At 40.2% G+C, this 72,089-nt stretch overlaps 1 protein-coding gene and 1 long non-coding RNA gene across 3 annotated transcripts; one reads left to right on the top strand and one right to left on the bottom strand.

Moving 5' to 3' along the window:
* Nucleotides 1-22,802: 22,802 nt before the first annotated feature.
* On the bottom strand, nucleotides 22,803-55,310 carry STMN4 (stathmin 4). Of its 2 annotated transcripts, XM_001370604.4 has the most exons (7): nucleotides 55,186-55,310; nucleotides 38,082-38,164; nucleotides 36,580-36,675; nucleotides 34,154-34,362; nucleotides 31,756-31,947; nucleotides 30,865-30,918; nucleotides 24,286-24,502 (listed from the first exon to the last, which is right to left on the bottom strand). In XM_001370604.4, the coding sequence occupies exons 2-6, from the start codon at nucleotides 38,092-38,094 to the stop codon at nucleotides 30,898-30,900; spliced, it is 531 nt and encodes a 176-aa protein (XP_001370641.2). In that variant the 5' UTR covers nucleotides 38,095-38,164; nucleotides 55,186-55,310; the 3' UTR covers nucleotides 24,286-24,502; nucleotides 30,865-30,897. The 2 variants fall into 2 exon arrangements, with proteins under 2 accessions (XP_007475981.1, XP_001370641.2); XM_007475919.3 differs by lacking the exon at nucleotides 30,865-30,918 and having other exon boundaries at nucleotides 22,803-24,502.
* Nucleotides 36,672-55,226, top strand: LOC130456495 (uncharacterized). The gene is made up of 4 exons (XR_008915456.1): nucleotides 36,672-39,049; nucleotides 39,988-40,212; nucleotides 41,572-41,734; nucleotides 51,712-55,226. It is a non-coding gene; the product is annotated as an uncharacterized LOC130456495 (long non-coding RNA).
* Nucleotides 55,311-72,089: the final 16,779 nt, after the last annotated feature.

Here is a 72,089-nt window from a genome sequence, read left to right as displayed (position 1 = left end):
CTATCACTTGTTTAGTCAAAAAATTTTCCCTTATCTATAGATTGCTCCTTTTCTCTCCAATTTGCTAATGATGTATAACCTTTTATATCTAGGTCATGCATCCATTTGCAGCTTCTTTAGGTATATGATATGAAATGTTTGTCTTCCTCAAATTAATTTCAGACTACTGTCTGTTTTCCCCAGCAGTTTTTATAAAAGAATGAATCCTTCCTCCAATAACTGGAGTTGGGGGAATTATCAATTGTATTTGCTTCTATTTATTTTGCTACTGGGTTTGCTTCTGTATATTGTGTATCTGGTTCCATTGATTCTCTCCTGCCCAAATACCAAATTTCTTTAATGTTTACTGTTTTGTAATATGTTAGAAATCTGGCACTAATATATTCTCTTTCTTTTTCATCATTACATTTGCAATTTCTGCCCTTTTATTCCTTATTTATAGTATTATAAAATACACATTTCATTATTTTTTCAGGATCTAGAAATGTTCTTTGGACATTTTGATTGGCACTAAATAAGTAAGTTAATTTATATGGTATTACCTTTTTATGTTCATTTGACCTATCCATAAGCAATTAGTATTGCTCTATTAAATCTGTCTATGTCTGCAAAGAGTGTTTTATCATTATATTCTAGTAATAGACATAGTTGAAAATGTTTTATTGCTTTTGTAATCTTAAAAAACAACAACCCTATCTTCCATCCTAGAGTCAATACAATATTGGTTCCAAGGCAGGAGAGTGGTAAGGGCTCAGCAATTGGGCTTAAGGTATTTGCCCAGCATCACACACATCTAGGAAGTATCTGAGATCAAATTTGAACCCAGGACCTCTCATCTCTAGGCTTGGTTCTCAATCCACTGAGCCACCTAGTTGTCTGTTCTATTGTCATTTTGAATCCAATGTCTCTTCCTAGGGCTTCCTTCTGGTAATATTCAAAGAAGTTCTGATGATTTATGTGAGTATACAAGGTGTTCCAGGAAAACTAACAACTCTGGCGTGAGGGCTTGCAGAGCCCTTTTCAAGGTTGATTTCCACTTTTGGTATCCACCTGTCACTCAGCTTTCACTTATGGCTCCAAGAAGTTGTATCAGGCACAACAACTACACCTTGGTAAAACCGTCTCAGCATGTGGGCTAAACGAAGTTGAATGAGGATGATCTCTACCCAAGGCATGTGAAGACTTGCCTCAGCTGATGGGGCAGATGAGAACAATTTGTACCATGAAGTTTGGACCATGGAGCACTTAGAGTTTGGTTAGACCTTAAAGAAGCCAAGGTCATCTACTGTATCCTGAGCCATCACCATCAATATGACTTTTGTCTTGCTGCTGGACTTGAATGACTCTGGATGAGAGAGTGAGATTGATGGCTTTGTGCAACTCTGCCTCACTTAACTCCAGTTTATGCTGAAGTCACAAGACATCAACAGTGACTTCACACTCCTTTGGGTGTGAAGGACATCTACCACCATCACTTACCAATGAAAAAGAGATCTATTTATTCCTTATGATCCTTAAAATGTTTTAGTGTACCAAGTATGTATTTCAACTTTCTGGATGCAATCTAACAACAAATTTAGTCATAGTTTACCAGATGTACATAAATGTAAAAGAAGATTCAGCTTCAAAAGAATATATTTATATCTTGAGAAAAAAGTTAAAATGCATTAAGAATGAAAAGTCAGGTCCAATTTCTATGTAATGATTCCTACAATTTCTAATGGAAACAGATGTTTGATTTTGTCGAAAGTCATTTATTCATACAGCCAAAAAGTTTTTATTATTTATATTATTAATATAAATTATATTTTAAATCTTCCTTATATTGTGCCAACCATGCATTTCTGGTATAATTTCAATTTTGTCATAATACATGGAAGTTCTAATATTTTATAGCCTATTTGCTAATTAAAATTTTTTATCTTATTGTTATTAGGAATATTGGGCTGCAGTTTATATCTCTCAATTTATCTCTTATGACACTGTTAATGATTTTTTTGTCTTCAAAGTTTTCTATTTCTACTAATGGACTGCATAGCAGAGCTTGTAAAAATCCCTCCCGACTTGATTGTTCAATAATTCTGAGTCCCAAGTTTTTTCATGGGCATTATATATCCAGATTATATATCATAGGTTTAGAAATGAAAGGGGTCATAGTGACCATTCAGTCCAAAATCCTCATTTTAAAGGTGGGCCTATTGATGTCTAGAAATGGTAAGCGATTTGCCAAATCGAAATCATCAATTGTATACTGGAGCTAGTTTGTACATTGGCTCTTAAGAGTCAGTCATTAAATTTTCAGGGTGAACATTTACATCTTGGAAATCAGCAAACACTACAAATCATGAATTGATTTATTATCTTGCTGATTTTCTAGACAGGAAAGTGATGGAGATAGTATTAATGCTGATTAAATATAAAAGTATGTTGGGAATCTTTTTTTTTCTTTCCTCAAGAGAACCAGTTGTTAAACATTTACCATCATACCCTTACACACAGGAAATAAAGAATGGAATTAAACATCCTAGCCAATAAGTGGTACCTAGACTACGTTGTACTTATCTTGTGCTGTTAAAATATAGAAATTTAGGAAGGATTTACATTATACCTAGTATACAATATTTTTTGTTACAATATAATGGCTTACAAATATAATGGTTACAAACTAATGTTTGTCATGAAAGATGAATTAGATTTGGTTTGCTTGGCCTGGAAATCACAACTTACTGTATCAGGTGGTAAGGTATGCAAAGAGACAAAGTTAGAACTGATTTTAGGAAAACTTAAAAAAAAATCTTTTTTACCAATTACATGTAATAACAAATTTCCACATAAGTTTTCTGAAGTTATGTGATCCATATATATGTCTCAGTTATGTCTCCCTCCCTCCTTCCCATCCCCCTCCCAGATCTGACAAGCAATTCAATATGGGTTATACATGTATTATCACACAAAACATGTTTTCATATTGTTTATTTTTGTGGGTAATTAATCTTCTCCAAAACCCCCAAATATACACCAAAAATAAACAAGTGATAAATCATTTGTTTTCATCTGCATTCTTACTCTAGTAGGTTTTTCTCTGGAAGTGAATAGCATTCTTCTCTTAGGTCCCTCAGAATTGTCCTAGATCATTGTATTGATGGAGAGTAGCTAAGTCTGTCACAGTTGATCATCCCACAATATTGCTGTTACTGTGTACCATGTTCTTCTGGTTCTGCTTATTTCTCTCTGCATCAGTTCATGTAGGTCTTTCCAGCTCTTTCTGAAATCATCTTGTTTTTCATTTCTTACAGCACAATAGTATCATATACCACAATTTGTTCAGCCATTCCCCCAATCGATGGGCATCCCTTTAGTTTTCAATTCTTTGCCACCACAAAATGAGCAGCTATAAATATTTTTGTACAAGTGGGTCCTTTTCCATTTTTAAAAATCTCTTTGGGATACAGACCTTTTAGGAAAATTTCTTAACAATTAGAGCTCTCTTAAGTGGAATGGTATGTTTTGGAGAGTAGTAAGGTTCTTCAGCACTGAAAGTCTAAGCTAAGGTTTGTAGGTTGTGTTTTAGAGGAGATTCTTGTTCAGTTATGTATTAGAAGGCTAGATTGACTCAATATATCCTTTTAAATCTGTGGTTCTGGGATTCAAGGTGACATAATAGTCTTAAGCAATATTTAATAACTTGCATTTAGCAACAAGAGTAGTTCAGGTTTTATTTAGGAGTTATTATACATTGCTCCCACTGCTATATCAGCTTGCCTGGCAATTAGAGTTAGATCAATATGTCTATAATTATTTAAGGAAATATGTTGGTTTGAAAGAGGAGGCAGGGATGGATAGACTATATATCTATTGGATAACAATTTCCTTTTATGTTACACAAAGTCTATAGGACCAGTAATAAGAACAATGTTATGGTTGTTTCTTTTGGGGGAGCTTTTCCCACATTTGTTTCTTTTACTATGCACAATAATCTTCCAAGTCAAAGAATATGCTTCAGCAGTATAGACATCTTTGTGGGAAAGGCTTTTTTTGGGCAAAGTTTCATTAGTGAAATTCACTTGTGTATTTTGGGGCTACTTCTTGGGAAATGTTTGTTTCTGCTGAGTGAAAAGAACAGTAAGTTCAGTGACTGAAATAATGTAAATTAAACCAACACACAGTATCAAATTTTGATTGACTACAGTGATCAGTTTTGGTTCCAGTGACCTGATGATGTAGTATATACTTTTTTCTTTTTAATAGCGAGAGTGGTTAGCTACAAGGTCAGAATGTTGTATATGCTGTCAAATACAGTTTCTGTGACTGTTTGGATTAATTATGTTCTTTTGTTGCAAGGAATATCCTGAGAAGGATGGGACTTATTGGGAAGTGACGGTTATTTGTGTGTGTGTGTGTGTGTGTGTGTCAATAAAAAATTATTTTAAGAAATAAGCTAGGTGGATTGAGAGCTAGTCCTAGAGATGGGAAGTCCTGGTTTCATATCTAGCCTCAGACACTTCCTAGCTATGTGACTCTGGGCAAATCATTTAACTCCCAGTCCTTATCACTCTTTTGTCTTGGAACTTATACACAGTATTGATTTTAAGATGAAAGGTAAAGATTTTAAAAGAAAAACAACAACAACAACAACAACGGAGGTGGAGCCAAGATGGTGGAGTAGCAGCATAGCTGGAACCACTTTGAGAATCCTCTCAAACCAACTTTTAAAATAGCACCTCAAAATGAATACTGGAGTGACAGAACCAACAAGAGGATGGAGTGAAGTAACTCACCTGCAGAAAACAACTTGAAAGGTAGGCAGAGAGGGTCTATTTCACTGAGGTGTGAAAGCATCCCAAAGTGAAGCATACCCAGAAGTGCAACCTGCCCACCCCTAACTTATTGCTCTAGGTTCCAAATCTAGGCACAAGCCACTTCAAGACACCAAGACCCTGCCTAACCCAACAACAGCCCATCCCACACCCACCCCTTGAAGTTACAAACCCTAGTAAAAGCCTATAGTGAGGCCCCCAGACCCTAGTGCATAGCAGTCTACAACACCTGATTGGTTCAAGAGAAAATGGAGGCCCAGAACCCCTGCCCAAGCCTGAGGTAAAGCCCCAAGTTCCATCTTATGGCAATCCATAATACATTGGGCTTTTAAAAGCCCAGAGTGAGGCTCTGAGACTCTGCCAAAGCTGGCAATGAAGACCCAAACCCAACAGCAACCCTAGTTCAAGGCAGACCATGACTGGCTGTTACTAGCCTAAGGGGAAGCCAGAACTCTGCCCAACCCTGCCCTGAGGCCCCAAGACTTAGGGCAGGGCAGTCTGTATCATGCTTGGCTGATATAGTCCTAGGGTGAGACTCAGAGCCCCTGCCCAAGCCTGCAATGAGAATCCAAGATTAGCATAAAGGGGCTCTGAACTCTATAAGCCATCAGCAATACCTAGAGAAGACTGAATTAGCAATGGGAGGTGGCTTTCAGAGCTCTCAGTCCACAGGCTGTCATATCATCTTGGAACAATTGAAACTTATGGAAAACCAAAGCTGAGGATAGCAGGAAAGAAAAACTGAAGTTTAAGTGAGTGCTTCCTCTATGCTGAGAATAGAGCCCACCTTTAAGATAAAGATAAAAGTAAAAAAATAAAAAGCCTAGGAAAATGAGCAAACAGCAAAAAACAAACAAACAAAAAAATACCTAATCACAGAAAATCTTTATGGAGACAAAGAAGAACAAGCTACAGTCTCAGGAAGGGAAAGTGAAATCAAAGAAACCATGTGCAAAACTACAAAGGATAATAAGAATTGATCTCAGGCTTTGGAAGAGCTCAAAAAAGAATTCAAAAGCAAATAAGAGAGGCAGAAGAAAAATAAGGAAGAGAAATTAAAAGTAATGTAAAAAGAAAACAGCAGCTTAAAAAGCAGAGTTGGCCAAATGGAAAAAGAAGCACAAAAATCTAATGAAGTAAAGAGTTTCTTTAAAAGTAGAACTAGTCAAATGGAAAATGAGGTTCAAAAACTCATGGAAGAAAATCATTCTTTAAAATTTAGAAATTACTTCATGAGCCATTAAAAATTTCATAACTGAATACAGAAAAGCAAAATTAACAAATGCATCCTTTTCAGATAATAATGCAATAAAAATTATTATTACAATCAATAAAGGTGCATGGAAAGACAAACTAAAAATTAATTGGAAACTAAAAATAATTCTAAAAAAGGGATGGGTCAAAAAATAAATTATAGGGTCAATAAATAATTTCATTAAAGAGAATGACAATGAGTAGACAGCATATCAGAATTTAAGGGATATAGCCAAAACAGATATTAGGGGAAAATTTATATCTCTGAGTGCTTATATCAATAAAATAGAGAAAAAGCAGAACAATGAATTAGGCATACAACTGAAAAAACTAGAAAAAGAATAAATGAAAAATCTCCAATTAAAATCTAAATTGGCAATCCTAAAAATCAAAGGAGAAATAAATGAAATTGAAAATAAAAGAACTATTGAACTAGTAAATAAGACTAGGAATTGGTTTTATGAAAAATAAATAAAATAGATAGAACATTGGTTAATTTGATTAAAAAAGGAATGAAAATCAAATTACCAGTATCAAAAATGAAAAGGGTGAACTCACCATCAATGAAAATGAAATTAAAGCAATAATTAGGAGTTGTTTTGCCCAATTACATGACAATAAGTCTGACAATCTGGGTGAAATTTACAAAAATATAAATTGCCCAGATTAATAAAAGAAGAAAGAGAATACTTAAATAATCCCATCTCAGAAGAAAAATTGAACAAGTCATCAATGAACTCCCTAAGAAAAAATCCCTGGTGCCAGTTGGATTCGCAAGTGAATTCTATCAAACATTTAAAGTCCAATACTATACAAATTATTTGGAAAAATAGACAAAGGAGTCCTAACAAATTCTTTTTATGACACAAAGATGGTGTTGCTCCCTAAGTTAGGAAGACCAAAAACAGAGAAAATTACAGATCAATTTCTTTAATGAATATATATGCAAAAATCTTAAATAAAAAACTAGCAAAGAGACTACAACCATATATCAGAAGAATAATTCACTATGACTGGGAGGAATTTATACCAGGAATGCAAGCTAATTTAGTATTAGGAAAACTATCAGAATAATCGATGAAATCAATAACCAAACTAGTAGAAATCACATGATTATCTAAATAGATGCAAAAAAAGTCTTCAACAAAATATAACACCCATTCCTACTAAAAACACTAGAAAGCATAAAAATATGTCCTTAAAATAGTAAGTAGTATCTATCTAAATCCATCTAACAATCATATGCAATGGGGATAAATAAGAAATCTTCCCAATAAGACTGGGGTGGTGCAAGAATGCCCAAATCACCAATTTTATTTAGTATTAAAGTATTACTAAAGAAATGTTAGCTTTAGAAATAAGAGAAGAAAAAGAAATTGAAAGAGTTAAAATAGACATCGAGAAAACTAAACTATCACTCTTTGCTGGTGATATTATGGTATACTTAGAGAATCCCAGAAAGTCAACTAAAAAATGAGTTAAAATAATTAATAGCTTCAGCAGAATTGCAGTACACAAAATAAACCCACAGAAATCACTAGCATTTCTATATATTTCTAACAAAGCCCAGCAGTAAGAGTTAGAAAGAAAAACTCCATTAAAAATAACTCTAGACAATACAAAATACTTGGGAATCTATTTGTCAGGACAAATACAGGAATTACATGAACACAGTTACAAAACCCTTTTCACACAAATAAAATTAGATCTAAATAATTGGAAAAATATTAACTGCTCATGAATAGGCTGAACTATCATAATAAAAATGACAATTCTACCTAGATTAATTTATTTATTCAGTGTCATGTCAAAGTACTAAAAACTATTTTATAGAACTTACAAATAACAATAAAATTAATCTAGAAGAACAAAAAATCAAGAATATCAAGGAAATTAATGGGGAAAAAAAAGTGATGGAAGGTGACTTAGCAGTACCAGATCTCAAACTATACTTTAAAGAGATAATCATCAAAACAGTCTGGTACTGGCTAAGAAATAGATTGGTAAATCAACAGAATACATTAGGGGTAAATGACCTTAGTGATCTAATGTTTGAAAAACCTGAAGATCCCAGCTCTTGGGATAAGAACTCATTATTTGACAAAAACTACTGGGAAAACCAGAAAAAGGTATGGAAGAAACTAGATATAGGCTAATATCTCAAACCCTCTACCAGGATAAGGTCAAAATGGGCACATAATTTAGATCCGAAAAGTGATGCTATAAATAATTTAGAGTTAGGGGAACATAGAATAGTTTACCTGTCAGCTCTGTTAAGAAGGGGAGAATTTATGATCAAAGAAGAGATAGAGAATATTATGAGATGTAAAATGAATAATTCTGATTATATTAAATTAAAAAGGATTGTACAAACAAAACTAATGTATCCAAGATCAGAAGGGAAGCAACAAACTGGGAAAAATTTTTATAACAAATTTCTCTGATAAAAGTTCTTATTTTTCAAATCTATAGAGAACTAAGTCAAATTTATAAGAACATCAAAGGATATAAATAAGCAGTTTTCAGATGAAGAAATCAAAGCTATCAATAATCATATGAAAAAAATGTTCTAAATCACTCTTGATTAGAGAAATGCAAATTTAAAAAACTCTGAGGTAGCACATCACATCTATCAGAATGGCCAATATGACAGTAAAGGAAATTGATAAATGTTGCAGGGGATGTTACAAGATTGGGACATTAATGCATTACTGGTAGAGCTATAAATCGATCCAACCATTCTGGAGGGCAATTTGGAACTATGCCTAAAGGGCTATAAAACATAGCATACCCTTTGATTCAGACCATTGCTAGGTCTGTGACCTAAAGAGATTAAAAAAAAAAAAGGAGAAAGGATGTACTTGTATAAAAATATTTATAACAGTTCTTTTTGTGGTGGTAAAGAATTAGAAGTTGAAGGGATGTCCATCATTTGGGGAATGACTGAACAAATTATGGTATATGTTGATGGTAGGTTACTATTGTGCTATAAGAAATGATGAACAGGATGATTTCAGAAAGAGCTGAAAAGATGTAGATGAACTGATGCTGAGTAAAATAAGCAGAACCAGGAGAACATTATCCACAGTAATAGCAATATTGTGGAATGATCCGTTATGGAAGATGTAATTCTTCTCAGCAATTCAGTGATCTGGAACAATTCTAAAGGTCTTATGAAAAAGAATGCTAGTCACCTTCAGAGAAAGAACTGTTGGAGTAGGACTACAGATGAAAGCAAATGATTTATAACCTGATCATTTGGGTATATGTTTTAAAGTTTTGGTTTGATAAGATTGTTCACTTACAAAAATGAATAACATGGAAATATGTTTTGCATGATGATGCATGTAGAAGCCAGATTGAATTGCTTGCCAGCTCCAGGAGTGGGGAGGGAAGGAGGGAATGAGACAATTAGGATCCTGTAGCTTTGGAAAACATGAGGAAATTTGTTATTGCATGTAATTGATAGGGCGAATTTCTTTGAAAAAGAAAAGAATTATAAAAAAGAAAAGAAAAAAACACATTCTTTTAAAATGTTCATTTCTCCTTCATGGAATAATCAAGATTCTTATGTTACTTTCACACAATTCAAGTATTCTCTAGTGGAGCATCACTGGTGTTATAAGGAAATGAATCATTGTTTCATCATCACTAACCTAACTGCTTAAGCTAAGAGGTACTATGACATTGTGATTAGAATGCTGGGCTCAGAGTCAGGAGGAATTGGGTTCAAATATCAAATCTGACATTAGCTTGGTGGCCACAAGTAAGTCATTTATTTAATCTCTGTGTGCCTTAGGTAACTTGCTAAGGCTTAGGAAGGATATCATACACAGATTGTTTGGTGGCAGGTAAAGACTGGCCTTGGTGGGGGAAAAGTATGAAATATTTGATGAAAGACAAAAGAATAGCAGTTTAGATTCATCCCTTTAGAGTCTCCTGCTTCATGGAGTGGAGTGGGGAGGATGAACTGGAACTGGGTCCCATCTCCTTGAGTCATTGTGGTGTGTTAAGTGTCTTTGTGGATGTCTTGTGTTGTCAATTATTCAAAAAGCATTTATTAAATGCTGACTATGTACCAGATACTGTGCTAACCTCTGAGACTACAAAGAAAGAAAAAAAATCCCCTCCAAAACAAAATACCCAATCCTTGCTCTCGAGGAACCCCAAATCTAATGGAGGCAAAAACATATAAACAACCATATACAAGCAAACTACATATACAGGAGAAATTGGAGATTATCAACTTAGGGAAGGATCTGATGATATGAAGGATCAGAAAAGGCTTCCTGTAGAAGATAGGATTTTATCTAGAACTTGAAGGAAGCCAGGGAAGATAGGAGATGGAGATGAGAAAGCAGACCATTTCGTGTATGGGAGACAGCCAATGAAAATGCTCCGAATTGGGAGATGGAAGTTCTTGTTCAAGGAATAGCAAGGAGGCCAGTGTACTGAACTACAGAGTACATGGGAGGAGGAATGAGGTGGGAAAGAGTGGAAAAGTAGGAGGAGGCTAGGTCGACTTTAAAAGCCAAATGCAGGATTTTATATTTGATCCTGGAAGTAATAGAATAAAAAAGTAATAAAAAGTAGTAATCGAATCACTAGACTTTATTGAATAGGAGGGAATATGGTCAAACCTATGCTTTAGGAAGCTCAGTTGATAGTCTGGAGAAGAATGGACTGGAGTGGGGAGAGCTGAGGCACAAAGACCAACAAGCTGGCTGTTGCAGTAGTCCAGGTGTGATCCACATTTGTGACCTGTGCTGTTTCAACAACCACGCACAATAAATGTGATTTGTTGATATTCAAGGGAGGTAGAATTATGGTGTGGAGGTCACCCTGGGCTTTCAAAAACTATATTTTCCACTAGAGCCCAAGCTCCAGCAGGTCCTACCAAACTAGAAAGAGCTTCAGTAATAGATTTGATGTCAGATTGTGAATCTGTATGTATGCACATACATACGTGTGTGTATATGTGTGTGTATGTTGTACAAGTATCAATCATGGAGCATCAATACAGTAAGCTCCCACAGACACACAAGAGGAGTGACCTTGGAACACTGAATCTAGAGCAAAAGGCTCAGTGAGGACAGAACGTAATGCCAAGAGAATTAATGCTATAGGATATTCTCTAATTTACCCCATAGTCCAGAGGCAATGAGGTGGAACAGTGCTGGACCTAGAGTCTGAAAGATCGGAGTTCAAATCCATCCTCAGATTCTTATTGGTTGTGTGACCTTAAACAAATCTCTTAACCACTTTTCAGCCTCAGTTTTCTAATTTTCAAAATAGAGTCAGTCATAGTACTTACATCTCAACTCAGTTTTGAGGAAAAAATGAGATAATATATATTAAGCTGTCTGTAAACTTTTAAGTGCTTTATAAAGCCTTAAAACTATATAAATGCTAATGATGATGATGGTGCTTCAGGCCCAGTCTTCTTTTTTACTGCCCCAGATTTGTGGTCCTAGGATCCTATAATAGAGAGACAAAAAGCATCCAGAAAGGGTAATGGATTACAAGCAGAAGTTCTTGGAGTCCCCAGCCAGTAATTAGATAATTAGTGGTGGGGGTAGCTAGGTGTCCCAGTGGATAGAATGTTGGGCCTGGAGTCAGGAAGACCTGAGTTCAGAATTGACCTCACACACTTACTAGTTGTGTGATCCTGGGCAAGTCACTTAACCTCTGTTTGCCTCATTTTCCTCATTTGTCAAATGAGTTCAAGAAGGAAATGGCAAACTACTCCAGTATCTTTGCCAAGAAAATCCTCAAAGGGATCACCAAGAGTCAGATATGACAGAAAAACATCTTACAAAAATTATTATTATTATACCTATCTTATTTTCTGATGCCTTGATAGGAAACTTTGCTTATTGCTGACTTGTGCTTTGAAATGTCAGATCAGAGAAACTAATAGGTCATGAAATGGAGGAAGACATTAAGAGAGAATTAATTGCTAGCTAAGGCACAGAACAACAAGAAAAGTTTCAAACAGGATTGTGAGGCTCTTTTTAAAAAACAACCTTTCTTTCTTAGTAACAACTCAATATAGAAGGGCAAAAGTTAAGCAAAAGGGGTTAAGTGACTTGTCCAGGTTTACACAGCTAGGAAGGAGAATCTTTTTCAATGTCTAGAATGCCAGTTAAGAGGCAGAAGGCAAAATATATTCTATGTCCCTGGAAAAACAAGATAGCTGTAAGATAGAAAGTCACAACATATCAAGTTCTGACAGTCTATAAAAACAGCACCAGAAACAGGTTGAGGGTCTACTAAAAATAAGCATTTCAATCATTTTTTGTCCATGAAGGAACTAGTGGGAATGCTGAGTGAATAGAGTGTTCAATTAATAGGGAATGGGAATTCAGAAGAACCCAAGGAGTAGGTCTTGTGAAGGTTTAATTCACAGTTGACAGTCAGATGGTTGTCATTGGTGGACAGTCAATTGGCCTGGATCCATTGAGTCTGATACTGAACTTATGTATAGTATAATATTAGGAAAGAAAGATTATGACCCAATCCCTCTTGACTTATATGTTATATAGCTTTTTTGTCAAAAGAAGGAAACGAAACTAGAAGCTGTGACATTTTGGCCTGCCACATTCTTGCTGGGGATCTTGGAGAGAAAGAAAGCTCATGGGGCAGTTTCCCCGTTGGGGGAAGATGGACAATTTTATTTTGAGGCAAAGGACTTGACAGGGGACCTCCCTGGTGAGGTTTGGTGTCCACTGGCCCCAAACTTAGGTTACTGGCCAATATGTCTGAAAAAAGCTTTTTTAAGTGAATAACTTCACATGGCTATTCTTTAGACTCCTTATCCATAAAATGAGGGAGCTAGACTAAGGATCCCCTAAGGTTTCTTTTGGCTCTAAGTTTGTTGTCTTTGGAGTTCTTGTTCACTTATTTTAGTCATATAGGATTCTTTGTGACCCCATTTGGGGTTTTCTTAGCAAAGATACTAGGGTGGTTTGCCATTTCCTTCTCCAGCTCATTTTACAGTTGAGAAAACTTAGGGAAACAGGGGTTAAATGACTTGCCCAGGATTAGACAGCTAGCAAGTGTCTGCAGCCAAATTTGAACTCAGGAAGAACTCAGCCCAGTGCTATATCTACTGTGCCACCTAACTGCTCCAAATTTGTGGACCTTAGATCCTATGATGAAGAGACAAAGCATCCAGAAGGGGCAGTGGATTACAAGCAGAAGTTCTTGGATTACCCAGCCAATGACTGGATACTTAGTGACTAGGTTAACATATGATACCCTAGGATGCAGTGAATGAATGAATAAAAAGACTTACAATATTCAAAACACTACAAAATACACTTATTTATTTACATATTTTACATATGTTTACATTACATGTATTTACATATATATATTTAGAAAATCATGACAATTATTTCCTATTTTGCCCTCAAATAGTTCATATTCTAATAAGAGGAGACAACAAAGACAGGAACATTCAGTTGCAAATCAGGTGGAAAGACTGGATTGTCCTGAGAGTACAGTAGCAGAGCAAATACCCTTGCTGGGTGTTGTAATAGAGGGTTAAGTCTGTCTGTAGAAAGAGAGAGGGAGAAAGAGTGGAGACCTCCCCTCTCAAAGCAGGGTTCAGGGGAGACAACTGTTGTTTAAATTGGTCAAGGGAGAGGAGAGGGGGAGTGAGTAGAGCTCCCCCTTCAGCCTCCCCTCAGCTAATGTTGTTCATCCCAAAATGGCTTTTGTCTTACCTCTACTACTAATGCAGAGAGGTTCCCTCCTCAAAGAGAGAGCTGAAACTGTTTCCCATTCACACTAGAGTCAGTTGGGGAAAATGACAAACTTTATTCTAACTGAATCAATTTAGGAATAACACAGAAATGGCTGAGGGAAGGCTTTTTGTGAGGGATTTGTTGAAGTTGGGGAACCCAGGCCTTAGCAGCCTTGGACCCCTGTGAGATTCTGACTTGGATGGCTCTGGTCTTGGCCCATGGGCACAATTCTGACCCAGGGCACCAGGAGCTGCGAGGTGATCTTGTCAGCTGCTTGGTATCTTCTCCAACTGCCACTTCAGTTGGGAATCAGTGGGGGGAAGGATGTTCAGTCACCAGGAGAAAGATGTAAGTTTTCCTCAAGAGCAAAGTCTTGACCAGACCTCTCCTTAGGCTGTCTCAGGATTGAGAGCTAACTGCCTCTCTCCCACAGAAACTCTTACTCTCCCAAGATTCCAGAACATCTCCTGGGCACCCTCCCCGGGTGTGATTGAGATTCCATCAATTTCCCAGACTGTAACTCCAGTTCTAGGGTTTGAAACCTTTATCACAGTATATATTCTTTAATGTAATTTCCATTGTTAAAAATCAATTACATTTGTTTCCATTTATGGTATTGAACCATTTCACAATGCCAAAGGCTTTAGTGGTGAGAAGTTTCTTTTCTTTTCCACTCTTTGATAGCTTTGGTTGCTGAGAAGATGGGTACTATAGCACCTGGAGAGGTAGTTGCTAGGTAGTGTTAAGAAGGTATAAATAGGTGACCAGGATTTTACAAGACCTGGTCAGACAAGGTAGTCTCTTCAAGGCCAGAGAGCAAAAATGATTACCCTCTCTGCCTCAGGCCAGTGAGTAACCAATCTGACTTCTCAGAGAAAACAAGGTTTAATGATGTTCATAACTGGGTATGGGATGAGGGAAATGGGTTGAGGATTATTCCCTATCTCTGATGGCAAGTCTCTTTAGTCCTCAACTGAAGTCCAGGTTATGCTGACTATACTCTTTGTCTGATAAATCCCTTCTATTCTTGACTAAACCTAGGCTAAATCCATTTAGGAATATGTCTCTAGATTGTAGCTTGAATAGAAATGGAGACAGGCTTCAGGGGCAATCCAATCTCCCTCTGGGGATGACCCCCAAAGGCAAACTGAGGTGTCTGACCAGCTCCCTCTCAGATCTTGTTTTTCACAGTCATAGGAGAATTATAAGTCTCAGCAGGTTTCAGGCTCTTCTTAGATTCTCATACAGGAATGGTTTCGACTTTTCAAAAGGGTTGGAGCAGGGGTGTGGGAAATGGTCATCCTTCCAGAGTCAAGGAACAACTCCCAGGCTGGCTGTTGAAAAATCCCAACATCCCCTCTCCTTCCAAGATTCTCACAGAGTTAACCCCTGTCAGCCTTGCTTCACAGCATTCTATCACACTCTCCTTGTAATCCTTTTGCCTTCCTAAAATCTCTTATTACAGTAGGGTCTCTAGAGGAGCTATTTCCCTGACTGATGGTTTGAGGGGCTGGACAGGAAGCATAGCTGATGGTCTTGAGGGGGTAGTGGTGCTGCAATCCATAGTCTTTGGGGCACAAAATCCTAGTCTTCCTTTCCAATGGGTACTGAGGGGAGCTGGTGATGGCAGAGTTCTAGAGAATGAGAGATCAAGAAGGTATGACCAGATCACTTTGATAGGCCTCCTTTGATAGCCAATCCTCAGTTAGCTGTTCTTTAGGTGGTCCATATGTCCTGTCAGCAAGGACCCCGTGGGCATGCCTATATTTCTATTGGCAGGCATCCTTCAATTGTCTCCAAACAATAGCCATCATCCTAATGATTGTCAGAGTTGATTGGGGAGGTCCTTAGATCAATTGGGGACTTCTAGGATTCATAAATCCATCCTTAAATATGCTCATTTTTTTCTGTGAGCTCATCTGCTCTCAGACTTCACCTGGCATATTTTTGTAGCAACTCTTAAACTGATATCTCCAGCAAGTCTCTCCTCCCTTCCATATGTCCAAATTCTTCCCATTCTTCTTCATTCTGTGGAAATAGCTGTCTGCAAAGTTACAAATCAGCTCCTAATTACAAAATTGTAAATCTTGAAATCTCTCAGACTTGTGAATGTTAAAAATTTCCCCATCAGGGAATTCTTAATTGGAACAAATTCCCTACTGAGAAACATTCCCCATTTTGATGTGAGAACTCGCCAGGATCAGAAATGGGAGGACCTCTACTCCACCTGTACTTAAGACTGCTTTAGGGGAGAAAACTTCTTGCTATGGGAGGACCCCTACTCTACCTGTACTTAAGACTGCTTTAGGAGAGAAAACTCCTTGCTAAACAAAGAAAGTACTTGGATCCATGCTTATGGTGGGGCAAGGAGTTCTTTGAGCCAGGCCTGTTTTTAGAATTGATACAATGGGATGCTAGGTACCTAAAAGGATTGGGCAAATTTTCTCTTGATGAGATTAGTTGACTCAGCTGTGTTTTCTCTTACTTACTTACAGACTTACTGAGGAGATTGGTCGACTTAGCAGGAATTTAGATGGGCAGTCCTTTGGAAAGCATCTACAGTGATTGGTAGATGTAGGGACTTAGGGGAGGTGACATGGGAGAAAAACCCCTATATAAGAAAAAGCAGAATCTCTTGATATATATATCCTTTTGGAGGAATTCCTTTTGGAGGATCTCTGATGAGGACCGCTTGGGAAGAAACTCTTGAGAGAGGCTCTGGAGAAGGGAAGCTCTTGGAGGACAATCTCTAAGGAGGTCTCACTGGAGCTCCTCTAAGGGAACTCTGTCCCTCTGGAGGCTCTGGAGAGAGGCCCTTTGGAACAGTCTCTGCCTAGAAGAAGTCTCTGGTGAAGGCAGCTGAGATGGAGCTGGCCTGGTGTCACTAGAATCCTTGTTTAGGCAGACCTTGTGGTGAGTGTTAAAAGACTGACTGACTGATTCTCCCTCTTAAGACTCAGGTCTAGGCCATATTGGCTTGAGGCCCTTCATAATTATTCCTTTCTTACTCTTTCTCTAATTCCTCATTATATTATTAATTAAAAATCTCTATAAAACCCAGTTGACTTGGGTATTTGAATAATTGGGAATATTTCCCTGGTGACCACCTTATATTTGATTTAAAAACCAAGATACTGTAGTGAAACATATTTTCTGCAGTCAAATTTACTTACCCTCTCTTATATCTATCACAATTTATATCTTCCACCATTTTAATCACTACAGTTTAAGACCTTCACCATTTGAAATCTCACAAAATCCAATGATTTTTTCCCTCAGTGTTGACCCTTCTTGACCTTCTTGATCTTCTTGAGCATTGATGACTTTCTCCTCCTGGATACTTTAGTCTTTGTGAGTTTTCATGTTGCTGCTCCCTCTTGGCTCTTCTCCTATCAATTTCCTTTGTTGGATTGTCATCTTGCTCACTCCTCTGCCTGTGAGTGTCCCCCAAGCTCTTGTCCTTGATATTTTTCTCTTTTCTTTCTATTTTATCCCCCTCGTGATCTCAGTTTCCATGGAGTTAAGTTTTTGTCTTTATAAAAATGATTCCCAGATCTATATATCTGGACCTATTATTCTGAGCTTTACTTTTTGACCTCCAGCTGCCTATTAGATATTTCACACTTAATTTCCTACAGACATCTCAAATTCAACATGTCCAAAATGGAGCTCTTTATCTTTTCCCCCAGATCGTCCTTTCTTCCCAACTTTTGTATTACTATTAAGGGTAGTGCCATCCGTGCAGTCTCCCAGATTTGCAACTTTGGAGTCCTCCTTGATTCCTCATTCTCAATCATCCACATTTCCAGGCAGTTGCCAAATCTTGTTTCTATCTTTACAATATCATTTAAATACTTCCTTTCCTCTCTACTCATACAGCTGCCACCCTAGAGTTCAAGCCCTAATCACTTCTTTTTTTTTTTTAACCCTCACCTTCCATCTTAGAATCAATACTGTGTATTGGTTCCAAGGCAGAAGAGCAATAAGGGCTAAGCAATGGGGGTTAAGTGACTTGTCCAAGAACACACAGCTAGGAAGTGTCTGTGACCAGATTTAAACCCAGGATCTCCTGTCTCTAGGCCTGGTTCTCAATCCTCTGAGCCACCTAACTGCTAATCACTTCTTACTTGTGTTAAAGCAATGATCTTCCAATTGGTTTCCCTGACTCAAATCTCTTGTTACTCTTATCCATCTTCCATACAGCAATCAAAGTGACTACCGTAAAGCAAGACAGACATGCCCTTAAACTCTCTTCTCAATAAATGCTGGGGGCTCCTATTTACCTCTGGGATTCAATATAAACTCATCTAGCATTTAAAACTCTCTCCACCTGCCCACCTTTGACCTTTCCATTCTTCTTACACTTGATTCCCCTCCACGCACTCTCTGGTCCAGTCATTCTAGTCTACTTGTTCATCATATGTGAAATGCCATTTCCAGTGTCTATGCCTTTGTACAGGCTTACCCCCTCCTTTGAACAAACCTGACGTCTTTTTAGACCTGGTATGCTTTCCCATTTTTCACGTTATCTCCTTCTTGAGTTTTTCCTTTATGTTTGATATATGTCTTCTTTCATGGAATGAGGAATATAGAAATATTCTATGTATTGCATGACAGCACTGGCATAACCTATATCAGACTTTTTGCTGTCTTAAGAAAGGAGGAGGGAAGAGAGGGAGGAAGAGAAACCCAGAATTGCAAAATGTGAGATAGCAATTGTTCAAGATTGTTTCTGCATGTAATTGAAAACTGAAAAATAAAAGACTTAGTATGCTTGCCTGCCTTACTCCTCTATGCCTTCTTTTAAGACTCAGCACAAAGAGCACCTTCTACTGGATAGCTTCCCAGGTCCCTATAACCCACTGAACATTTCTTCCTAAGGTTACCTTCATTTTACTCTGTATCTTGGATATAGATGTTTATTTAAATGTTGTTTCCCCCATTAGTATCTAAGCTTCTTGAGGGCATGACCTGTTTTTGCCATTCTTTATAATCTCAGTACTTAACTCAATAAGTGTTTATTAATGACTTATTGATTGATTGTTCCTAGGCCCAGTTCAAATCCTTCCCCTGTAGAAAACCCCCAACAACTTCAGCTTGCACTGACCTCTTCTTCTAGACTCTGATTCATTAAGGTTTTAGTTATTTTGGGTGTCTTAGTCTTACTTCTCCTATTAACTTATTTGTTAAAAATTTTTTTTTAATCTTTACTTTCCATCTTAGAATAGATACTGAATATTGGTTACAAGGCAGAAGAGCGGTAAGGGCTAGGCAATGGGGGCTAAGTGACTTGCCCAGGGTTACACAGCTGGTAAGTGTCTGAGTCCAGATTTGAACCCAGAATCTCCCATCTCTAGGCCTGGCTCTCAATCCACTGAGCCACCCAGCCACCCAGCCGCCCGCCCCCCCCTCCCCCAATTAACTTCTAAACTCTGCCAGGACAGGATAATCAATGAATTAAAAGGCATTTAGTAAACCTTTATTATGCCCTAAACAATGTGTTAAGCTCTGAGGATACAAAGCCAAAAAAGAACTCCTCTCTAGCTCATGTTCTTACTGGAGGAGATGAGACATATGGAGGGCTCATTCATAGGGATGATGGCAAAGCTCAGGAGTTCTTAGAGTGTGGGGGGTATCTTCCCTGAAGAGCAGGGATCCTGGAGGGTACTGACTCATCACCTTTGGGAAGGAGGAAGTAATGCTAAGGGGAAAAGTGGTGTTGGAATTATGGAATTGGAGAAAGGAGTCGTCATTGAGAAGGGCAATATGGAAAGATGGCATTGGTAGAAAGGTTGGCATTTGAGGTCTGACCAGTCTTGACTGGCGGTTCTCTAAATGCTAGTTCAGGCTGAGACTCTCCCAGCTTCAAGATCTGGGTAGTCTGGGATAGGGCAGGGGAAGGAAGCAAGCAAAAGTTGTTTCCCTTGGCTTCTTAGGTCATTTCTGGCTCTAAATCCCAAGTGTTAAAAATTGGAGGAGATGGGTTTAGTCTCCAGTTTTCCTTCCATTCCAGAACTTGTTGCTACTTTCTCTTTTCCCCATCTCCCTATTCCTTGCCCCGTGTCGTATACTTATCTGTGGCCTCCTTAGGACAAACCCAGGGATGACTAACCCAAAGAAGTTAATATATGCATACTTAGAGATATTAGGGCACTGTAGCATAGCAGAAAGGGGGATCAGGAGTCAACTGAAGACTAGAGTCCAGAGTCCTGCCTCTGACAAACTGTGTGACTATGGAGAAGTCCCTTCACTGAACTCTCATTTCATCATGTATAGAATAGGGATGATAATATTTATAGCATCTTCCTCATGAGGTTGTTGTGGGCTTAAATGTTAGCTGGGTGGCACAATGGCCAGAGTGCCATGGCTGCTAAAGTCAGGAGGACTCATTTTCCTGCCTGAGACACTTACTAGCTGGGTGACTTTATCTCTGCCAAGAAAACCCCAGTGGGCTCACAAAGAGCTGGACAAGACTGAAACAACTGAACAATCATGAGAAACATTTATGTAGTATTTTCAGGTCTACAAACTACTTTATATATGTAAACTTGTTTGATCCTCACTTAGAACCTTGGGAGGTCAATGTCATTATCATTCCCATTTTACAGATAAGAAAACTGAGGCTTAGAGAGGTTAAGTGACTTGCTCAGGTTTCACACAACTAGTAAGGATGTAAGGTAGTATTCAAACTCTAGGCTTGCTGACTCTAAGTCCTGTACTCTATCCACTGAGCCACATAGCTGCCTAGTGAATGAGATAATATTTTGTAATGCAGTATACACGGGCCAACTATTGTTATTCATTGTTTATTGACTAAGGAGTTTCCTCCCTGAATATTTTGAATGGAGAAATGGGGACATTAATAGAGAGAAACTTTTGCTTGTACATTGTATCTACATGCACATTTACTCCTGCAAAACATTCCATGAGTAGTAGAGTCATTATTCTTCCTGTCTTGGAAGTTTTCCTATCTCTAGGAAACTGATGCTAGACAACAGTTTGTAGAAAAAACAATCTGGTGGTTTTAGCTGACCACAAGAAGCTCAATGTAAGTCAACAGAATATTATGGCTGCCCAAAAAGTCTAGGGGATCCGGGTCAGCATGAATTGAGCCACAGCTTTCAGGAAGAAGGAGGTGGTAGCCCTAGTATAATCTGTTCTAGTTATCCCAGATCTAGAATATTGTGTTCATTTCTAGGTACTGCTATTTGGAAAGGTCATTTATAAGTTGGAGAACATTCAGAGACAGGAAAGTAGGATAGAGAAGACCTCATATTTCAAATGAGGATCAGTTGACACTGGAGCGGTGAGGTGGCAAAGGACTTAGATTCAGGAAGACTTGAATTCAAATTCTACCTTATGTTATTTTCCCCCCTCCAAACCCTTATCTACCATGTTAAAATCAATACCATGTACTGGTTCCAAGGCAGAAGAGTGGTAAGGGCTAGACTTGCTCAGAGTCACACAGTCAGGAAGTGTCTGAGGTCAAATTTGAACCCAGGACCTCCCATCTCTAGGTGTAGCTCTCAATCCACTGAGCTTCCCCCCCCCCCCTTATATTCTTACCAGCTGTTTTACCCTGGCCAGTGCAATTAACCTCTTAACTTCATTTTCCTGATTGGTAAAATGGAGTTAATCTTAGCACCTACCTCCCAGGATTGATAGGAGGATCCAATGAAATAACAAAGGTATAAAGCTTTGCAAACCTTAAAGCATTATTGAAATGCTAGCTGCTATTATGATTTGTAATTGAGGGAACTGTGGACATTTAGCATGGGAAAGGGAAGACACAGTATTCGTCTTCAGGGATTTGAAGAACTTTCATCTGAAAGGGAGATGCGTAGATGTGCTTGGCCCCAGAGAGCAAGATTAGATGTAGCTAGGGAAGTTGCAAAGGAGCCAGTTTATGTGTATTGTGAGGGGAACTTCCCCTACAAGTGGAATGAGATGGCTTGGGAAACGGTGAGTACCTTGCCATCAAAACTCCTCAAGTGAAGGCTGAATGACCACCTCACTGAATCACTAACTGCTGGATACGTCTTGTGTTGGCTGAACTAAGATGACTTTTGAGAGACCTTCTAACTCCACAGTTCTGACACTCTGTGACTGCCATTCTTCTGCAGTCTTCACATAAACTGATGACATGCCAACCCTCCCTTCTATGCAGCCGATGTAGCAATCATGTGCTGATAAGAGTTGGGCCAGCCCTTCTCACCCCCACCCGACTCCCAACACCCACACACAAGACAGATGGGAGGCCTGCGGGTGAATGCACAGGAAGAACCAGAAGGAACTTCTGGGTTGGCAGACCATGTGGGAGGCGAGTGACTAGAGAAGTCACACAGGAGAGGAGCAGGTGCCAATTCAGACAGCCAGAGCCATGCAAAGTTCAGGAGTGAGGCTGGATGTGAATGGGAGTAAGGAAGCTTGGTACCGTGTTGAGTTGTGGACTCAAGTAAGGGAGTCTCACTGTCCTATCAGATGCTCAGGAGAGAGACCAGATGGGAGGTTGGACCAGTCTTAGGATATACTCAAATTACAGTAATTTCACTAATTGGTGCCATGACTCTGTGGAGACCATGAACCAATGCCCTAAGAAGAGAAATGGGAGGGATTTCCCAGTGGCTTTGTTAAGGGCTCAGTTATAAGCCCTTTTTAGGTCCCTTACTGTCTTAAACCATTTAGCCTGAATGCTTGCAGGGGAGCTGAGAGCCCTTAGGAAAATGTGAACTAGATTCTTGTGTTCCTAAGGGAGACCATGAGTGGGGCAGAAGCTATCAAGATGTTCAGTAGAGAGAGTCCCCCAAATTGAACCCAGTCTGTTTCAAGATCTTACACAAGGTTTTCTAATTATCTGGTGCCGTAGCATGAAAGTCTTTGTTCATATTTGTGCCTTTCTTCCCAGGCACATAGTTGAGATGAATAAATGTGTTCAGTCCCCACCCCCTGACAAAAGGAAGCTGAGTCAGGGCACGGAACATGAGAAAGAACATAGTACCAAGGTGGTTTATTTGCAAAGCTGTTTACAAAAATACACAGTATCTGCCCATGTGGGAGGGCACCCCTGACACCACACTCATCCTGCCCTTCTCCCCAGTTCCTGCCTGGGACTCCTACTGTTGTCAAAGGATGGACTTCCCTTCTAGAGTTCCCAAGGCTTTTTTTTTTTTCTCAGCCAGAAGCCACTGACCAAAAAGAGAAATCCCCTGGTTCTGCCAAGTTAGGAAAAGAGCCTAAAAAAGCTCCTTTGGCTTCTGGTTTCCTATTCTGGGTCCAGTGAGCTGCATTCTCTTCCAGTTCCCTGGCACTGCTCCTTTCCTTCTTCCTTGTGATGTATGTATTCATCTCAAACCAAATAAAGATGGGATTTCTTCTTACTAAGAGTCTCCTTGGTCTCAGCCCCAGATTCCAGAGAGCCTTGGGAATCATGTTAAAACACCAGCTCATCCACTGAAGGCAAGATGATATCTCCCTCCTGATCTATCTGGCATGACACGTTGGCAACCACAGACAATAAATGAGACACCGCCAAGGAGGGGGACAGAAATACGTGCTAATCTTTCAATTCTATGGAGTGGCAGCAGGCATGGTAAGTCCAGTGATCTAGATTCAACTTCTAGCTCTGCTCCTTCTAAGCTGTGTGACCTTGGTCATGTCATAACCTCTATGAACCCCATTTTCCTCATCCATAAAAGGGGAAAATAGTTGGCCCACTGACTTCATGCAGTTGTTATAAGGAGACAGCAAGGTGATGGGTATGAAAGCACTTCATAGATGCATAGTATAATGCAATAGTCATGTAAACTCTTATGATTACTAAAGATGGAATGGTGACAATGGCAAGGTCCTATCTCTCATCTCCTCACCCTCTACCTCTTCACATGGCCAAAGCACCATGGAGGACAAAGATAAGGATCATCGCAAACCATTCTGCGCCATTGAACATGTTAACAGTGGGGTCTTTTGGGGACAGGAAAAAAGAACCAGAGACATGGAGTAAATATTCCATTTGTAATGAAGATCAAAAGATGAATGTAAAAACACACACACACGTACGTGGGGCTTGGCACCCACACAGACCGTGGGTCATCCCACCTGTTATAGAATGGAAACAATACACTTCCTAGCATGCCTCCTTCTGGCCAGCTTAAGGGTTTGAGGATCTTGGGTTATACCTCCATGCTCCTCTCCACCCAGGTACTTTCCACTTCACCACTAATTTCTATTCCCCCAGGTTCCAACGTCCTTTTCGCCCATACCCACCCACCCTGAAGACTTGTTGGTCCAATGCTCGATACCCAGCAAAGAAATGGGAAAAAAAAGTGTGGAGGATGCATTCTGAGCTTCTCTGGGTGTAATAGCTGTGAGGGCCCCCTGGGTCCCTCTCTGACCTTCTTTTTTCCAAGTCTCTTTCTCTCCCCTCTCCCACCCCATCATTGTTCCCCAGAAACAAATAGGATGGCGTCACTGGTCAACTCTTTACATGTACAAACAAAGAAAGCAGAGGAAACTTCCCTAGGCCACCACCCTCCCCTCCCCCCCAAGAAAACCCCAGTTCTGGGAAAGCCGCCACTGTCGCTGCTGGAGCTGCTGGTCCAAATCCTTCTGGCCTCAAGGTCTTTACCTGGAGGCCTCTTCCTTCAGCTCCTTGTTTTTCCGAACCTCTTCAGCATGTTTGTCCTGGAAAGGAAAGATGGAGTAGGGTGGGTTAGGTGCCTCCTCTTTTAAAGGCTGAAGAGTAAGAGGATGGGGGAGCCATTGGCAGGTTCTACAGTGAGTGTCTGGACTCGGTTGAATTGGTGTCTGTGAGCAGCGGCCCTGTGAGCCCACAGAGTGGGCACCCTCCTTCTGCTCTGTGGTTTAGTGATATCTTGGGATATGCATACACACACACACACACAAGTCTCCTCCTCTGTAAAATGGAGACTAATAAAGGCATTTATAAGGATCAAACGAGATTTTAGATTGCATTTCTACCTTTTCAAACTTTCAAACATTATATAAATTTGGGCTATCATCATTATTATTAGCATTGTGTAAAATCACTGGCCATTTGCTCTCTCATAATCAGTTTTTCTGTTGCCTTCCTACTCATCTACTCCTTCTCTCCTCTAGTTTCTACCTTACAGGGTCATCAGATCATTGCTACAGAGCTGGATGGGACCTTTGACTCCATCCAGTCCAAACCCATCATCTTACGGGTGATGAAACCAGGGCCCGGACAGGTTAAGTGATCTGGCATTAAGATAGTAATCGTTAGACATGGAATTTGAACGTAGGTCATAGGATCATGGACTTTGAACTGGAAGGGATTGCAGAAGGCCATCTGGTCTGATACCCTTATTTTACAGATGAGGAAAGTAAGGTAACCTCTAACAACCTCCAGAGGGGTTAAGAGACATGTTCACAGTCACATACATCAGAAGTGACAAAAGCAGGATTTGAACCCAGAACTTCTGATTCTAGAGTAATACTCCTTTCATTGTATTGTATTAGCTCTTTTCTACTTTCTTTTTTTAACCCTTACCTTCCATCTTAGAATCAATACTACCAATTAGTATTAATAAGTATCAGTTCCAAGGTAGAAGATCGGTAAGGGCTAGGCAATGGGTGTTAAGCAACTTGCCCAAAGTCATACAGCTAGCAAATGTGTGAGGTCAGATTTGAACCCAGGATTTCCCCTTTCCCAGCCTGGCTCTCTGATTCACTGAGCCATCCTGCTACCCCCTCGTTTCTACTTTTAATCACTCTTCTACCTATAAGAATTACCCAACTGTCTCTCACTCTCTTATCCATTTGTGCTTTGGGACATCTCTAACTCTATGTATGTATCTTTATAATGGGTATAGTAGTTAGGCATGTGAATTTTTCATATTATTGGGAGAGTCTTTGGGTATAAGGAGGGTGAATTGGTGGGAATGCATGGGAAATAAAGGTATACTTTAAAAAAAACCCTTACCTTCTGTCTTGGAATCAATACTGTGTATGGGCTCCAAGGCAGAAGAGTGGTAAGGGCTAGGCAATGGGGGTTAAGTGACTTACCCAGGGTCACACAGCTGGGAAGTATCTGAGGTCACATTTGAACCCAGGACCTCCCATCTTTAGTCCTGGCTCTCAATCCACTGAGCCACCTGGCTGCATCAAAAGCATATTTTTATGCCTCTCTTTTATTGATTATCTCAAACTTATCTTGTCTACAGCTCATTTATCCACTGCTATTTGCATGCTTGTCTTCTCTTGACTAGACTATGAAGTCCATGAGAGCAGAGACTGTATTTTATCTTACTTTGTATCCCCAGCACTTTGTGCAGTGACTGCCCCAGAGTAGGCCCTTAATAAACATTGATTGACCAACTGACATTATGTTTATATATTAAGGATGTATGTCCTACACTAAAATCTACCTCTAGTTTCTCATTATGGGGTGGGGATGGCTCTGGGTTCTAGAAGGCTTTGCCAGTAGAGGTCATTTCTGGCACGTCCTACCAGACTGGAAAGTTGTTCACTATGGACCCCCGGAGAGATGAGTCTGTTGTCTGAGGACCAGGATTCTCTAAGTTTGGAAAGGCTTATCACTTTAGGATTGGCGTGTGTGTGTGTGCCCACTTGTGTGTGCACGTGGCTAAAACAAATCAGGAAATTGTGTAATAAAGTATGGAGGTGTTATAACCTGTGCCAGTGGAAAAATGACAGGCTGATGATATCAGAGATCTTTTCAAGTATGGAGGAAGGGCATATATGTATATATAGAGAGAGAGTGGGTGATATGTTCATAGGCTTGTGTGCTTTCCAATATAAAGTTATTTGTGTTGTGCATAATGGCTATGATTCAAAATTAAATTTTGTGAACAGGAGGAAAAACTGCCATGAGAAGGTGAGGTGTGATGAGCTTTGCCTGACTGCTGGGCAATGACTCATTCTACTAACAGAAGGATGCCACTAAGTCCCTCGCTGAATTTTAAAAGAGAAATCGGTATTTGTAATAGTTGAGTGTCTCCTGGACGTTTCCAACCCAAGCATGTAAGTCAGTTTGGTAACCATTTAAAAGGAGCAAATCAACAATCTGACCCCTTTTCTTCTAAGACTGAAATGTCAACCAACCTCTGCCTTGTGACTGGGAGTTTGGGCTGATCTGCCTCATGTTCAAAAATGGGGGTACAAGGTAGCACCGTGGTTTAAGAGGTGAATAAATATTGACCAGAGTGGACTCTGGTATATGTGCCAGCACTGCAGGTAGCTAGTTAGTTCTGCGATGCCATTGCTTGGCATCAGAGGGGTAAAGTAGAACTGGGGTGAGGACTGGTATAGGAATCATTTCCCTTCCTCTCCCTAGAAAGATTGTGAAGAATGTACGGGGAGATGTTACATATCTGCTAGTCATTATACTGGATGCTTTGCTTAACTTTTAAGGAGAATACTATAAGGGCACTACTATAAAGAGATTGTGATATATAAAATAAAATGGATCAACAACAAAGCATGTAAAAAAGAAAAGAGAAAGTGAACGGGGCAAGCCTGTCAGGTAGAACTTCTAGGTGGCATAGTGGGTAAAGTGCCAGGTCTGGAGACAGGAAGATTCATTTTCCAGAGTTCAAATCCAGCCTTTGGACAAGTCAGTTAACCTTGTTTGCCTCATCTGTAAAATGAGCCAGAGAAAGAAATGGCAAACTGCTCCAGTTTCTTTGCTAAGAAAACCCCAAATAGGGTCACAAAGAGTTGGACATGACTAAGAAATAACTGAGCAAAAACTGAACAAGCCTGTCTAGTAGCCACTCCATGGCATCTCTTTCAAATCCCAGATTACTGTAGACATAGGAAGATTCCTTTAGGAGATAGGAGTGGCTCTAGTGATTCCTACCAGAGCTCATGAGAACTTATATATGGCCTAAAATCACTTAAAAAATTTCATTTTTATAAATAGTTTTTATTTTTACAGCACTTTCATTTAAAAATATATCCTTTCTACTCCCCATACCCAACAAGTCATCCCTATGTAACAATCTGTTGTTGTGAGTAGTGCTGAAATAGCACTAGGTAAATGTTTAGAACAATGGCAAAGCATCTTGCAACAGTTTCCCCTCCTTCTCTACCTTAAAAATTTTTTTAAACAAAAATACCTTCAGTCTTAAAATCAATACTATTGTTTCCAAGGCAGAAGAGTGGTAAGGGCTGGGCTATGGGGGTTAAATGACTTGCCTAGGGTCACACAGCTAAGAAGTATCTGAGGCCAGATCTGAAACCAGGACTTCCTGTCTCCAGGCTTGGCTTTCTATCCACAGAGCTACCAGTCTGCATTTCTTCCTCTCCCTCCCCAACCTTTTTAGGCCATTAGATGATGGATAAAATATTGCACCACATTTGGAATGTGACAGTACGAGATTTCATAACCATGAAAACCTTGCAGGGTTTGGGCAGGGGCTAAGAGGGCAGAGGTGACTGCAGAAGTTGTTCGGGTGGAGTCGGTCTTTTCAATAAGTCTTTTTAAGGGCATTTTATGTTCCTGTACTAAGCACTGAAGATACCAAGGAACAGCAACAACACAGCGGAGAGGGACTGGAATCCCCGAAAGCCAGGGTAATCATCCTTTATGAGGAAAGACACCACTGGTAACTAGAGCTGCAAACAAAAGCCCTATTGGAAACTAAGCAGCTGTTGTTCAGTCATTTTTTCAGTTGTGTTTGGTTCTTCATGAGTCATTTGGGGTTTTCTTGACTAAGAGACTGGACTGATTTTCCATGTTCTTCCCTAGTTCATTTTACAGATGAGGAATTCAAGGCAAACAAGGTTAAGTGACTTGCCCAGAGTCACACATCTATTAAGTGTCTGAGGCCAGATTTGAACTCTGGAATATGAGTTTTTCAGACTTCAGAACTGACACCCCATCCACTGTCTCAGCTAGCAGCCTCATGTGAGAAGTATTTTCTTTCTCCTTCCTATTTCCTCAACTCTCTGTCCACAGAATTTCAACATTAGTACCTTCTATTTCCTTTGTGCTAACTTTGACTGTGGAGATAAAAGGAGTTCATTCTCCACCATCTTGATTATTATAATCTTAAATAGCTTTAGAGTATTTTCTCTGTATGTGGAAAGTGGGGTCAGCTCTGTGGAAATTTTATATTTAACAAAATAAATAAACTGGGACCCCCACATTTTGGCTTGGTGGGTTGTTTTGTTGGCCATTTAGCCAGTGTATTTTAAAATAACTCTCCCAACAAGCTTAGAGCTTTGAAACCTAAACTCATGTGATCACTTTAAATGACCTTTAGAAGAGATATCTAGTTATAATTGTGAGTGTAGCCCATGAGGAGACCAAGATACTGAGGGTCTTTGTGGCTCAACCCTCTTCTCACCCAGATCTATGAATGAGCCAGGAATGAAGGAAGGGAAGAACTAAGAGGGCCTAGAAGAGAGAGACCCACTTCCAAACTGACCCAGAAGTCATAGAGAAGAATGATCTGTGAGGATTTCAATCCCATCCCCTTTCTTCTCTTGCAGGGTTTTGTGAAGGGGAGAAACAATTACATCTCCCAAGATACCTTGCCAATATTCACGACATTTGCTCTGTAAGATTTCCGGCACAGACCCCACAAGTGTTGAATTAGACTTACAATAAAGAGAAACAAAATTTTTTATCAAAATCAATCAAAATATTAACTGTGTTTAACAATATATGCAATATGAAATCACTTTTTTTTCTGTAGACCAAGTGTCACTTTGAACCTAGCATGGACACACTGAAATTACTGAACTTCCTCAATGCCCAACGCAATCTAAAAAAATCTATTTCTAGAGAAGTTTTAGAAATTTGAAAAGCTTTGAAACGATATAAAGTACCAGTATTAAGAGCTCATAGTAGTCAGAGTAGGTTAGTAGCGATGATGTCTATTCAATATATATGCATTCATTCATTCATCTATCCATTCATTTTACACCATTTCCTAGTGTGAAATGATATACTGATATCTCATTATGGGAGAGGAAATTTCAAGAGAAGTATGGAGTCAGCAGGTCCTCCTCCCTCTATTTTTTAAATCCTTCCTTCCGTCTTAGAATCAATACTGCATATTGGTTCTAAGGCAGAAGAGCAGTAAGAACTTGGCAGTGGGGGTTAAGTGATTTGCCCAGGGTCATGCAGCTAGGAAATGTCTAAGGCCAGAATTGAATCCAGGACCTTCTGTCTTTGGGCCAAGTTCTCATTCCCCTGAGCCACCTAGTTGTCCCCTCTCCTCCCTCTATTTAAATCTGTTATATTTTATAATGAATGTCATTAATTCAAAAGAGTCCTACATCTCCCAGTCTTCTGATTTCTCACCCCAGGGCTGTAATACCAGTTTATACAGATCTCTATGTGGCTCTGAATTTACTGTCTGGAACCCCAGAACATTCTTGGAATAAAAGGATCCTAGGGGCATATACCAAAAGCTAGAAAGGATTTCAGAAGTCATCTACTCCAACCTGGAGTCACCTCTTCAAATGGATTCAGAAACTGAGCTCCAGTTAAGGGATTTGCTCAAGATCATACGGAGAGAAAATGACAGCATGGGGATTGATTGGAACCAGGTCCTTTGTGTCCAAATCTGACCCCTTCTCACTTGTTCTATGCCACTTCCAGTCATTCATAACGTCCATTTCCAGAATTGCTCTTCACAGTCAGTTTTGCAGAGGGTATAGCTGTGAGCTTGTTTTCCTCAGGAAGAAGACAGTCTGGCACCAGACATTCCCTTTATGCTTTCTTTGAGAAGGCCTGTTGCCTTCTTCCCCACTGATTTCTTTCTTTAGATGGCATGTTCCAGGTCATAGTGCTGAAAGCTTGCACCAATCCTCAAGTCTTCCACATAACCCTTGATTGGAACTGTCACTGCCTTCACAAGGTGAAGTTTGGAGCCAGGATTACCATCCCACAATGTCGCATTCCTTAGGGGGCCTGAGGAATTTTGGCATTTTGCTTCCTTGGGAGAGGAAACAAGCTCTGGCTGTTATAGCCAAGGGTAGCTATGTAACTTTGGGATGAGGTAAGGAGGAATAGGGGCCACGCTGCTCACCATGGGACGAGGCCACCGATCAGGTCCCGGGAGTCACCGAGCAGCGGGCGGCTCCTAGAAATAAAACACACAGCTGGAGCTGTCTCCTGGGAGTTGCAGGAGGCTCGAGGTCAGCTACCCTAGCCTTGAGACCAGGGAAATGAGACCAGTATGTTCTTAGGCAGAACAGGCTGCTATGTAGCATCTTCAGACCATAGGGATCATCTATTTCAACCCTGCCATTTTTCACACGAGGGAACTGAGGAACCAGGAGATAAAGGGCTTTGCCCTAGGCAACACAAATATCAAGTGGCAGAGAAAAGATGAGAAGCCAGGCCTTCTTACTGGACTATTCTTTCTATTGGACTCCATTGCCTTATGGGATCTATTTCCTTTCTCTTGGGTTTCTCAGCTTTTGGTACCTCCTTTTTTAATTGACTAAATGGAGCAAATTGGAAGAACCTGTGCTTACCTCAGCTTACCTCATCTGATTCTGAGAGAAATATCTTTCCTGACCAATAGGCACCTAAGATCATCATTTCCTTGGTCTGAAGCCAAGAGCTTACTTTCTTTCCACTGATTCCACTTGGTTATTTATGGCTATAGATGGGATTGAAGGCACTAAGTATCTATTACATGACTCTGCCTTGAGAATATGACCTCTCCATCCCACTCTAAGGAACCATAAAGATTTAAGTGGGGAAGGGGAAGTAGCTATTTCATTCATATGTCCTATGTGTTCTAATCTATTTAGGAATATACTTTCAATGTAATGGTCAGAGATGTCCATTTGCTTCAAAGATCCCAATAACCAAAACAGGTTCTTCCCTCACTCAACTGGATGGCTACTCACCACATGTGGAAAGCAGGATGGTGTCAAAGGCAGTATAAGCTGCCTTGGGACACACTTACCTTCTCTTGCAGACGTTCCAACATGGCAGCAAGATGGGCTTCCCGATTCTCCTTATTGGATTCCATTTTCTGTGTCAGTTTCTCCTTCGCCATCTTGATGAAATTGTTATTTTCCTCAATGGCCTTCTGGATCACCTCCCGCTCATGTTCTCGCTTTTCAGCTAAGTGTTTCAGGAGCTCAGCTTCCTGGTACTAGGGAGGCACAAGAAATGGTGGGGCCCATGAAAATCAGTATATTGGTGCTATGCATACTCTTTGTCCTCACCACCTTGAATATGAATATTCCTGACTTTGAACCTTCCCTTTAGGCTGAAATTCAGAACAAGCAGGCATACTTCATAGGTCCTCCTGTTACCCATGAACTTTATATTCCACCTCATCTACTTCATTCTTGAGAATTTGCCCAGCTTCCCATGAGCTCTTGGGTTCTTTTTGCTTTTCCATTTTCATTTACCATTGCAACCTTCTCTAACATATTGGACATTCCCCCAAATCCTTGTTGTTTCTTATTTATTTTTCAGTTATAATTTTTGACAATTGTTTTCTGATATTTTAGGATTCATATTTTCTCCTTGCTCTTTCCACTTCCCCTACAGGTATTAAATAATCTGATATAGGTTATTCCAGTGCTTTCATGCAGTCCTTGTTGTTTCTTATGAGGCCCAATTGATAGGCACCATGATATAGAGGCAAGACCCCAGCTTTGGAGTCAGGAACAACTGAGTTCAAGTCTTTGGCACTACTATGTGAGCCTGGTCAAGTCACTTAACCCCTCGGTGCCCAAAGCAATTCTGAGACTATAAGGTACAGATGAGTGGCTGTTCTGAACCAGTGGAGGGAGTTTCCATGCTGATGAACTCATAGGTCCAGAACAACAATAGGAGCATCTGAGCTTGATCATTCATTTGGCACTCAGCCTCTATGACAAGCAGAATGGCTTTGTAACTAGAATGCTGGATTCCTCAGAAGAAAAGCCTGACTTCCACTCGTGCTTTTGGCAATAGCTGTTTGATCTTGGGCAAGTCAAGTAGCATCTCTTAGCCTTAGTTTCCTTGTCTGTAAAATGTATATAATAGTATCAATAGTGCTTCACTTACAGGGTAGTTCTGAAGCTCAAATGAAATCATGTATGTAAAGTGTTTAAAATTTTCTAAACTTAAAAGCATTGTGTTAATACCAATTTGTGTGTGTGTGTGTGTGTGTGTGTGTTTCAGCCACAGGTAGGGTGACCCAAGAGTCTCAGCGCACTTTAAGTTTTAATAACTTGGGGGCAGCTGGGTGGCTCAGTGGATTGAGAACCAGGCCTAGAGATGGGAGGTCCTAGATTCAAATCTGGCATCAGACACTTCCCAGCTGTGTGACCCTGGGCAAGTCACTTGACCCTCATTACCTAGCCCTTACTGCTCTTCTGCCTTGGAGTCAATACATAGTATTGACTCCAAGATGGAAGGTAAGAGTTTAAAAAAAATTTTTTTTAAACTTAAAATTTTAAGCTGTCTTAAACATTTTTAACTTTAATAGCTTAAAATACATTAGACTTTGGGGACACTCTGTACTAGAGAATCATGTAATTTTTACTCCTTTATATTTCGTCTCTTATTAAATTTTTAAAAAAATCCTTACCTTCTGACTTAGACTCAATACTAAGTGTTGGTTCCAAGGCGAAAGAGTAGTAAAGGCTAGGCAACTGGGGTTAAGTGACTTGCTCAAGGTCATACAGCTAGGAAGTATCTGAGGCCAAATTTGAACCCTCCTCCTGACTCCAGTCCTGGTGCTCTCCTACTGGACTGCGTAGCAGCTCCTATATCTTTTCTTCTTTGATTACAATCTAAGCTCTGTCAGAATGAGGACCATAGCTTATGCTTCTCTGTTTCCTTGACCTAGCTCTGTGTCTTCCACAGAATGGGGAGTCAATAAATATTCCTGGAGGCAGCTAAGTGACACATTGGACAGAGTCAGGAAGACTCCTTTTCCTGAGTTCAATTCTGACCTCAGGCACTCTAGGCAAATTGTTTAACCTTACTTGCCTCAATTTCCTCCTCTGGAAAATGAGCTAGAGAAGGAAATGGTAAACCACTGGAGTATCTTTGCTAAGAAAACTCCAACTGGGTTTGTGAAGAGTCAGTCGCAACTGAAAAATGCCTAAAAATATTCATAGGTTGATTTTGCTTAAAATCCATCTCATTGTCATCACTTCACCTTCCTCTTCTTCTACTCCCTTTGTGAATCTTGTTGATTCAGTTTCCTTCTCTATGCTCTTGGCTATGTTTTAATTTTCTGTTTTCATCTACCTTCCCATGACCAAGCCTTCTCTCCCCCAGCCTCTCCCAACCACAGAAATGCCATCTTTCTCCCAACCTTCTAGTCCTGGGAAGAGGATGCAAGAAGTAAAGCTTACCTTCCGCCGCTCTTCTGCAGCTTCTAACTTCTTCTGGATCTCCTCCAAGGATGGGTCTCGCCTCCGGGGCAGAGAGGCATTGAACTCAGGCACCCCATCGAAGGAGGGTGGCTTCAGGATGACCTCAAAGGACTGGCCAGAGGTACACTTATTCAGTTCAATGACTTCCATGTCAGAAATGACACACCAGTTCAGAGCCACAGTGTCTGCTGTAAGGAGCAGAGAAGGTGGCAGTCAGACACTAGGAACCAACCACACCTGTTGTCGAGTAGGTGTGTGTGTATGTCTGTTTGTATGTGTATACACAGGCATACATGTATAGGCGAGGAGTGCAGTGGGGGACCAACGTAGTGCTTTTAACCCCTAAGAGTTTCTTTCTGATTTTCACTCTTAAGATTCATTCAGTGTTTAGTGCAGTGATTTCCAAGAGTAGTTTCTGCCACAATAAAGGAGCCCCTTTGGAGGCCTGCTTCTCTTTAGCTTGTCTGCAGATTCCTGATAAAGTGCCTCTAAACATGCATTTCTAATGCATATAACCAATCACTTGATCAACCAATCCGCAAGCATTTATTAATATAATTATGTAATATGAATGTGACTAATATTCTGATAATAATTATATGTTATACAAGGATCTGTGTTAGACTGTGGGTACACAAAGGTGAAAACAAAAGAGTCACTACCTTCAAAGAGCTAGCTAGGAGAGACAACATATGGATGTGAATAAACACAAATATATGTATTTTTCAAGTAACTTACTTTCTAATGGGAAAGACAGCACAGCACACAACACATGTAAATGAATACTTAAGTATATATGTGTACACATGCATAGGCAAGTACAAAACACACACAAAACAAGAAAAGGATATTTGGAGTGGAGGTGGTGGTGGTGGGGTCAAGATAAACATAAAGACCAAAGAGATTTCTATTTAATTTTGGTCAGTTGTGAGGATCCCAGGCACTAAGTCCCCTAACCCAACCTCTCAATCAGATGGATTTTATAGAGCTAGGGGAGATCATGGTCAATAGGATGTAAACTCCTTAAGGGATGGGCTATTTTGTTTTGCCTTTGTATCTATGCTTAGTACCTAGCTCCTAGCAAATGCTTAATAAATGTTTGCTTAATGCTTTAAATAAGGGGAAAGTTTTATCTTGCAAAAGAGGAACCACTGAGTCATCAAAATGTGCCTGGGACCCAAACATTCCAAATCATGACAAATAACAGCATCAGTATCTTTTCCATCGACTGTCTTTTATAAAAGTCTCTTAAATGTAAACTCCCTGTGACATGGGCCATGAGAGAAAGAATCTGATCCTTCATAGTGACAGTCAACATTTGCTGTGTTATTCTCTTCCTTGTATCCATCTACCTATTATTCACCAAGCAGCACACACACACACACACACACACACACACACACACACACACAAACACACCTTCCTCCCACTTTCTTTTCTTCTCCTCCTTTCCTTCTTCCTCTCCCTCTTCCCTTTCCTTTTCTTCTTTTCTTCTTTCTTCTTCCTTCTCCTCCTCTTTCCCCTTCTGCCCATACCAATCTCAATAGCTAGAAAATTCTTATCCAGCTAATGAGGGTTGCCTCATCCATTCTCTTTCTCTTAAATTCAATCTACTCTTTCCTCCCTCTCTGAGCAACCTTGAAAATCACTCATCGTCAAGGAACTGACAATCTCATTTGAGTTTTTCATCATTCACCTCTCTTTGAAAGGATTTAAAAAGTAGCTTTTTTTGTTGGGATTTCCTAAATATTCCTTAATAACTAAAGACAAAGGCAACTGGGTGGCTCAGGGGATAGAGATTCAGGCCTGGAAACAGGAGGTCCTGGGCTCAAATCTGGCCTCAGACACTTCCTAACTGTGTGACCCTGGACAAGTCACTTAACCCCTAAATGCCTAGCTAGTCCTTATCCCTCTTCTACTTTGGAACCAATACTTTGATTCAATTCTAAAATTCTAAAAAATATAGGATATGCATCCACCTATGTCGTCATCATGCTGTCTAGACCTTCATACTCAGCTTGGAGGAATCTTAAGTCTAGAGCTAGAAGGTACCTCAGACATTGTCTAGTCCAATCCCCTCAGTCTGCAGATGGAGGGACTGAAAGCCAAAGAATTAAGTAACTTGCCCCAAGTTGCACAAGCTCTAAACATCGGAGAGAGGATTTGAACCTGGAATCTCTGACTTGAGAGACAAGGATCTTTCCCCTCTGTGTGGGGTATGAATGTCTTTACATGGGCGTGCATGTGTCTATGATGTGCATGCTTGTGTTTGTATGCACCACAGAGATTTGAATCTGGGAAAGAAAGAAGACTGTGGCATGGAAATGTGCCAGGAAATAAGGAGGGTGCACAGGACTCCAGGACCCTGAGCCATCTGTCTTCATAACCAGGATCTTGCCACTTACCATCATATTTATAGGAAGATTTATTCAAGGGGTCAGCCAGGAAGCAGGAACAGAAGAGGGACACTAGGGGGAGCTCTTTCATCTTCTCTTTATAAGCTGGGGAAACATTGGGCAGAAATTCACTGAGATGATGAAAGATTTTGCAATGCCTTCCTCTATTCTAAACTCAGGGGCTCCCTGTGGGACCAAGTGCAGAGTTCACTGGCTCCCAAAGTAGCCCCCTTCCCACCCCCTTAAAACTTCCCATTTTAATTCCCTGTTCAGCCTCCATTTTGGATCCATTTGGATCCACCTGGATTAGAGGGGGCTTAGGATCACCTTCATTTGCACAATATTCAGTATGAATATGAATACATATATTCCGTTATGGTTCCTTGGGACAATGTCCGGTCACTACGCATTGTCTGAGAGGAGGAGAAAGACATTCTCACTCTACTTTCATTCCTCTTTGACTTTCAAGTCCCAGAGGACCTCTGAGTCTTTCCAACTGGGAAAGCGTGGGGCCACAGATCTTGTGCTTACAAAGGCAATGATTCTAAACCTACCCATTTGTTGAGCTGGACAAATAACAATTCTGGCAGATACCAGAAGGACATGTGAAAGACAGAGATCCTTCCTTCCTCTGAACATTCCCTCAAGGTTTTTTGTTTTCTTTAAACCTTTCTTCTGATATTTATAGAAAAAGTAGCTGGGTGTAGTGGATTCAGAGGGTTTGAATACTATTTTCTAATCTCACCTCTGACACATACTGACTATAGGATCATCCTCTCAGTGCCTCAGGCAACTCTTTTAGACTATAAAATACAAGGAGAGAGAGTAGATGAGCTGCATTGGTGGAGGGAGTTTCCATGCCAGAAATTCCCCCTACCAATTTAATCACAAGCTCAGTCTATGCCCTTGTTCCTTCACCATGGCACTCCTCATGTCTACCTAGCATCATGGTAGTTACTTATGTACATATCTTTCACTATCCCCAATAGATCTTGTCTTATTCATCCTTATATCCCTTTCAGAGTTCCATATGTAGTAGACACTCAACAATTTTTTGTTGAAGGACTTATTTTAGTGAAGTTCATTATGCATTTATTAAGCACTAACTATGTGCCAGATGTTAGGGATATAAAGAAAAAGAAAATAGTCTTTTCTCCAAGGAAAAATATTTTCTATTGGGAGAAGAAAAAAGAAGTCCACAAATGAGGAAATGAAATATATACAAAGTAAATAGAAATTAACTTCCTAACATATTTGGGAGAATTGTTTTTTGTTTGATTGTAAAGATCAGAGTTGAATTTTACTACCAGTTCATTCTGTGGGCTCTTGCACAAATGCTGCTCATCTTTCCCCAGTGAATAAAATCAGGAAGTAGGTAGGCCACACCCCACCCAAACATACCATAACTTCCCTCAACCCATCTTTGCAAATCACCCCCAGCTCAGCATCTCTCTTGCTCTTCCCTTCATTTCCTATTTAGCCTATGGATGAGAGCAATTTCTGGTACATACCTGCAAGAGTCATTTTGTCCAGGGCGCTTGAGGCTGTAGTCTGTCAAGGAATGTCTGTTGCAATCAGAAGTTGCTATAGCAACCTGAAGAAAAAGAGAGTTTTACTTGTTGGTGGGTTTTCTATCCATAATAAAGCCAATAGCTTCATTCAACATTATTCACAAGGGGATGGCTTCCCCACCCTCTCTGTCAATCCACCAACAGGCATCAATTGGACTTCCACTGGTCTGGCATTGTCTTAGGTCCTAGTGATACAAAGACAAAAGGGAAGCAGTCCCTGCCCTCAAGGAGCTTACATCTAATAGTGGACACACCACATATGTAAATAGGTACATACAAGAGACGCATAAGACAAGGACACAGAAAACTTTCCATTTTTTTCTCCCCATTTGATTAATCTTTTCCTCTCTCCCTATTACACTTAAATGTCATTTCCTTGGTTTTTTTTTTTTTTGCTAATTTCTGTTGTTTTGGAGACACAGGGGCAAAATACGACTATAAAATTATCTAAGAAATTGAGGGGGGAAAGTTGTCCTTAACTATAACATACTTATTTTTCTTCCCCCATTCCCTTGCCATCCAGATGAACAAGGCTTACATATATTATTAAAATAAGATTCAGATGCAACTATCAACTGTCCTGAAACCAGCAGGATGCACTAGACTTCCTAGTAAATTCTCATAGCTAAAATTCTAACTGTTTTACTTTTTCTTCAGTATTATAATTTTCTAAAATGGATTAACTGATGCATTTTATATTGTCCTTCCCATTGGCAGTTTATTTTGCTTTTTCTGCACATCTGGCTACCAATGAAATGTGAAATTAGAAAAAAATTCTTTCAGGAGAAAGCATTAATGGCAAGGAAGACAAGGAAAGGCATCTTTTTGAAAGTAGTCTTGAAAGAACCAATGATCCCAGGAGGTGATGTTGAGGAGAGACAATATCCCCAGCAAAGGATACTGCAAAGGTATATACTTTGAAAGGGAGATAGGACATGTGAGGAACAGCTGTCCTGTAGACTATGTGAAAAAGAGCACTATGTAAAAAAGATTGAAAAGACAGAAAAAGGTCATATTCTAAAGAGCTTTAATTGCCCAAACAGTGGAGTTTATATTTAACTCTAAAGGTAATAGGGAGCCATTAGAGTTTATTGAGTAGATGAGTGACATGGTTAGATCTCTGGAGACTCTCGCTTTTACATATAGCAAGCTAAAAACCCCAAGACCTCCTCCCTTCTCCAACTATTGTATCCCTAATGAACTTTCAAATTCAGTCTTGAATGGGGCTTGCAAGAGATGGCTACACAGTTGGTAAAATCCCTAAACCTTTATGTTTAAAGTATTATAAATTCTATTCCTTAGTAGAATGTAAGCTCCTTGAGGGCAAGGACTGATTGCTTTATTTTGTCTTTGTATTCCCAGTACTTAGCATAATGTCTGGTATCTTCTATAATACTTGTATTAAACGCTTTATTAAAAATGCTTATTGGATTGGACTAGAACTGTAAATCCCATGTTCAGAATTCTGGTTGGCTCTAGAAAATTTGATAAAGTAGAAATAGTGAATCCCAATGAATTGGGGAATATCCCTAACCCTGAGATAAAGCCCAGCTTCTACAGGTCAGGCTTAGCCAGTACCAAGTTCCCCACTCCTTCTATTATGCAACCTTACTTCTTTACTTAATTTATTAATTATGAGAGTTTAAATAATTCTGGCTAGAGTTTAAGTCTCAAGACCTTTTAAACTAATTCAGTATAAAGGCATTTATGGCTTAATTGTGTCACCCCTCCAGTAATGCTGACATTTTTACAAAAGACCCCCATCTAAAGGAATGAGTCTCCAATTCTCCTAATGATGATTATGATGGGAACTATACTCTAACACCTTTCTATCCATGAAAATTAGGTTCGTTTTTCCTTTGAAACTGTCCTTGAAATTGGATCAGCTAAAGCTTAGGCCAGTGACAAAGCTTCCTGGTCACTTGGGTACAAAACAGCCAGGATATCCAGAGCTTCTGCCTAGAAAACAGCACTGTGTACAAGACCCAGTCGCAGTTCTCAACTGAATCAGTGTTTTGTCCTGGAAGAAGATCTGTTTTCTGCTCTGACCATCCACACCCTCCTCTGCTCAGTAAGCCTTCTTATGTTACATGTTAGATGGATTATGAGTGTCTTGTTTTATTTAAATTCCTCACCAAATTAGCAGTGACTGGCTTGATTCAAGCCCAGACCATTACAACAGGTCATTGAGGAAGATATTTAAGGAGGAGGTCTTATGTAAGCCTTTCAAGGGATAGATCATAGAATTTTAGAACTGAACAGACCTTTAGAGCATGGAGTAGAGTTCAATGTTGTTTATTTTACAGATGCGGAAACTGAGGCCCAGAAAAGTTCAAGAGATTCCATTACTTTGGGTAATTGAAGGGTTGTCAGGTGATACGGGAATAGACTTGTTTTGTTTGGCCCCAAATGGAAGAAAGATGAGCGATGGATGAAGGTGCAAGAGGGCAAATTTAGGCTTGATAGCAGGGTGAAACAACTAAGAATTAAAATTGTCTAGAGGTGGAGTGAGTTGCCTCAGGAGGTAGGAAGCCCCTTCTCCTTGATAGTCTTCAAGCAAAGACTGAATGAGCACTTTCCGGCTAAGTTGTAGATTTTGTTTTGTTTTGTTTTTCCGACATTGGCTGGACTAGCTGGCTTATCAGGTCCCTTCTAACCCTAAAATCCCATGATTCTGGGTGGCAGAATATAGGTAGCAGAAATGATACTAGAACCCAAGGCCCTTCCTATACTGCTCTACATTGTGCAAGTATACAGCTATCTCCTTTGCTCAGCAAAAGGTTGACTAAATCAGTGAATCTTGGAAATGGACACAGGGGTATATGACTTTGAAGCACACACCTTGATGCACATGCTGATGTGTGATGCCACTTTGGTCATGATGTTCTTTTCCTAGCATCTATACTATAACTGTGTTTATATAGGTTAATGAATTAACCTAATTGTTGTTGCTATATTGGTCTAGATATAGGCCACTGCTAAATTCAGGCAGCACTCCTAAAATGAGATCTCTTTAAAAAGAAAGAAAAAACCCATCATATATATGCTGAAAATAAAATTGATTTTAGGCACCACTGGATTTTAGATAAGCCACATTAGTAAAGCCATATAGGCCGATCAAATAATGGAGAGGTGATAACAACAACAATAATAGACAACATATTGTTTTAGGGTTTGCAATTATTACCTATTTGACCCAATTTAAAAAGGAGGCATCTACTATGATATACATAAGAGCTTTGGTTCCTAACTTAAAGAATAAACCAAAAGTGGAGCCAGGCATAAGGTAAGAGGCAAAAGGCAGCTTTTGTTGTTTTGTTGTTCATCCAAGAGGTCGATTGACATCAAGGATGATATCTTGATTTGCCCATGAATTGGATTTAAGTGAGACAGAGCTGTATAGAGTCATCAGCTTTACTCTTTCTTCCAGAGTCATCCTAAATCCATTGGCAAGACAAAAATGAAGATGACTGTCATGATCATGGTCAGGATGTGATGGATGACCTTGACTTCTGTGATGGATGACCTTGACTTCTTCAATGTCTGACCAACTAAGCATTCCACAGTTCCTGCTTCAGCTGCCTTCATAGCTGGTGAAATGATTTGTTCTTATCCACCCATTTTTTTCTGGGGGAAGTCTTCACATGCTTGGGGTAGACATCCCCCTAATTCTCAGATGGGTTTGAGGCCTGTTGGTCATCCTCAACCAGGAGGCAGTAACAAATTAGAAATTACCAGGGATCAGAGAGCCAACTGGCCAAGAACTAAGGCTGGTAGTTTAAAGGTCAAAGAACTTGAAGGGCACAGGTTAGAGAAGACAGGTGAGGAGTTTAGGACTGAGGACTAGTCAACACATGATACCAGCAATCAGAGCATTATAAGGTAGACAAGATACTGGAATCAGATTTTAGCTTTGCTGAAGTCTTCTTACTTTATGCTAAAAAATAAAAATTCAACTCCAGGGGGCAGAACTGCTACAGAGAAGCAGATTTAAACTTGATATAAGGAGGGGGGAAACCCTCTAAATCTTAGAATTCTGCAAGAGTCTTGGACATGATGATCTGCCTATCACTGAAGTCTTAAAGATGAAGCTTGTTGGCAGAAATGAGAAGGGTTCCCATTCAAGTACAGAGCAACTGTATGGCTTCTGTGGTCACTTAGAGATATCTCTAAGAGTCTATGAAATTTAAAGTAGTAAGCAGTCCTGAGCTCCAGACACATGAATCCAGCAAGAGAGAAGAGAAAAGAGTATGGTAGCTGAATGATAAAAATAACTCACATTTCTATAGCTCTTAAAGGATGGGGCTAGAGAGCCAGCCTTGAATCCAGGAAGATGTCAGTTTGAGTCCTGCCTCTGACACATATTAGCTTTGTGATTCTAGGCAAATTGCTTAACTTCTCAGTGTTCTGGATTAGTTCCCTAAGTTTATAAATTGCAGAGAAAGGGCTGCTATTCATTATTAGAGGGAGTTAGCTCACCTGGACACTCCCTATACTGGTGAAATTACAGGTCTAGCTCTTAAGATTTACAGTTTGAAGTTAGCTTAAAATTCAAATAATTCAACATTTATGAAGCACTTAATGGGCCAACAGGCATGGAGTGCTAGGATTGCAAAGGAAAAACTGAAATAGTCTTTGCCCTCAAGAAGCTTTCTTTTGGGGGGATAAGAGAATGCACAGAGAGGAAATATAAAGTAACATGAGGGATAAGGGAGCACTAGCAGCTGAAAGGTGAGAGAACCAGGGAGGGCATCAAACTATACTATGAAGGGAGGAAATTAAGAGCAGTTTAAGAAATGATGTACAGAGTAAACCAAAGGGGATAGGGGGACATAATGAAGAGGAAAAATGCATTTAGGAGGAGCAAAGCAGAAGAAGAAGTGGAACAATAGGATGGTATGAGCAGAGAGAAGAATTTCAGATCATGGGGATAGTAAAGTTATAGGTGATGGTGGTGGGATTATCACTGTGAATGGCTCAAGTGAAGAAATAGGTTACGAGAGTTGAGGAGATTGGAGAACATGGAGGTCAGGAAATTTGAAAAGACATAAAGTATATATTGATGTTTCCAAGAAGTGGGCAGGAGCTGGTGTAGAGAAGACTGTGAACCAGGGACTGAACTCTTTTTTTTTTTTTTAACTCATCTTCCATCTTAGAATCAATATTCAGTACTGGTTCCAAGGCAGATGAATGGTAAGGGGTAGGCAATTAGGGTTAAGTGATTTGCTCAGTGAAGTGTCTGAGGCCACATTTGAATCCAGAATCTTTCTTTCTCTAGACCTGGCTCTCAATTCACTGAGCCAAATCCCAGGACTGAACTCTTTGAGAAAGGAGGGAGAATGATCTGGGACCTAGTAGATTACTGGGCTATTGACTGCAAGGCATAGACAAATGGAAGGAAGCTCAAAAAAAGGATAGGTTGCTAAATGATGGTATTAAAGAGCCCAACCAATCAACTAAAAATATTTATTAAGCACCTACTGTGTCCTAGTCACTCTGCTAGATCTAGAAGGGGCCTCAGATGCCAGCTGGTCTAACCCCTAATAAAACTAATCATTTTATAGATGAGGAAATAGACTTATTAATTCCTTCTGGCTTCTGGACTTCAAAACCATGCTGTTTCATCTTTTTGATTCAGTACCTAGGGGTTCCTTGCCCTAAAATATCTAACCACTCCTTCAGTCTTCTCAACATGGAACTTTTCTCTATAATACAATACTTTTCTATTTTCTATAATACAATAACTTTTCTCTCCCATTAGTGAGTTCCTCCTGCAGCTTCCATTTTGTAGAGGGACCCAAGCTGGTTCTCATTCCATTCTCTGCTCTTTGGTTTTTTTGACTATGAAACCATTCTGCTAGTGTTAAATACTTTCATTCCCCTCCCCCTCATTTCAGTTCTCTTTTGTTTCTCATCTTCCATCATTAGAATGATCTTTTGGGGCAGGCTCTGTCTTTTTCTTTGCAAGTGTTTGTATCCTCAGTTCACTGTGCAAGTGCCTAATAAATGCTAGTTTCCTCCTTTCCCTTGATAACTTGCCCAAGGTCACACACGGTATTAAGGAAGGTCAGACAAAGGGATGTGGAGTTTGGGAAAAGGGGAAGGTCTGGAGAGTCAAAGATCCCCTCAAAAGGAATATAGCATGAGTGGGGAGTGATAGAAGACCCTAAGGAGGCTGACTTCATCACCAGCCCTGCCTCTGGGTTCTATCACTTTCTTGGGTAGAGAAAGTGAGCTGGCTCTTAAGGGTAGCAACAGAAATCAAAGCCCTCCGTGTCTTCCTGTTTGAGAAAGGGATGGGAAAGGAAAAGGTTTCTGTGCTGTGGTAATTGAGGTTGGCCTTAAGGCCTTCTGTGGGATTGGAAACATGTGAGGTTTTTCTACAATATATTCTATGATAAGAAGTAAAGACACTGTAGATATTTTTAGATATTTTTTAAAGGTAACTTTTAGATAATTTACTGGGTGATCTAATGATTTCTGAGAGAGGTTGTTATGGGCTACACACAAAGTAATTTCCAATTTCATTAATAGAATGTCCATTGAATACCATCAGTACTTGTTTTAGGAGGATGTCCTTCCTGGGGATTCTAATCTATAGTTCTTGGGCTATGCTCCTGGAAAACAGATAAAGAAACTCTGACATAGACCCTGGCCTAAGAACTTTACTAATTCCTGGGGGGCTCCCAGGTTGGGGTAGGGTGGAGGGCCAGGAAAATGGTCAGGATCCCTGTGGGCCATTGGAAACTGATATTTCAGCAAAACCAAGATCTAAGTGACCTAGAACTTAACTTCAGTGGGAGAACAATTTTTTTCTCTGTAAAATGAGAGGTTCAGACTAGATGGCTTCTGAGGTCTCTTTCTGACTACCAAATCAGAGTTATTTGGGTGTTGCTCTATAATCTTAACAATGTCCTGTCCCTGAAGGAGCTTATACTCTGTTGGGAATAACTTGAGGGTAGCCGCTGAATCTTAACTAGACTCTATCCTATTCCCAATGCCTGGCACAGTGCTCGGCACAGTGTAGGCATATAATAAATAGTTATTGAATTGAAATGATGCTCCTTGAATAAGAATTGGAATGATGACACACATATAGGATCACCAGTCACTGATGTCCTGGGGCTGCTCCCTCATTGTTCAAGCTCTTTAGGTTTGGCTTATGAGAATAGGGAGGGAGGGGCTGTTAGAAGTATTTCCTTAAAGATGATACCCAAGTGGCCTTTACTGCAAGGAATTGCCCTTGTGCATGCTGGGGGTGAACTGGGTGTCTTGTTGAATTATTCTGCACTCTATGTGGTAGGCGACTCTCAGAGTCATAACTAGGGTGGGGTCACTGGAGCTTAGTTCTAGAATGGAAAATTTAGAAGGTACCAGCAACTCTGAATCAGGGCATGTTTCTTCTCCTAACCACCTGGCCTTGTTGAAGATGGTAACTAACTGCCTAGTAACTTGTAACAATAACTGTGCGTTCACATTCTTCAGCAACACAGAAAGCTTGAGATGCCCTAGGAATACTTCATCCCTCTGCAGCTATTGCATCCTCAGCTCCCAGCCTGTCTATTTCTACCCTATAAGCAACCTGTCCTTTGACAGCTTAGAAACCTCCTGGTTTCCTGGAACCCCTCCTCTCCCATCCCCCCTTTTCTGTAGTTGACTACAGAAAGTGACTAGTTCTATTTCCAGCAACATCCCCTTGCTCCTATCCCCTTGCTGCTCGGAATAGAAAGGCAAATATCTTATTAACTAAATGATTATGTAGGGATGTGGGTGGTACACTAAATGCCCACTAGTAATCAGGAGGGGTCCCTGACTGGCCGAGATTAGATTGGGATTGTACAATAATGAATAAACGTGGGTCTACTGCAGCCAGGTAGATGAGCTTGGTCCAAAGGGGTTGAGTGGATGAAGCCCAACTTAGCTAAAGTGGATTTGGGATGTGGGAATGTGGGGGTGTTCTAGAGTATGAGTCACAACTCTTTTTGGATGGCCATGAACAGACCACATACAGCTGTGTGGGCTTCCAGCCAGCAAGTAAATCCTGCTGGCTGGGGGCTCTGCTAGGGGAATGATAACTAGGAAACTACCCAGTTAGAATGCTTTAAAAAAACAACAACTTCTAATTATTTTAACTTGGAATATTATTTCTCATTTTATATGTAAATCAATATCCTTGTTTATACTGAAGATAGTTTAGGTCTAGTAAGAGAAAGAGGGAGGGAGATGCTACAGTTGAGTGTTCTATTGATGCACCAGAGACAAAGAAAGGGTGAAGGAATTGGGAATTAGATACAATAGATATGAGAGATCCAAATGGGTTCAGGGGCCAAGGAGGTCAAGGGATCTTTTATGTCTCCATCCAAGGTCAGAGAGCATGCAAAATATAGAAAATGGTCAGGAGAAAAGACTTGAGGCCGTAGACAAGGTATTTTGGACACTAATACTCGTGTTGTGTTAATGACAGTGAGGTTCATCACAATCATTTGCAAATATATAACTATAGGACTTTAAGGTTTTAAATGGATATTACATAACATTTGGTTATTTGATCTTCATGACAATCCCATAAAAGTGACAGTACATATATATATATATATATATATATATATATATATATATATATATATATATATATATATATATATTAAACCCTTACCTTTCATCTTAGAATCAGTACTAAGTATTGATTTCAAGGCAGAAGGATGGTAAGCGCTAGGCAACTGGGGTCAAGTGGCTCGCCCAGTGTAACACAGCTAGGAAGTATCTGAGGTCAGATTTAAATCTAGGACCTTTCATCTCTAGGCTTGGCTCTCTATCCATTGAACTATTCAGCTGCCTCTTGATAGTACACATCTTAACACTGATTTATGAATGAAGAAATTAAACCAGAAAGAAGTTAAATGAATTACTCAAAGTCATATAGTAAGTGAATGAGCTAGAATTTGAACTCAAGTCTTCTGTCAATAAAGCAATTGCTCCCTTACACAACCATCTCAACAAGAAGGCTCAGGTTACTTAAAAAGCTGACCTGGATGGAGGTCAGGAGGTCGGTGTTCTCTATCTAGGACTGTAGATCTAGTTGTGTTTCTGGGAGAGGAGTCATCTTACTTCATTTAGGCATTCATTAAAGGCAGCTGAGTAGCATAATAGATGATAGAGCACTGAAGTCAAGAAGACAGTTCAAATACAGCCTCAGATACTTCTTAGCTGTGTAACAGTGGGCAAATCACATAACCTCTGCCTGCTTCAGTTTACTTATTTGTAAAGTGGGGGTGATGATTATGCCTGCCTTGTGGAAAAAGTGAGATATTGGTTAAATGTTTTCTAAATCTTAAAGCTCTAAATGAACATTAGTTGTTATTATTACCAATTGTAAATTTTTAAAATCCTCTCTCTGCCACTTGCTACCTGATTGACCTAGAACAAATCACTTCATTTCTCTTGACCTTGGCTTCCTCATCTATAAAATGAAAGGCTGTGAATAAATGACCTCTAAGGTCTCTTTCAGGTCTAAATTTATGATCTGAAGACCCAGGTTTGGGAACTGAGTGTGTGTTCCCTGAGTATGTTATGTCCATTAAGACCAAAAAAGTTTGATCAGCATTTTAGCAGCCAGTCCTGAAAAGTAAAATAAAGTTGAGAATAACATGACAATTCATAGCCTTATGAAGTTGGGAACTATGTTAATTTAAATAAAGCATAGAGAGAAAAATTAAGTAGTTGGAAATAGGGACCTGGACACCATATTGGGGTAAGAGGTAGACCTGTAGGGCATTCAGACTAGTCTAAGTGAAGAAGATTTTGTTCTAAGTACACTTTCTGACTCTGGCAATATTTGACTTGGTTCAGATACAAGACCATCCACATTCCTAGAATGCAGGGCTGGCTCTGATACATAGCAATTCAGCTATGTGACCTTGGACAAGTTACTTTACTCTCTTGCCTCAGTTTTCTCATTTGTAAAATAGAGATAATTCAGCTCAATTCAGCCAACCTTTTTAGAACCTACTATATGCCAGCCGAGGATATAAACACACACATACACACACACAGAGGATAGTCTCTGCCTTCAAAAGAGCTTATATTCTTCTGGAAAATATATATGATCTCTGTTCCATAAAGTTGTTGGCAGTAGAGTGCTTTGTAAACACCAGAGGGTATATCAATATTATTATTATTATTAACATTTTATTAAACAGATGCCTTTCTGGGTGGTTTGAATGCAAGGGTTCCAGAAGCCCTGGGGCCTCAAACAGGTTGTATGAGGGACTATCCATGGTCCTGAAAATTCCTTCCAATAAACCATTCCTTTGGATGAAAGCATTAGTTGCCTCTAGAAAAGCTTTTAGGGGGCAGCTGGGTAGCTCAGTGGATTGAGAGCCAGACCTAGAAACGGGAGGTCCTAGGTTCAAATCTGGCCTCAGACACTTCCAAGCTGTGTGACCCTGGGCAAGTCACTTAACCCCCATTGCCTAGCCCTTACCATTCTTCTGCCTTGGAATCAATGCATAGTATTGACTCCAAGATGGGAAGGTATGGGTAAAAAAAAAAGCTTTTATTCAAATGTGTTTCTGTTACATGGTCTTGGGTTGAAAGTTGACTTTAGAGGTGGAGTAGGTCTATCCATTATTACATTAGGAGAGAATAAATGATAGGATTAGTGGAACTCAGAGAATTTAGCTCTCTGTCCTCTGCTCTAGTTACCAGTCATGAGTACACTGAGAGTACAGCTTCATTCTGGAAAGTTGCATGTACCTGCTGGTCCTTATACACTCTCATCAAGAATTATAGTTGATATATTCAGACAAAGAACAAGCCAACCCTGTCCTGGATGCCAACCTCTGCCCTAGATCTACTTGACCTGTATTCTTGAGGAATGGCACCTCTGGCTTGCCTACTTGGATTTATATACTTGCTAGGTCCTTTAGGTTTGTTCTAGAAACTTGGACTCTGACCTTATTTTCATCTTCTGGGTCCATATGATATCTGTCTTGGATAGGCAGTGCAGATGGACCATAAGCTAAACTTGGCATTGAATAAAAAGGACGAAGAAAGGCAGCAAGATTACATTTGGGATATTATATGGTCTTTCAAGGATCCCAAGTTTCTACTTGACACAAAACCCAACTTTTTCTTACCAATATCTTTCTGGTCAGGGGGTTGCTGGGAATTATGGGACATCACTACCTCTGAAGAATAAAAATAGAAACCTACATGGGGGACCAATAAATCAATCAATCAACAAGCATTTGCACTAGACTCTGGGGTGACAAAGAAGAAATTGATGAATCTCTTTACACCTGAAACAAAACATTTTGTAGTTTATAGTGGGGATTCCTTTTGAGTATAAGTTGGATTGGATGACCCCTGAGGTCCTTTCCAACTTTCAAGGTCTTTTAGTTCATCTGAGCTGTAACAATGAAATGCTAAAGCTTTGCATCAATAGGCCTTGGTAGATTCTAAACAATGATTTGGCCATAAGCAATGGGACAACATATGTAATCAAGGACATATGTAATCAGAAAAGGAAGTGGACTGTTCATGCAATGAAAGGCACCTGAGGCAAGGCATGACAGATGGAGTATCTGAGTGATGCCCTGTTACCCATGGAATGTTCAATGACCTGGAAGCAAATTTCCATTGCACTGAAGAGATACTCTATGGAGAATTTATGGAAGGACAGTAAAAAAAAAAAGCACATAGAATGAGAAGAGACCTGTAACTTGTGATCTTTATTCTTGCATGGGAGAGGAAAGGGAAAGGAGAAAGCATTTATCAGGTACCTGGTATGTACCAGACCCTTTGTTAAGTGCTTTTACAAATCTCATTTGATCTTCACAACAATCTTGGGGAGGGGGAATGCTAACATGATTTCCATGTTACAGGTAAGAAAACTGAGGCAAACAGAGGTGACTTGCCTCGTGTCCCATAGCTAGGAACTGTTTGAGGCTGGATTTGAACTCAAGTCTTCCTGATTTAAGGACTAGTACTCTATCCACTTTGCCTCCTAACTGAGGAGTACCCATACCAATGAGATTTCAGAACTATTGATATATGGGAGCAAAGGCTAATAGGCATGCCTACATCCACTCTGGGTATACCAAAAAGGCCCCTGTTTTGAGATTTTTCATCATTACACTCCTCTATCTGTTATACCCATGCCCATCTGGCATGGCTTCTGCTCCAGAGCTGCCTTAGTCTACAGGGTAATGAAGAAATAGAACATGAAACTGTGATTTTTTTTTTAATTAGGAAGAAGGTACAGTATGTTATAGGGCAGAGTGAGGTATAATTGGGACCCTGTAGATGGAGAAAAGATTTAGAGGTATGAGGAGCAAAAAAAGAGAAAGAAAACACTTTTAGTCTTAAAAGTAGTATATTAAAATCTCCTTTACCTTTTTCTCTTAGTTTTTCACAAATTTCCAGATATACAGACATTCAAAATATACTATAAATCTATGTTGGTGTATCTATGGCATGTGTGCCAGAGGGGGCTACTCCCTTCTCCTCCACCCATTTTTTCAAATCACTGCCCCTCTTCTCATCAGCCCAATGGGAGCGCTTCCTCTCTCCCCTGTCTGGGGTAAGGGAGTGTCTCACATGTGGCATGAGGGTGCAGTTTGGACAGTCGGTCTCTAAAAGGTTCACCATCACTGCTATATATGTTTAAAAATATAGTATATTTTATTAGTATAGTATATTTATATATAAGATATTTACTTTTGCATATAGTAGTTTATTTGTATACTGTATTTATATATAGTATATATGTATCATTTTATTAGCATAATATTTATATAGTGCACATGTGTCCATATAAATGTGTGCATATAAATGCACATGTGTGTATCTGTGTGTGTGTCCAGATAAACAAAAGAGACAGTATAGAAAGAGTACAAGACTTGAATTCAGAAGGCCTGATATGTCTCCTGCTTCTACTAAATCTGAGCTGCATGACCTTGATTGAGTCACATATTCTTTTTAATCCTCAGTCTCTTCATTTATAAAATCAACCAATTAATTAATCAGCCAACAAAGATTAAGTACCGTGTGTGTGTGTGTGTGTGTGTGTGTGTGTGTGTGTGTGTGTGTGGTTGTGGTGGGGCACTGTGCTAACTAGGTGCCAGAGATACAAAAGCAACAACAGAAAACTCCCTCTGAAAATCTGTGCCCTGAAGGAGCTTACATTCTATTGGGAATTATTTGCCCTTCGTGCTTCTCTAAGGAGTTGTTATGAGGATCAATAGGCTATCCAAATGTTTCATAACCTGAAATGTGGTATACAGAAGTAAGGAACAATTTTTTATGAGTATATTCATTTCAGTTCAATTTCGCAAGCTTCTACTAAGTGTCTATTATGGACAAGGTACATAGGCAAAGCAAAGCAAACCAAAGTTATAAGTAATATATATTTCTATTCCAAAGCTAATAGGAACTCTATAAAGGCCACTTCAAAAGAAATTACATATATTTCAATCCCCTCTTCCAATTCTCCCAAATTTAGAAAACAAATACAAAAAAAATCAAACACTGACATTTCTCTCTCTCTTTTTTTGTTTTTTTGTTTTAGGGCTAGGAAATGGGGGTTAAGTGACTTGCCCAGGGTCATACAGCTAGTAAGTATCCAAGGTGAGACTTGAACTGTGATGGGAAGAAGACATTTTGCAAAAGACTGTGTAATACAAACATTAGTGATTGACAGGAGCATGTGACTGAGAGTCTCCTAATCCCTTTTCCTTCTTCCCTTTCTCAAACAATAAGTCTGATTTTTTATATGTTTCCTTCTTGTTCATTCCCCTACCAAATCCCTCTATTACAGAACCCAGGACCTCCCATCTCCAGGACTAATTATTCATTGAACCACCTAACTGCCCCAACACTGACATTTCTCAATGACCCTGAACAGACATTATGATTTCAAAATTTCCAAAATGTTTTCACCTATAAACGGTAGGAAGCCCCTTGAAAATGCTTAAGTAAGCAGGAGTGAGGTGTGTTAAAAAAGGACTCAAGATTTCCTGGAAATGCCTGATGGATTATCTGCATGATAATATGTTCAGTACTGTATAGACCAGATATGGCTTCTTCTGTTCTTCCTCCAGATAGTTGGAGTCATGTAGACTTTCCTTTGTTCACTCTTCTTAGCTATCTCTCCCTTTTTATTTCCACAAACCAATGAGTCTAAGTTAGAAGATATGTCCAGTCCCCCTCACCTTGAAGGAAACTGAGGCTCAGAGGAATTAAGCAACTTGCCTAAGGTCAAATAGCCAGTAAAATGGCAGTCAAGATTTAAACCCAGATCCTCTGACATGCCTATTCCACTGCTCCTCATCCAGATTCTTTTTTCTCAAACCTTGCCACCCTTCTTAAATGTGTAACGGTCCACAAAACTAGTTTTCTTTAATGTCCATCCTTTGGTTGGCATGATGAACATTTCCTGTTTTGATCTCCAAAGGGCACCTCGTTCTATCCTTAGATCTTTTTATTGGGTCCAAAATAGCTTCTGTTTTAAAAAGTACCTCAACAACTCTCACCAGAGCAAAATTCTAAAATGACCCCCTTATCACCTCTTCCATTCTTTTAAGAACCTTGTGCAGACAATATAATGCTGAATGTTTCCTTTATTCTTGAATACTTCTTCAGGATATGCTGCCTCATACCTTGAACTCTATTTGAAATGAGAACTGGGTTACTCATAAATTCCTAGAGTTGATCCCTTAAAGATCATTTGGTTCAACTTCCCACCCATTGCAGCAATCATTGACAGGTGGCATCCATTCTCTGCTTGAATACTTCTATTGTTGAAGAGCTCATTACCTTATTAGACATCCCATTTCATTGTTGGATACCTTTGACTGCTAAACCTGGAGATGTGTTTTTGTGCTGGAGTTAAGTGGCACAAAATGTATCATGGGCAAGGCAAAGGAAGATAGTGATATGGGGTCTTTCTGGTAGTGAGAGAAAAGACTTCACCTGAGAAAGCTTCACTTAGGGTGTGGCTGCCTGGGGGAGGAAGTTCTATCTCATAACTTCATATATAAAATATTTACTCTGGCTAATTATGTGCTATGATCAGCTGTTTCTACATTACTGAAGGTCTTCAAATGCTGTCAGTGCCCTCTGAATTTCTATACCCTGGGACCAAGTCCCAGTTGCTCTGCCTTAGTTACAGTTCTAGTTAGAAAGTTCTTCCTTAAGTTGAACAAACAGCACACCAATGGGCTTCCTCTATAGAAATATTCCTTGTTGAGACTGAGTAGCACTCATACGATTTCCCTATGATTGGACAAGTTGTCAGGTGGTCAGGAAGGACCACAAATGTCAAAGATATTGAGCTACAGAGTTGTGACTCTGGGTTGATAGGAGAGTTTTAAGTCATATTAGTGAGTTGAGTATAGGTTTTAGAAGGAAGCAGAGATCAAAGGATGAGATGGACATGGGCTAGCCCCTCTTTGGGTCATTTAGTAGTGAGAGTGACAGGTAGATTCTCTTCAGACTTGTTCTTCCCCTCTTGATGGATTAATAAACAAGGATTTGTTAAGCACCTACTATATTCCAGGCATCCTACTAAGCACTGAGGATACAAAAATGAAAGTGAAATAGGCCCTGTCCTCAAGGATCTTACAATCTAATAGTCGAGGTAAAGACACTCTAACGTTGGGAAAACATTAGCATCATAGCTTCCTCCTTTATTTAAATAGGATGATCTCATTTCTCAAAGCATTCTAACTTAAAGTCTAGTGTGGAGATGGCTGCCTTTCCCCAGAGACGACTGTATTACCTCCAGAGTTGGAGTCAACTCTGTCTTCTCCAGGTAAGTCAAAGTTCCCTCATTTTCTCACCTTAATCTCTAGCAGCTCCACCTGACCCTAAGAGCTCATACAGAACTCAATGGTACACTTTGCCTTGGGATTCTCCAGAGCTCTGCTCTGGATGTCGAGGGAATGGAAGAGGGCAGAGCCCTCAAGCTGAGGAAGGCTAAGGGCTTTTCAATCAATATTGCTGTTGCAGTCCAGCTGGGAGAGGGAGGTCTCCCAAAATGAAAACACCTGAGACCCTGGGACAGTCCTCCACAGCATACCCCCAAAAGGGCACTCAGGGACATCTTTCAGAAGCATTTCAGACTCTGCAAAGGATTCAGAGATGCTCCATTTTTGTACAGTGAGCCCCCTCCAGACTTCACAGTGTCTGTACAGAGGGAGTAGAACAAAGAAAGCCTGGCCACGTGTCTCCAGTATCCCATAGCTGGACATTCCTGCTTTTTCTGGTAACACACCTAGGATGTCCCTACAGATGGCTGGGGCAGTGAGGTCAGAGGTGGATGCTCCCTCCTCCTGGAGTGAAGCTGTGGGGGCGTGGCCCCTCTCTGTTCCCTACTGAATGGTGGAACTCCAGGGTCATTCCACACAGAGGGGCAGGTCAGCCTCAGGCTGGGGTGGGGCAAGGGAGTGGGAAGGAAGAAAAGCCTCTACAAAGGAGGGAACTGATATTCCCTAGTGCAGAGAAAGCCAGGTGGGAAAGTAATCTGGGACAATGGTAGAGAAAAGACAGGAGAGGAAAAAATAGGAGGGAAAAAGGAAGAGAGAGATGGTGGGTGAGGCTGGATAGGTGAAAAAAGTAGCTTCCCACTTGATACAGCAAGGGGATTGGAAAAGGTAGAGAGAGGGCAAAACTGATGACAAGGATGGACTTTTAACTAAATCTTTTTCTCTCCTCAATAATGTCTTTTATGCAAAAATTCCTCCCGGACATGAAAAATGAAAGAAACCCCGATTCCTGGCCCCAACGGACTCCACCCCTAGCTCCAGAATGGGGACAAAGCTTGGAACCCGAGCTTTCCCTCTAAGATACTCATTATCTTATCCCTGACACTTCCCACAGCTCCAAGAATCCAACAAAGTTTAATGGAAGGAGTGAACTAGAGGCAAAATAATGGACTCAATGTGCTACTTGGCTGTCTGGTGCTCCCTCCCCCAACCTCTTCTATGTCTTCAAATTTTTTTTTTTGAGATGCCCCAAGCATTGGTATTTGTTTTCTACTTACCCCAACCCAGTTAGTGGTGAGCTGCTTGCTTCCTCACTCCCTCAATTAGTGGTGCTCTGGGCTTCTCTCAACATCAGCACCACTGTTCGGCTCTCAACATGACATCATCTCCGAGTGCTGTGATTGGCCAGTTGCAAGTTGCTTGGCAATTGGACAGTATCTTCTGGAGGAGAAGGGATTGCCTAAGTAACTCTTGGAGAGCCAGGGAGCTAGAGGATGATGTCACACAAAGAACCTATTTTTCTGGGTTGTACGGGGTATTTGGGCAGCAGAGGTGAGGGTGGGGAAGAAGATGGAAAAGTGGGAGTGGTGAGGGAAGAAATGGAGGGATTGCATAGCTCTGAAGCAGCCATGGAGGTTAATGATGAATTATATAGGAAAGTTTCGGATTTTTTGAAAATCTGGGGGTGGGAGAGTATAAAATATAGAAGAGGAAAGAGGAGAACAGATGAACTCTAAATATAGATACTGGGATCGTTTGATGTCTTGCTTCAAGATATATATATAGGGAGAACTGAAGGGAAGGCATAATCCTTGCTATGGACTCAGAAGGAAAGATAAAGGAAAAGCCAGTCTGGCTTAGTGCTGTGACCAAACACAGGTTTTTTCCCCTTGTCAGTGGCAAGAAGGCACAGCAGGAAAAACACTGGCCTAGGAGACAGGTGTGCCTAGTTCGTGCCCAGTTCTACCTTGAACAAGCTATGTGGCCTTAGTAAAACCCCTTTACCTCTCTGAGCCTTGATTTCTTCATCTATTAAGAGAAGAGTGGAATGTGACCAGGAGATTTCTAAGCTTTCAAAATCCACCAGCATACCCCACAATTGCTTTAAATTCATCCTATTTTAGGTGGACTCACGAGGTTCACAAATAGGTCAGAGAAACATCTTATAGAATTGATTATGGTAATAGAGGCTGCTGTTTACACCACACTGAGATCATACTGACCTCTAAAGATGAGAGCTGCTTGATGGGATTTGGGGGTGGAGGGTGGAGAATGGGCTATGGGTGTGGACGATTCTGAAGGGCCATAAGTGGCATACTGATGGATCATGGCAAGGGAGTGTGCCAGTGCATTTTGAGAAAGTGCTGGTGTGTCAGGGGTATCATTGTCAAAATTTGAGAGTTGGTACTGACAGATTGTGATGGCGGCATAGGATAACTGATCACCTTCATTCTATTCTCTTTAGGGGGATGTGACACTGGCTTTTGGGAAATAATCAAAGTCAGGCTCCTGGACTAACCAGTATTTGCAACTGATTAGTTGGGGATTCTAAATGGACACCGCCTTATGGCAATGCTGCTCTATTATGCTGTATGTGACACCATGTCTGAAACATCTTCATAGTGCAAATTCTGCAAATGTGTATAGCAACATTCAGTGAGGCAAAGCCCCTTCCATTGATTCCTGGAGTCATAGCCAGTTTTATATTTGTCCAAATCATGTCACTACTCACCCTAGGAATCTACAGTGAGAAGGATGGGGTCCAGATCCACAAGCCTTCCAAGAGAGCACATTGCTAGGTACCAAGGGTTTAGGGTGGAGAGAGCAACAGGACCCCATCTCTAAAATTTACTATCTATGAGACCATGGAAGTTACTAAATGTCTTTGGTCCTTACTTTAGTCATCTGTAAAATGAGGGAATTGTATTAAATGGCCTCTGAGATACCTTTCAGCCCTGCTTCTATGGTCCCAATGCCCTCCGTGATGCTATGATTACTGTCCTCAGTTCATAGGAAAACAAGAGAAGTCTAGAAGGACTTTAGGGACAGAGTGGTATGAAAAGATCTCCAAAGCTTACTGAAAAAAAGTAAAGGAATCTTCTCCTTTCAATCAGCTGGAGTTAAGACTTTTTTTGTGTGCTGGGAGTCAGTCATGAGAGGTCAAAATGAGAAGCCTTGGAAAGGCGGACAGTAAAAATATGCCATGGGTAGTAGTGGGTAGAAGACAGCAGTGTGTATTTGAGGGGTGACCCTCAGAATATCAGGGCCAAACCAATCCAAGATTTAGCTGGGGGGGATTGTTGGTCCCATCTTACGTGTGTGTGTGTGTGTGTGTGTGTGTGCATGCATGCTCATGGGTGGGGTGGGGGGCAGTTGTCTCATTTCTTTGGCTATGTATTAGACATATGAGTCCCTAATGTATGGAAATAGGAACCCTATGAATGCTTTTGGCGACTTTGACATGTTAAAAGAGAACATATGTAAGTTATTTTTTTTCAGATTTACAAGTCATATTTTATTATTTTTTCTAATTTTATTTGGTCAATTTCAACCATTATTCCTTTGTTAAAAAAATCATATTCTATTCCTCCCTCCTCTCCCCCCTCCCTTCCCATAGCCGACGTGCAATTTCATTGAGTATTACTTGTATCCTTGATCAAAACCTATTTCCATGTTGTTGGTGTTTGCACTAGGATGTTCATTTAGAGTCTACATCCCCAATCATATCCTCTTGACCCATGTGATCAAGCAGTTGTTTTTCTTCTGTGTTTCTACTCCCACAGTTTTTCCTCTGAATGTGGATAGTGTTCTTTCTCATAGATCCCTCCAAGTTGTTCAGGATCACTGCATTGCCACTAATGGAGAAGTCCATTACATTCGATTGTACCACAGTGTACACTGTCTCCTGGTTCTGCTCCTCTCACTCTGCATCAATTTCTGGAGGTTGTTCCAGTCCCCATGAAATCCCTCCACTTTATTATTCCATTGAGCACAATAGTATTCCATCACCAACAGATACCACAATTTGTTCAGCCATTCCCCAATTGAAGGACATCCCCTCGTTTTCCAATTTTTTGCCACCACAAAGAGTGCAGCTATGAATATTTTTGTACATGTATTTTTCCTTATTATCTCTTTGGGGTACAAACCCAGCAGTGCTATGGCTGGATCAAAGGGCAGACAGTCTTTTATCACCCTTTGGGCATAGTTCCAAATTGTCCTCCAGAATGGTTGAATCAATTCACAACTCCACCAGCAATGCATTAATGTCCCAACTTTGCCACATCCCCTCCAGCATTCATTACTTTCCATTGCTGTGATGTTAGCCAATCTGCTAGGTGTGAGGTGATACCTCAGAGTTATTTTGATTTGCATCTCTCTGATTATAAGGGACTTAGAACACTTTTTTGTGTGCTTATTAATAGTTTTGATTTCTTTGACTGAAAATTACCTATTCATGTCCCTTGCCCATTTATCAATTGGAGAATGGCTTGATTTTTTGTACAATTGCTTTAGCTCTTTATAAATTTGAGTAATTAGACCTTTGTCAGAGGTTTTTGTTATGAAGATTTTTTCCCCAATTTGTTACTTCTCCTCTAATTTTGGTTACATTGGTTTTGTTTGTACAAAAACTTTTTAATTTGATGTAATCAAAATTATTTATTTTATATTTTGTGACGTTTTCCAAGTTTTGCTTGGTTTTAAAATCTTTCCTTTCCCAAAGGTCTGACATGTATACTCTTCTGTGTTCACATAATTTACTTATAGTTTCCTTCTTTATATTCAAGTCATTCACCCATTCTGAGTTTATCTTGGTGTAGGGTATGAGGTGATGATCCAAACCTAATCTCTCCCACACTGTTTTCTAATTTTCCCAGCAGTTTTTATTAAATAGTGGATTTTGGTCCCAAAAGCTGGGATCTTTGGGCTTGTCATAGACTGTCTTGCTGAGGTCACTTACCCCAAGTCTATTCCACTGATCCTCCTTTCTGTCTCTTTGCCAGTAACAAATTGTTTTGATGACCACTGCTTCATAGTATAGTTTGAGATCTGGTGCTGTAAGGTCACATTCCTTCACATTTTTTTCATTGTTTCCCTGGACATCCTTGATCTTTTGTTCTTCCAAATGAACTTTGTTATGGTTTTCTCTAATTCGGTAAAAAAGTTTTTTGGTAGTTCTATTGGTATGGCACTAAATAAGTAAATAAGTTTGTGTAGGATGGCCATTTTTATTATGTTTGCTCATTCTACCCATGAGCAGTCAATGTTTTTCCAATTGTTTAGATCTAGTTTTAATTGTGTAGAGAATGTTTTGTAGTTGTATTCATATAGTTCCTGTGTTTGTCTTGGCATTTTATTAATTAAGTATTTTATATTGTCTAGGGTGATTTTAAATGGAGTTTCTCTTTCTAATTCTTGCTGCTGTGTTGGAGATATATAGAAATGCTGATGGCTTATGTGGGTTTATTGTGTATCCTGCAACTTTGCTAAAGTTGTTGATTATTTCCATTAGCTTTTTGGTTGATTCTCTAGGATTCTTTAAGTAGACCATAGCTCTCCATGGTTCCAGACTTAAAATAATCAGCTTAATCATCACTGAGAGCCCAGTGTTGAGGTACCTGTGGAGGGGGGATAGGAGTTACTGTCAACCAGAAGCATGAAATATTTTACCCTGCTTCATCACTCTAGAGTGTCCACTATTGTGGGGGTGGGGCGTGTTGCTGTCCTCACATTTTCTAGGTTTCTAGATCTGGGACTTAGAAATAGAGAGCATTCATTTTCTAGAGATCATAATAACTGGAGCCAGAGTCTGAAAGGCAGGCAATAGGAAGTCACAGAATCCTGTTTGGCTCAGTTTCCTCATCTGTCAAATGAGCTAGAGGAGGAAATGGCAAACCACTCCAGGATCTTTGCCAAGAAAATCCTAAATGGGGTGACAGAGTTGGATGTGACTGAAAGAAACTCACTGAACAACAACATAAGAAATGATGAATATGAAGAAATCAGAGAAATGTATAAGATCATATAAACCTCGCATCTATATATACCTTCAGCTTTACAACGAACTTTCCCTTCAGTGACCATGTGAGGCAGGAGGTAGTTGCAAATATGTTTGGCTCCACAGTTGAAGAATATGAGGCTCAAAGAAGTTAATCAATTTGCCTGGAGTCACATAGTTTATAAGCATTAGAGTTCACATCCAGTGCATCTAATTCCAATACCAGTGTTCCTGACCACTGCACAACCTTACCTAGAAACTATGCTGTAAGAGGTAGTCAGGTGTGGCTAAAATAATACTGTTAGTGTTGTGTTTCTGGAGCCTTAAAGGTTAAATTAGCTTCAAGAGGCTGGCCTGAGAACCCAGCCATCATTGCTTCTATAGAAAGATGTCTCCAGAGATCTTGATAACTAAGAAACAAAAGAAAATGCGTGTCCATCGGGGGAATGGCTGAACAAATTATGGCTGTATTTATATACCACAGTGTGTTCAGACACATATTGATGGACATATTCCCCTGATGGACACAATGTAATATTACTGGGCTATGAAATGAGGGGGCATTTGGGTGATGCAGCAAATAGAATGCTGAGCTTGGAATCAGGAAGACTCATCTTTGAGTTCAAAGCCAGCCACAGACACTTACTAGCTATGTGATTCTGGGCAAGTCACTTAATGCTGTTGGCCTCAACTTCCTCATCTGTAAAATGAGCTGGAGAAAGAAATGACAATCCATTCCAGTATCTTTGCCAAGAAAATCCCAAAATGGGGTCACAAAGAGTTAGACACGACTGAAAAATGGCTTAACAATGAAAAGAACATAAGAAATGATGAATATGAAAAATTTGGAGAAATATGGAAAGAAGTGTATTAAGTAATGCAGACTGAGGTAAACAAGATCAGGAGACAATTTATTTTCTAACTAGGCTAATATAAAGGGAATTAGTCTATGCAGTGACCAATAGTGGCTTCAAGGGATAGATGACAAAGCATTCCTCTCACCTCTCATCAGAGATGTGATGGACTCCAGGTGTGGAACAAGGCATACATTTTCAGACATGGCCAATGTATTGGCTTATTTTGCTTAACTATTATTTGTTATAAAAAGGGGTTCTATTGGAGGGGAGTGTTACTGAGAGTTGACAATCACCAGCAAAAGAAACACTTTGGGAGAATAGTCCGTTGTTAAGTTGAGGCACTCTAAACTCTGGAGCTCCTCCTGTATTATGGTGTTGGTGAAGAAGCCAGAGCCCAGAAGGATACTATCCCCCCCCCCTTAAAAATACATTTCTTCCCATCCTCCATGCCTCTGCTTGTTTAGTTAGTGACAAGACTGGGGAGCCAAAGCTGAGATAAAGGCAGTCCTCTTTCTGCTAACATCTAGTCCTAAAGTTTTTTCAAGAACATCTGTGCTGTGTTGATTTTTGGAATGCATGGTAACTACTGACAGCTGGTGTAGAAGCCCAGAATTCTGGGAGCAGGACAGTGGATTCAAACTCAAGAAAAATGACAGGGACACAGAATACTTCGGGCTGATCAGCTCCATCAGGGATTCTTAACATGGAGTCTAAGGATCCTTTGATCAATAGATTTTGATGGGGAAAAAAAGCTTTCCCACTCTCCTATAAGCAAAATTTAGTACTCATTTAAGTTACTGAAAAACATTCTAATATGGGCTTTACCAGACTTCTATTTCCATGACACAAAAGAAGATTATGAAACCCTGATCTAGACCAATTCTCTCATTTTACAGAGGGGAAAGTTGAGATTTAGAGTTGTAGAAAGTTGTATAGGTCATATATGTAGAGCAAAGATTTGAATTAAAGTCGATGGGCTTCAGGAATATCTTTTTTAAAAAACTTTATAGGGAGGCAGCTGGGTAGCTCAGTGGAATGAAAGCCATACCTAGAGATGGGAGGTCCTTGGTTCAAATCTGGCCTCAGACACTTCCCAGCTGTGTGACCCTGGGCAAGTCCCTTAACCCCCATTGCCTAGCCCTTACCACTCTTCTGCCATGGAACCAATACACGGTATTGTCCAAGATGGAAGGTAAGCGTTTATTTTTTAAAAAAACAACTTTATAACAATATTGTATTTTTCCTCAATTAAAAGAAAAAAATTTTCATATCAATAAAAAAAAAGTTGAGGGACAGTTAGCTCAGTGGATAATGAGCCAGGCCTGGAAATTGGAAGTCCTGGGTTCAAATCTGTTCTCAGATATTTCCTAATAATGTGACCCTGGGCAAGTCAGTTAACCCCATTTGCCTAGCCCTTAATGCTTTTCTTCCTTGGGACTGATACTTAGTATCAATTCCAAAATAGAAGGCAAGCGTTTAAAAAAAATTTGAGTACCAAATTCTCTCTCTTCTTTGCACCTTCCACTCTTCCCTGTCTCCCATCCTTCCCCTCTCCCTGAGAGACAAACATGCTGTTTATTGATTGTTTGGTTATACGTTATTAGCTGAATGACTATTTAGGGAAATCATAGCTAATAATATGTAATAATTAATTAATCAATCAACAGTATGCCAGGTACTATGCTAAGATGCCAGGTTACAAAAAAAAAAAATAGGCAAAAGACAAAGATCTTGCATTCTAATGGGGAAGACAAAATGTAAACATATATACAAAGAAAGCTGTAGACAATATGAATAGAAAATAATTAAATGAGGGAATGTACTAGAATTCAGAGGGGTTGGGGAAGGCTTCCTGTAGAAGGAAGGATTTTAGTTGGAACTTAAAGGAAGCCAGGGAGGTCAGTAGTTAGAGCAAAGGAGGGAGAGTGTTCCAGGCTTGAAGGATAGTCAGAGAGAATGCCTGAATCCAAGAGATGGAGTGTTTTGTTTGTATAATATCCAGGAGCCCAATGCCACTGGAACAAAGAGTATATGGCAGGAAGGAAGACATAAGAAGACTGGAAAGGTACTATGGATCTAGGTTGTAAAAGGCTTTGAATGCCAAGCAGAGTATTTTGTATTTGCTCCTTGAGTCAAAAAGAAGCCACTGGAGCTTATTGAGTAGAGCTGGTGAGTGATGGGATTAGACCTACATTTTAGGAAAATCATTCTAGTGTCTGAATGGAAAATCCATTGGAGTAGAGAAAGACTTAGATCAGGCAGGTCCATCAGCAGGCAATTGCAATAATCAAGGTGTGAAGGGTTGAGAGCCTGCAGTAGAGTGGTAGCAGTTTCAGAGAAGAGATGGGAACGTATTTGAGAGATGCTGCAAAGGTGAAATCAACAGACCTTGACAATAGCTTAGATATGGGGGGCTGATAGATAGTGAGTAATCCAGGATGACTCCTAGATGGCAAGTCTGAGGGAATGGGAAGACGGTCTGCTCTATCCTAGTAGGGAAGACAGAAGGGAGGGAGAATTTAGGGATAAAGGTAGAGTTCTGTTTGGAAATGTTGAGTTTAAGATATCAGCTCAACATCTAGTTTGAGATATCTGAAAGATATTTGGAGATATGAGATTTCATATCAGTAGAAAGATTGGGGCAGAAAGGTAGATTTGGGAGTCCTCAGCATAGAGATGTCAATTAAACATAAGAGTTAATGAGATCAATTGGGAAAGACCAAGTGAAGCAGTATAGAGGGAGAAGAGAAGAGGGTCCAAGATAGAACCCTGAGGGACACTTACATTTAGAGGGTATGATCTAGAAAAAGGATCCATCAAAGAAGACAGAGAAGGAGTGGTCAGATAGGTAGGAGGAAAACCAAGAGAGAGGGGTGAAAATCTAGAGAGAAGAGTATCAAGGAGAATGAAGATTAAACACTGCTGAAAGGTCAAGGAGAATGAGGACTGAGATAAAATCATTGGATTTAACAACTAAGAGACCATTAGTAACTTTGGACAGAGCAGTTTCAATGGAATGATAAAGTCAGAAGCCAGATTGTAAAAGATTAAGAAGGGAGTGAGAGTAGAGAAGGTGGAGGCACCTATTGTAGATAGGCTTTTCGAAGAGTTTAGCTACAAAGGGCAGAAGAGAGATAGGATGATAGGTATGGGGATGGGAAGGATTCAGTGAATTTCTTCAGGCTATTGAAGACATGGGCATGATTGTAGAAAATTAGACAGTAGAGACGGAGAGATCGAAAATAAGTGAAAAAGTAGGGGTGACAGAGCAGAAGAATTGTTGGAGGAAATGGGATGGAATAGGATAACTTGAACTCATAGAGACAGTAGCCTTGGTAAGGAATAAGGCCACCTTGTCATGTGAGACAAGGATGGAGGAGAGAGTGGTAGAAGGTTATAGTCATGGAAGAAGAGAAGAGGAAAGAAGAGGGAGCTCATGGCACATGGCCTCAAATATTTTCTGTAAAATAGGAAACAGTTTTCAGCTGAGAGAGTCAAGGAAGTGGTATAATGAGAGGTATGAGGAAGGATGGAAAGGTTTAGAGGAGTCACTGTGGGGAATGAGATAATAAAATGGTAAGAGAGGTATAGTATTGCCTGGAAGCAATAAGGGTCCAGTTAAGGTTGCATAACATAAATTTATAGTGGACTCAGTCAGAATGGTTTCATGATTTTCTTCACTTTCATTCAGCAGCACATGTATAGGAATAGAGGCAGTGAATGGTGGGAATGATCTAAGACTGAGGTTGACAGGGTGTAGGATAACATGATATGGGGCTTAGAGATTCAAGAAAGGAGAATAGTGTAGGTGAATCAGTTCACCAAAGGATCAAGATGGAGAGAAGAGTGTGGCTAGTGCATGGGAGATGACCTGGGAAAGAATTGAGAAGGCAAAGGATTAGAGGTCATTGTGTGGGTAAAGAGTAGATTATATAAGGGGACACAGAGGGAGAGATGACAAGTCAGTAGTCTATAGTTGGATAAAGGGATTTCAGAATTCGTGAACATGGAGGTGGTACATTTGTGGATGATGGCAAGATCATGAGTATGATCCTTTTTATATGTGGCTGATGTGGGATGGAGGAGTAACTCATGGGAGATGAGCAGGTTGAACAACTGAGTGTTTTGGGTATTTAAGGGAGAATCAATACACATGTTGAAGTCCCCTAGTATGAAGGAAGGAGTTGGAGAGAAGAGAAAAACTGTAAGCCAGTTATTAAATTCATTGAGGAAGGAAGGGAAAAAAACCAAGGAGTCTATGGATAACAGCCTCCAAGATTTTTGATCAGGTAGTAGATATAACTGAGTAGAGAACATGAGGTTCATGAATAACATGAACTTCAAAAGAAGAGAGGTTACTGAGTGTTGGGAGAAGGGGGAGGATCTGGAAGTGTTAGTGGGGATCAAGGAATATTCTAATTCCCCTGCCTCAACCAGGAAGCCAGGGGAATGAGTGAAGGTGCAGCCAATACTAGAAGAGTACTGAAAAGGATGGCCAGGGAGGCTGCCATCAGGGAGAAGCCAGGTTTCAGTAACCCTAATTCTTTTTCAGGTATGGATTAGACTAGATGATCTCCAAAGTCCCTTCTAGCTCAGACAGCATTCTTTCCATTACACCTTGTCATTCTGTCAGAGTGTGGATTTTTTTAAAAATTGTATTAAATCTGGTATTAGAGGAAAGAGCAATGGACTGAAAATGAGGAAAGCTGGGTTCTATTTCTGGGTCTACCATTAACTTGCAAAGGTGAGCCCTGAGCAAGTTGTTTCGTCCCTCAGGGCCTCAGTTCCCCATCTGTGAAACCTGTGGGTCAGATCAGATATTCTCTAGTTGCTCCCTGCTCAAAAAAGCCTCTTCTGTCATTCTCAGTCAACCAATGCAATATTCATAAGGCAGAACTTGGTTTTTTCTTTGAAGTTTGTTCTCAAGAAATGCTAACAAGGAAAACTTGCTGTACATAAGGTAACAGGGGGTCTGTCTGAGCCTGAGGCAGCCAGTAGCTGAAAGGCAGTTGTACTGATTGGTCCAGTCAGATTCATCAGGTTTTACCTAGTCAGAGATAGAATTAGACCTTCAAAAGGAGAGCAAACCAAGGGCTGCAGAGGAGATGGCCACCCCTGGCATGTCTAAAGCTGTCTCAGCCATGCTCAGAAATTGTCCTGCTCTAGGTTCTCATTATTAGATGAAATATCTGATGAGGCAACTCTCTCTACACGTGCAAATCTGCAACTGTGTTTGAACTTAGAATCTTAGTGTTGCATGGAGAAATGACTTGCTCAGGCTCATCCAGACAATATGAGTATAGGAATTGAACCCAGGTTTTCCTGATTCCAAAGCCAGTTCTGTCTACACTATAACACATTCTTTCCTGTGGTTGAGATGTATATCCTTGTTTTTAGAACTTCCAGTAATCCTCAAAATCCAGTTCAAATGCTACATTTTACCACTCTGCCTAATTACTTGGTACTTTTACTTGGTACTTTCTCTCTCTCTCTCTCTCTCTCTCTCTCTCTCTCTCTCTCTCTCTCTCTCTCTCTCTCTCTCTCTGTGTGTGTGTGTGTGTCTCTCTCTGTCTCTGTCTCTCTCTCTCTTTCTCTCTCTGTCTCTGTCTCTGTCTCTCTGTTTCTCTGTCTCTCTCTGTCTCTCTCTGTCTCTCTCTCTGTCTCTCTCTGTCTCTCTGTCTCTCTCTCTGTCTCTCTCTGTCTCTCTGTCTGTCTCTGTCTCTGTCTCTGTCTCTCTCTCTGTCTCTCTCTCTGTCTCTGTCTCTGTCTCTGTCTCTCTCTCTCCCCCTCTCTCCCTCTCTCTGTCTCTCTCCCTCTCTGTCTCTCTCCCTCTCCATCTCTCCCCCCCTCTGTCTCCCCTGTCTCTCTTGTACTTTGTCTCTGTCTTCCTACTTTTCCCTTTCTTTTTCTCTGTCTTTCTCATTCTCTATCTGTCTGCTTGTCTCTCTCTTTCTCTGCCTGTCTGTCTCATTTCCTCCCTACCGCTCCCCCCCCCACAATGTAAGCTCTATTTCATTTTTGTCTTTGTATCCCCATCATCTAGACAGGAAGATCTGGATTTCGGTCCTGCCTCTGACCCACACTCTCTATATGATCACTGGGCAATTGTTTTAACTTGTCAGTGCTCTTGGCAGCTCTGTAAGAATACTGCAGAGAAGATGCCAATTTGCATTGGTAGAGAGAGTTTGCCCCCCCAGGGAGTTGCCTGTACCAATTGAATCCCAAGTCTAATTCCTATTCCTTTTTTATTACCAAAGCCTAACACAATCCAAGGCACATCCTGGGTATTTAACAAATACTCATTGCTTGAGTTTGAGCCTAAGATTTCTAGTCAACTCCCATCTGATCCTCTTTCTTAGGCCCATCAAAGTCTGATAACATTTGAAACATCTCTAAGGGGGTGGGGACAGGGGGGCAGCTGGGTAGCTCAGTGGATTGAGAGCCCAGCCTAGAGACAGGAGGTCCTGGGTCCAAATCTGGCCTCAGACACTTCTAGCTGTGTGATCCTGGGCAAGTCACTTACCTCCATTGCTTATTCCTTATCTCTATTCTGCCTTGGAACTGATACTTATCAATTCTAAGACAGAAGATAAGGATGGGGAAAGGGGGAGGGGAGAGGAAGAGGGAGAGAGAGCCTCTAACCTGGAGCCTATAGATATTTCATGTTTTTCTGCTGTTCAAGCACTAGGATAGAAGTAGGGCATTGTCTAGCCCATTGGTCACCTAAGGACGGTATCTGCCAGTGGGTCCCATTTCCTCTGTTTTGTCCCTCTTCTCACTCCCTCCACATGCACCTCAAGGTAAGTGTACCTGCACTGAGATATTGGCAGGATGATCTCTGTTCCCCCCTCATCCACCTACAGGGTGTGCAACTTTCGGGAATGAGAACACTTCACAGCTGGCCACACAGAGCACAATCCAGCTCCCCAGGAAGATTCCCAAGCTGGTGAGCGTTCATTGGCTCTGCCAGTGGCCATGATGTCATCAACTTCCAATTAGAAGTCAGTTCCTCCCTTCTCTCAGGGGGAGGTGAGTGAGTCAAAATCAAGAGTTGATTAACTCCTTGTGGACCATGGGAGACTGCAGACATAGTTGTCTGTCCTCCTGTACATTTGTGTATGAGTGTATTTGTCTGTACATATGTTACACTTATTTAATGTATTTCTGGGTTATAGAAGTTAAATATATTTAAATTTTTTATTGATGTTTTGCTGTCTCTCCCTCCATCCTTACCATCTCTCTCAACAAAGAATTGCAAATATATTCGCCATGTTTAACAATCTATGACTAATTCCATGTCTTTTCTGTAAAAAGGAGATTATACATGATAGATTTAAAGCTAGAAAAGACCTCAGAGAAGAGCTATTCTAGCCTCCTTATGTGACAAACAGATAAAGAAACGGAAGGCCCAGGAAGGTAAAGTCACCCACTTTCTCTTTCCAAATGCCCCTTTCCTTGTGAGTCCCAGACCTATTATACCCAAATGAGTCATCTCAATATATGGAACAAGTAAGAAACCAGCGACTTCTCATCTAGCTGACACCCACAACAACTCAGGCTCTGCCACAAACTAGTTGTTGTGTCCTTGACCAGATTTATTAACTTCTTCAAAGCCTCACTTTTCCTTTGAGTAAAACAAGGAGGCTGGTTTATCTCTGAGGTCTTTTCTAACATGACAACATTTTAGGATTTCTAAAGATCACGGAATTTCAGATATGGAAAGGACTTTATCGGTCATCTAGTTCAAACTCTACCTGAAAAAGAATTGTTATTACAACTTATCCAAGAAGTAGTTATCCAGCCTTTACTTAAAGACCTCCAATGAGAGAGAACCCATTCTTTGCCAAGGCAGCTCCTTGTACTCTGGAATAGTTCTTTTTATCTTTTCCTCCCTCCCTCCCTCCCTTCCTCCCTCCCTTCCTCCCTTCCTTCCTTCCTTCCTTCCTTCCTTCCTTCCTTCCTTCCTTCCTTCCTTCCTTCCTTCCTTCCTTCCTTCCTTCCTTCCTTCCTTCCTTCCTTCCTTCCTTCCTTCCTTCCTTCCTTCCTTCCTTCCTTCCTTCCTTCCTTCCTTCCTTCCTTCCTTCCTTCCTTCCTTCCTTCCTTCCTTCCTTCCTTCCTTCCTTCCTTCCTTCCTTCCTTCCTTCCTTCCTTCCTTCCTTCCTTCCTCCCTCCCTCCCTCCCTCCCTCTTTTCCTTCCAACTATCTATCCTTCCCTCCTTCCCTAAATGTGCCTCCCTGCAAAAACACAGACCTTTCTTTCACTCCTTGTTTCAACCTTTACTCTCTTGGGCCAGACAGAACAAATTATATTCCTCTTCCAAGTGACTTTACAAGTTTGAAGATATCTATCATGTCCCTTTATGTTCACTTCTCCAGGCTAAACACCTCCATTTCTCTTAATTGAGCCTCATGTGGTATGACTGCAAGGCCTTTTACCATCCTAGTTGCATTCCTCTGGACATTTTATTGATTGTCAGTGTCCTTCCTAAAATGTGGCACCTGAGCTTGGGTAAATATATATTTAAGAGGAAAAACTCTTTATATAGTCTAAGCAATAATTCCTAGGTCATAATTCAATGTGTCATATATACATTAAACCAGTTTGAAAATTTAAAACTACAGTAAAAAAAAATAAAAGTGACATAAAAGGAAGCTAAGTGGCTCAGTGGATTGAGAGCCAAGCCTAGAGATGGGAGGTCCTAGGTTCAAATCTGACCTCAGACACTTCCTAGCTGTGTGACCCTGGGCAAGTCACTTAACCCCCATTGCCTAGCCCTTACCACTCTTCTGTCTTGGAACCAATACACAGTATTGATTCTAAGATAGAAGGTAAGGATTTTTAAAAAAGTAACCTAGATAGTATATTATGAGAAACAAGAACCAAAGAGCTGCAGGAGTGAAATTGAGACATTCAGTTTCCACAGGTCAGTTAAAGGTTTTAAGGAAGTCTGGGTGGATCTGGTAATTAAATGGGTTCTATCACTGTCTTAGTGGATAGATTTGTGAGACTCAAGTGGGATAGTGTATATAAAGTGCCTTACAAACTTTTAAGTGTTATACAAAATGTGAGTTATTTATTTGGAGGTATTTTTGTGGTTATAATCTAGAGGACCCCTCTTTCACATAAATGATCAATTAGGGAGTGACAAATTCCAGGTCTTTTATCCTGGGTACAAAAGAAGCTACACATGATGAGCAATGAGGAGGGATAAAGGCACAAAATATAACTTACTGGTTAGACAATTAAGTTTTTCCTTGATCGTCTACCCAGCCCTCTCTGAAACTAGTTTATTCTTATTCTTTCTCTTTTTCCTTTGTTTCCAGAACAAACTGCCATTTTCCTTTTTTCCGTTTGAGTTTACTTTCTGTTCCCTTCTAAAAGTACCTAGTGCAGGGTCTGGCACATAGTAGATGCTATGTAAATACTTATTCCCTTCTCCCTTCTTCCCTTCCTTTTCCTTCTCTTGTCTCCCATTGTTTTCCCTTCCCTTGTCTTCCCTTGTTCTGTCATCCCTTTCTTTGTCTTCCCTTATCTTCCCTTCCCTTGCCTTCTCTTCTGTCCCTTCTCCTCCCTTCTATTCCATCCCATTCTGTTCTATTTCATGCGCATTGATTTGTAGCTATTCCCTACTGTGCTAGGATCTGGAATAAAATAACAAAACCAAAATAGTACATATACTCAGAGAGCTTAGTTTCTACCAGGAAACAATGTATTCACAGCTAAGTAAATAATGAACATAAGTAATATAAATACAAAGACATTTTCATAAAGGGAATGAAACAACTGAGGGGTCTGCAAAAGCCTCACAAAGAAGGTGGCATTTATGTTGAGCCTTGAAGAGAGCTAAGGTTTCCAAGAAGGGAGACCAGGAGGGAGGGTATTCCAGATGGGGGACAATCTGTGCAAAGGCATGGAGGTAGGAGATAGCAATGTTGTATATGGGAACAACCAGTTATCCAGTTTACTGGAAGGTAGAGTGGTAAAGAGAAATATCCTATAATCAGTCCAGAAAGATATGATGGACCCAGATTATGCATGGCTTTAAGTGACGAATGGGTGGGTTTGTATTGCATAGACAGGCAATAGGGCAGTGATGGCAAACCTTTAAGAGACAGTGCCCAAACTGCAACTCTTATGCTACATGTGAGCCCCAAGCCTTACCACAGACAGGGAAGAGAGAAAACACTCCCATTGGGTTGCTGGGTAGAGAGATGGGTGATGGGAGAAATATCCTCAGAAGCACATCCTGAGAAGGGGAAGGGAGCAGCCCCCTCTGGCATGAGTACCATAGGTTTGTCAACATGGCAATTGGGTGTTCCTGAAACTTCTCAGGCAAGGTAATAACATGGTCAGACCTATGTTTTAGAAATATCTGTTTGACCAAGAGCTCTCCTCAGAATTCATATCACATTTTTTCACTATGGGAGCTGAACAACTACATTAAAATACAGTCTTCTGGATAGACCCAACCTCATTTTGAACTAAAACCTTTTCTCCCTCTTTAGGGAAATAAAAAAGTTTTCTTCCATCCTTGATACTAGTACTTTTTAAAAAATCGGACAACCCCAGAGTTAGTTTATTCTCTAGGAGGAGGCAGTGACATCTGGCCTTTGTTTGCCTTTTAATAATCAACCCTTACAATTCTCTAATATATGGTCACAGAAATCATCATGACATCAGTGATGTTATACTAGTGATGGCACCAGTGATATCACACCATGTCATTGTTCAGTAAGTTGTAGAAATGGAAATGGTTATGTTTCTATTTAAGAGGAAACAATATCTTGGAAATGAGAGTGAGGAAATATGAAAAGAAGAAAGAGAATGTGTTGGTTTGTAATGGAAAATTGTGAAGAGAAAATAACATTGCCCTCCTAAAAACCAAAAGGAAGTGAAGTGAAATACACTTTGGACTTTATAACCTTGTTACCTTGCTCATAGCCTTTTTTTCAGCCAAGTATGACAAATTGTCTCCATCTTTAAGGTTCCAGCTCAAGTCCTACTTCTTCCTTGGGCTCTTATAGCTCCCCAGTGCTCAGAACTTACTGCATTTAACACTTGGTGTGATCATATATTGGCTAGTGCCATCTTTTATGATGTTTTCCCAGGTATGTTCCCATGTATGTGTTAACTTTTTCTCCCCAACTGTATAGTAAGCTCCCTGAGAGCAGGTTTCCTTTTCTGTATTCAGTTCATCCTGGCTGATTAGTTTCCTCTAAATACTGTAAAAATATTTGTGCCCTTTACTTGAATTGATGGTGCATGAGTTGTCTTTCAGCACTGTGGACAGAGTTGTGGTGAAATAATAAAAATAAGAATTTTTAA

Source organism: Monodelphis domestica, chromosome 1 (genome assembly GCF_027887165.1).
Source record: "Monodelphis domestica isolate mMonDom1 chromosome 1, mMonDom1.pri, whole genome shotgun sequence".
NCBI lineage: Eukaryota > Metazoa > Chordata > Mammalia > Didelphimorphia > Didelphidae > Monodelphis > Monodelphis domestica.
This window is presented reverse-complemented; position numbering and strand designations above follow the sequence as displayed.

Bases quoted from the DNA above. Each gene is read 5' to 3' on its own strand.
- STMN4 (XM_007475919.3), bottom strand. The intron at 34,363-36,579 runs GTAAGTGGCAAG...TGCTCCTTACAG, and splicing joins ATCTTCCTATAAATATGATG to CAGACACTGTGGCTCTGAAC. The intron at 24,503-31,755 runs GTAAGTGTGTCC...TTTCCTTTCCAG, and splicing joins TGGAACGTCTGCAAGAGAAG to GACAAACATGCTGAAGAGGT.